The 72,089-nt window shown below is 38.8% G+C and overlaps 3 protein-coding genes and 2 pseudogenes across 4 annotated transcripts; 4 read left to right on the forward strand and 1 right to left on the reverse strand.

The window, feature by feature from the left end:
* Olfr396-ps1 (olfactory receptor 396, pseudogene 1) lies at positions 6,829-7,764 on the forward strand (annotated as a pseudogene).
* On the forward strand, positions 9,182-20,047 carry Olfr23 (olfactory receptor 23). Of its 2 annotated transcripts, XM_006532447.2 has the most exons (2): positions 9,182-9,236; positions 19,030-20,047. In XM_006532447.2, the coding sequence occupies exon 2, from the start codon at positions 19,070-19,072 to the stop codon at positions 20,045-20,047; it is 978 nt and encodes a 325-aa protein (XP_006532510.1). In that variant the 5' UTR covers positions 9,182-9,236; positions 19,030-19,069. The 2 variants fall into 2 exon arrangements, with proteins under 2 accessions (XP_006532510.1, NP_035100.1); NM_010970.1 differs by lacking the exon at positions 9,182-9,236 and having other exon boundaries at positions 19,070-20,047.
* Olfr22-ps1 (olfactory receptor 22, pseudogene 1) lies at positions 33,514-34,447 on the forward strand (annotated as a pseudogene).
* Olfr397 (olfactory receptor 397) lies at positions 43,432-44,379 on the forward strand. Its single transcript, NM_146346.1, has one exon. The coding sequence runs from the start codon at positions 43,432-43,434 to the stop codon at positions 44,377-44,379; it is 948 nt and encodes a 315-aa protein (NP_666458.1).
* Positions 44,380-62,483: 18,104 nt separating this feature from the next.
* Olfr398 (olfactory receptor 398) lies at positions 62,484-63,428 on the reverse strand. Its single transcript, NM_146710.1, has one exon. The coding sequence runs from the start codon at positions 63,426-63,428 to the stop codon at positions 62,484-62,486; it is 945 nt and encodes a 314-aa protein (NP_666921.1).
* Positions 63,429-72,089: the final 8,661 nt, after the last annotated feature.

Genomic DNA, 72,089 nt, shown 5'->3' on the forward strand with positions numbered 1-72,089 from the left:
AAAGGGGCTGGAAGGAAACCTAAAAACAACCCAGGCTATTGAAAAGCTGTTGGTTGCTTTTTAGCAATTGATGCTACAAATGTAAAGTATTCCAATTATTATGCAAAACATATTCGTATACAGAAAAAGCACCCCAGTCTATCTCTCTCACTTTCTAAAATAATTCTCTCAAGAAGGACCACAGAATGTAGTATTTGCATAAGTGTTAGGAAGTTGACATATTTCTCTCTGATCCATATAAGTCTCAGTGCAAAAATTTAAAAGCATGTTCAGAAAGAGGAAAGTAAGGTACTCTCAAGTTCACCTAAAGTATATAGCTGTCTCTGCTCCTATGGCTAAAATAAGTTTAGGGACAGAAGACAGAAGGTAGTATATAACATGTGGATAGTTCCCAAGTCTGTATTCTTCGGCTGGAGAATGTCTGAGCCTCTTGTCAGTTCTTCACTTCTGTGATTAAATAGCTGAAATAAGACAATGGGCACTGCCAATAGGACAAAACAGTAAGCAACAGATTGGGAAAAGATCTTTACCAATCCTAAATCCAATAGAGGCCTAATATCCAATATATACAAAGAACTCAAGAAGTTAAACTCCAGAGAACCAAATAACCCTATTTAAAAATGGGATACAGAGCTAAACAACAAACTTTCAACTAAGGACACTCAAATGGCTGAGAATAACCTAAAGAAATGGTCAACATCCTTAGTCATCAGAGAAATGCAAATCAAAATAAAAAACAACAACAACAAAAAAAAAACGAACAAAAAAAACCCAAGATTCCATGTAACAGCAGTCAGAACTGCTAAGATCAAAAACTCAGGTGACAGCAGATACTGGTGAGGATATGGATAAAGAGAAACACTCCTCCAATGCTGGTGGGATTGCAAACTGGTACAATCACTCTGTAAATCAGTCTGACTGTTCCTCAGAAAATTGGACATAGTACTACCTGAAGACCCAGCTCTTCCACTCCTGGGCACATACCCAGAAGATGCTCCAAAATATAACAAGGACACATGCTACACTATGATTATAACAGCTTCATTTATAATAGCCAAAAGCTGAACACAACCCAGATGTCCTTCAACAGAGGAATGGATTCAGAAAATGTGGTACATTTACACAATGGAGTACTGCTCAGCTGTTAAAAACAATGACTTCATGAAATTCTTAGGCAAATGGATGAAATGAAAAATATCCTAGGTGAGGTAACAGAATCACAAAAGAACACACAGTGTATGCACTCACTGATAAGTGGATATTAGCCCCAAATCTCAGAGTACCCAAGATACAACTCACAGACCATATGAAGTTCAAAAAGAAGGGAAACCAAAGTATGGATACTTCAGTCCTTCTTAGAAGGGGGAACAAAATACTCATGGGTGGTAGAAGGTGAGAGGGACTTGGTAAGAAGGGAGGGGAAATGGAGGCAAAATCATGTATGGAAGGAGAGACAGGAATGATATACAGAAGGTCAGGAAGTAGAGCAGAGGTATGTAGCAATGGGGGATGGGGATCTGGGGATAGCCACCAGCAAGTCCCAGATGCTAGGCATGCAAGGGGCTCCCAGGACCCAACAGCAATGACATTAGCTGAAATGTCCATCAAAGGAGATGGAGAATCTGTAAAGACCATATCTATTGGTTGGGCAAGGCCCCTTCTGCCAGAGCCTGACAAATACAGAGGTGGATGCTCACAGACAACCATTGGACTGAGTATGGGGACCCCAATGGAAAAGTTAGAGAAAGGACTGAGGGAACTGAAGGGGTTTGCAACCCATAGGAAGAACAACAATATCAACCAGCCAGACCCCTAGAGCTCCCATGAACTAAACTACTAACCAATGAGTACACATAGATGGACACATGCCTCCATTCACATATGTAGCAGAAAATGGGCTTGTTGGGCAAAATGGGAGGAAAGCCCTTGGTCCTGTGAAGGCTGGATGTGTAAGGGAATGCCAGGGCAATGAGGTGGGAGTGGGTAGGTGGATGGGGGTGCACCCTCATACAAGCAGAGGGAGGGGGATGCGATAGGGGGTCTTCATTGGGGAAACTGGGAAAGGGGATAACATTTGAAATGTAAATAAAGAAAATATCCAATTAAAAAATAAATAAAACAACCAATATAAATAAAGTCTAAAAAATAAAGAAGGAAAGAGGAGAAGGAGGAGGAGGAGAGGAGAGGAGAAGGAGGAAGAGGAGGAGGAAGAGGAGGGGGAGAAGAAAAGGCTATTCTAGACATGTTTTCAAATGTTTCTGTCTTTGGCCACGTGATTTAACATTCCTGATTTCACATTAAAGTTATACATCAATAGAAGCATATGGGAGAAAACTACTGTTGAACTCATGACAACCAGGAAGCAGAGAGAGAGAGAGAGAGAGAGAGAGAGAGAGAGAGAGAGAGAGAGAGAGGATAGAAACAGACAGACAGAGACAGACACACAAAGAGAGCACACATGCACGCACACACACATACACGGAGGGGGGGATGGTGGTGATGATGGTGATGATGATGATGATGATGATGCAACAGAAACAAGTGTACTCTTCAAAAACTGCTTGTGGTCTACCTCCTCCAAACATGTGCTACATCTTAGCTTCTCCAATCTCTCCATAATGCTATCACATTGTGACCCATCATTGGATGGATCTCTTGACTGGGTCAGGGTTGTAAAGATACCCATCATATCTGCAATGCCCTTTGAACACTGCATTTGCAACAAACCCTTCAACGTATGAGTTTGAGGAAATATATCCAATCAAATCATAGTACTTCTGTAAAATATTACACAAAAAGTAGGGTTGTCACTCCATGTGAGATGAATGATATTAATCAATAAAAAAGTCTTGGATTTTTTTTTGCACAACTAGAATAGAGATTAGGACTTAAAATACTGGATAATTTAGAGGTACCATATAGTATTTTCATGCAAATGTAAGTGCAATATATAATCCAATGATTGTAAGACAAATAAACATTTAGATTCCTCTGGAATGAAAATTCTCCGTATAACCAGTATAACACTAGATAAAGCATCTCTGCAGCATCTGAATCAGATGATGAGAGCCAAGCGCTACAGGACTGAGAGCGGGAGTTAATATGTCATCTATGGACCTGTGAACAATGGTAGGTATATATGGTGGGGCAGGGTAATGTGAAGTTTCACCTGGAAAGGTAAAGAGCCATAGACTTTTAAAATACATTTACCTGAAAAATAATTGAACATGATTTGAAGGAGTTAATTTTTTTATCTATTGACATATATAGAAATTGCCTCATGTACAGCTGATACTTGTTAGTAGCATGTGTATCTCTCCTAGGGCCTGTTTACAGCAAGTTCAGTTGTAAGGAGAGTGGGTAATCTGGGAATCTTTCCAAAAGCATGCGGTTCTCTTAGTATGATGCCACAAAATCTGAACATTCTAGGTTGAATTGTCATACTTTTAATATATTTAAATCATGCAGATTATTGTGCTTGAGTACTTTAGGAATCTTCCAAATGCACCTTTAACATTCCACAAAATATGTTCTGGGCATGAAAGATACCTGTCAACTTCCAATGGAATCAATGACTACACATCGATGTATGAGTTCCATGCCGTTACCACCTTCCCATAAACAGAGCTAGATGTTGTCAAGGCTTGATCTCTCACAGTTGCAGGACCCTTAATTGTTCCAGAGTGGTTCTGGCTAATTAATGTGTCTTTAGTGAGTTATTCCAGGGTCTGGACCCCAGAGAGCAAGTTCCCTCTGGCTCAGGGCTGGGTATTGTGGAAGACATGAGGAGGGATAATACACAGATTATGAACATAGAGGCATTACTTCACAGTTCTGCAATTAATATAGGAATAGGGGCTCAGGCCGGTGTCCCAGAGTCACTTGAATACATCCTAGGTAAGTTGAGAAGGATGGTCGATGGTCGAGTTTTCCCGGATTGTATGATAGTCTTCAGACTATCATGTTAAGTTTTCCAGATATATATTTATGACAATATTCATTTATATCATTAAATATTATATTCTTAACAACCGCGATCACTTCAGTGTAACCACAACTCTCTAGTCCACACAGGTTTTATGCAGTACTTCTTAAACTTTTTTATTTTAAAGTTATCTGAAGAAATTTTTAAAAAATAATGAATTAATGTCATATCTCTCAATTTTCCTGAAGACACTAATGAACTTTAAATTTCATATCAGAAATAGAACTTTAATTTTTCTAAAAAAAAAAAACAAAACAAACCTAATAATCTAACAATTAAAAGGTGACTAAGTCCATTTAAAACAACAATACCCTGTCTTTGGGTGTGAATTAAAAATGTAATATTGTAATCAAAAAGTAACATCAACATTTTAATAAACATAGTGGTGAATTTTCACTCACATTAAATTTTAAAAGTACCATCTTAGTTGATCCTTAGGTTATCTGTAGCCAGGGAACTTGGATTCCCACAGCTCTGGGAATCATGAAGCTGTGTACTGCATGCAACAGTTGCACATCAACTTTCTTATCTGTGATTCCTAGTCACACTGAACACGAGAAATGTTATCTTCTCAGTTACATGAGAAGTTATACTTCTGGCAAACTGTCTCTGAGGTTTCAGTAGATATTTTCCTTCCCTTAATTTTGACAGATAACTGTGAAATATAAAACTTGTTAATCAAGACAAATTAATCACTTTAAGGGGAAGATATAAGCAGTCAGTTTTCCTGTAAGGTTTATGGGTTTTTTTTTTTATAAGATTTAATCTATGGTGAATTTTATTGAAGTTAGATTATCTCAGAAATCGAAAGCAGCCATAGGATATTCACATAAAGTGGGCTTAAAGGTAGAAAATAATTGTAATAGAAAGTATAAATTAAGGTCGATTTTTTAATAAATCAAATCCCTGAATTAGAAACTGGCCAATCTGAAAACTGTATGTGGACTGATATTCAGGACACATCTGGAAACTATGGTCTTGAAACTAAAGGAACTCAGCAGGCAGAGTATTTTCTTCTTTGGAAGATGGCATATTTTACATCAGTGCCTTCAGTTGTGTTTATAAAGACATTACACTATGCCAGGTAATTTGACACACTCAAAGTGAACTGAGGTAAATTTAAGTCCAATTGCATAATGTGTACAATACTAGTAGAAGAAACAAGCAGAGATAACACGTAAAATTAGTGAGAACTTGGGCCATGCATATTGGAGAAGGAGATCACATAAGATTAGCATAGAAATATTTCCACACTTACTAAAATTGTCACCATATTTTTTCTTAGCATGCTGATATCAATGACGTTACATGAAATGAAGTGTAACTATGTGCAGAATATCATTTGATTTGGTAACATGACTTAGTCTCAAACATAGAGGTCTATGATATTGTCCATGTGTGCAAATTATAACAGAAAGTCAAAAGTAGAAGGAAAGGACTAACCCAAGAAAGTCCTGTCAGGAAAGAATTAACAGTGTTAGATATTGTAATTTCATAGAGCATTAAAGTCTTTTAAAAAATGACTGCATTTTTTATTGGAAAATGCAGATAATAATATTAATGTTGTATTGGGTAAATGCAGTCAATAAGCAGGTAAAGAGCAGGCATGCCTTTCCAGAATGGAATCTACAATCTGTTGGAGTCAGACTGAAGCATTGGGTACTATAGGATGAGTACCAGACACAGTGAGGAAAAGCTAGTAGTTCTCACCTACTCTAGACAGACTTGGGAGACTTATCTTACAAAGCCAGAGATACTGAAGGATAAATGTCAATCCAGGAGAGTTGGAACAAATAGAAGAAACTGTCAGGCAGATGGAATATCAGGAAAGGCACAGAACACAGTAAAATATACCCTAAATCCAGCATAGCTGGAGAATATAATACAGAGTATTTGTATGACTAAATGTGACTGCAGAGGAAGGGAAACTTAGGGACATCAGTGTGAAGAGTGTCCCTGAAAGAAATTTATATTTTATCATCCAAGCACTGATAATCCAACAAACAATCGATTAGAAAAGAAAAATGATTTGATTTTTCACTTTATGTGTAAAGAGCAAAACAAAGCTCTTTTAAGAATGTATGGGGGTTCAGAATCAGAGTAAATTGAGATGTGGATACAATAGTTCAAGTGGGATAATAATTTCTTAGTAACAATTAGGATAAATAAAATATGAACTTCAGTATCTATAGCATTTATTAATGGAGTATAATAGTGAAAGAAATGAATGAATGAAATAAAACTATCAGATTTCATCTTTGATCACAGATTACTTTGAATGATATGGAAGAGTGAAGAATGATGGGATAGCAGAGGAAGGATCTGAATATGGGAGTTTTGTTTGGAATCTGCTGTGTTTACAAGGTCTGCAGCACATTCTAGAGAAAATTCATTCATCCTTAGAAATCAGAGTTCTGAGGATAAGATAGAAATCCAACCTGAGTCTTAAGTTTTTATGTAAGCCATTACATGAATTTCTCATTGCTGAAGATTTATAATCATAAAATAAGACAATCTTCAATAAGGCCTAAAGAACTTTGAAATGCAAGAAACTTGCAGAAGTGAACAAAATCATAATCACTGAGGCCACATAACCAACTCAGAAATAAGAGAAAGTCAACGTATATTGTATCTCAGATAAGAGGAGAATTTAAAGGATAAAATATTAAAACACATATAAGAAACCAAAGAATTCATTGTTATAGAAAGTCTAGCTATTGGGAATACAGAGATATGTGATTAATATAAGATTATTGTAAAGCACTTGTCTTCCATACATGTTCATTTTAATTATATATTCATAGGTAGCCTACTATTACCTTTATAGATACTACAGAAAGATCATGCCTAGAAACAACAACCAGACTACCATCTCTCAGTTCCTCCTCCTGGGTCTGCCCATCCCCCAAGAGTTTCAGCATCTGTTCTATGCCCTGTTCCTGGCCATGTACCTCACCACTGTCTTGGGGAACCTCATCATCATCATACTCATTCGACTGGACTCCCATCTCCACACACCCATGTACTTGTTTCTCAGCAACTTGTCCTTCACTGACCTCTAATTTTCCTCTGTCACAATGCCCAAGTTGCTGCAGAACATGCAGAGCCAAGTTCCTTCAATCCCCTATGCAGGCTGCCTGACACAAATGTACTTCCTTTTGTTTTTTGGAGATCTTGAGAGCTTCCTCCTTGTGGCCATGGCCTATGACCGCTATGTAGCCATCTGCTTCCCTCTTCATTACACCAGCATCATGAGCCCCAGGCTCTGTGTGAGTCTTGTGCTGCTGTCCTGGTTGCTGACCATGTCCCATTCCATGCTGCACACTTTGCTCTTAACTAGGTTGTCTTTCTGTGAAAACAATGTGATCCCCCATTTTTTCTGTGATCTGTCTGCTCTGCTGAAGCTGGCCTGCTCTGATATTCACATTAATGAATTGGTGATATTGATCATAGGAGGGCTTGTTGTTATACTTCCATTTCTACTCATCACAGTGTCTTATGCACGCATCATCTCCTCCATTCTCAAGGTCCCTTCAACTCAAGGCATCCACAAGGTCTTCTCCACTTGTGGTTCTCACCTGTCTGTGGTGTCACTGTTCTATGGGACAATTATTGGCCTCTACTTATGTCCATCTGCTAATAACTCTACTCTAAAGGACACTGTCATGTCTATGATGTACACCGTGGTAACTCCCATGCTGAACCCCTTCATCTACAGCCTGAGGAACAGAGACATGAAGGAAGCCCTAAAAAGAGTGCTTCAAAAGAAAACTATCTTTTGACTATGAACACCACATTTCAGATGATTTTATGGAGTAATTTAGTAGTATACAATTACTAGACCCCAAGAGCAAATGCAGTTGCGGCTGTTCCTCCTACAAGTACTGCTGCTGCTGCCACTGCTGTTGCTGCCTCCCCTGCTCTTGTTTTTTGCTGCTTGTTGCTTGCTAGTTGCTGGTTGCATACTGGACATATTCTAGAAAGAAGATCAAAATTGTCACAGGGAACCCAAGGACCCTAACCATCAAGATGTAATCTAAGGAAATCCAATCCCCCCTTTCCCTCTAGCCTTCTTTCTTTTCTACCTAGTGTTGTCTGGTTAGATGTGAAAAAGGCAAAGATGGAATGTATAAATATGAACTCATAATTAGCCAAAACTCTGCCCACAAGAACTCTTATGTTATACTTTTCTAAATGATGTTTCAATTCCATACATCATTAATATGTGTCCTGGGATCTTATCATTGTGTTCTGAACTTTTTTCTCCTATGTTTCACTTTTAAAATATGTTTCATGACCTGATTTCAATATTCACAACAGACAGAAATCTCATCATCCATGATGTATAATAATGTCTCCCACATATAGCATCCTATAGAAAACTGAATACAAATTTGTATCTAAATGCTCTCCTCATCCTAATTTGTTTTCATTGCTATGTAATCTTTTCCAAGATGGCCTTGCTCTAAATAAACTTTTGTAAAACTGTCACTACAGCGTTGAATTTTGTAGGAATTATCTTATGCCCAAGGGCTGTAATTTTGCTCCACAATTGAGGCATTTAGCTAGAAGTGAATAATTTAGATTTTAAGGATTCTATTCCATGTTCATTTGTATTTTTAAATTTTGTACTCAAAAACTTTATAGATATGTATTTTTATTCTTCATATAAAGTAAAGTAGAGAAGGTAACCTGATTTGTTTTGCACCTAGAAAGTGGAGCTCAACAACCTCCCATAACACACAGTTTAAAGATATGAACCCATGTTTGAGGCATAAATGTGATTATTATACAATTTCTCTTCATTTTCTCTCACTCCTGAAAGAAAATATCCATATTCTTTTCAAAATCTTAGCATCAGGATGGCATGGACCTCCATTTATGTTGGATTTATTTATTCTGCTACCTCTTCTTATGGCAACCAACCTACCCCATTTCATCACTTTATATCCCTTTGTCAGCCCTTACATATCTATTAGTATCCTAGAGCTTCAAGACTCCCTGCTGTTGTTCTTAATTGTCCCAAAGATAACCCCAAGTGTGGTCCTGTGGCAACAAATCCAATATGAAGAATCTTGAACTCTTTGTGTGCTTCCCAAGAGTGACCTTTGTCTTTTATTACATGTCTTGATTTATGATGTCACTTTCTATCTAGTTACCTGAGCAACCACATCTATACATAGATAAACTTCTTATGGAAATTTGACTCAGACATGGCACATTATCATACCATCAGAAAAGTAACTAATATGTAAGTTGGTATCAGAGAGTAAGGTGTTGCTTTGAAGAACTGGACCATGTTGTTTTTTATTGATTGATCAGTTGGTTGGTTAGTGTGTTGGTTTATTTTGTTAATTTTTTAGGAATGTGGAAGAGTTTGTAACTTTAGACTATGAAAGTGATTGAATGTAAGTAGACCTTAAAAGGACCATTCTAGTAGGATACTGGAAGACAATCATGCTGAGAGCAATGCAGACTATGAAGCAACAGCTCAATATATTTCAGACGGGAACAATATTAACAACTGGTCTAGGTGCAGATTGCATGGTGTTTTAGCAGAAAATCTGGCTGACTTTCACCCTTGTCCTGGTAACATGGCTGAGAGTAATATTTAAATTGATGGACTAATTTCTTTCATAGAGAAATTTTCAATAATCCATAATTCTGAGTTGGTAGAATCATTATTACCTATAACACATATGTATGATTTATATGAAAGGAGCAATTTGGGCAAGAAATAAAACAAAACAAAAATGTCCAGCTTGGAGTGAAAAGAATCCTTAAGAGGGCTGGAAAAGAAACTGTAGTTGTTAAACAGATTAGTACAGTTAAGAAGAGACCTTCTCTGCACTGGAGCAATGTTAAGAGTAATCACATGGCAAGACCCATCCCAGCTAAGTTTCCAATTTGTAAAAGAGCATATGGGTGATTCAAAAAGGCCAGGCTCCAAACCAAGCTTATAGCTGTGGTTGGCAGATATGGATACACAGATATGGATATACTGTGCTGTTATCAGAGACATGGAAGATTTGAGAATGAAGGGTTCACAAAGTGTTCTTCCATGGTTTCAGGGAGCCACGAACAACAGACAGCAAGTGAAGTGTATGTGCTGAGAGGGCAAAAAACCATTGAATAAAGCTGTGAAATGGAATCCTGGGTTTTAGAAGAGAAGCCAATATGTTGAAGATGCCAGAACTAGAGCCATCTTAACCCTTTGATCATATAGTTCCAGAAGACAGAAATGGAGTTATAGAATTTGGGTTTTGATCTTCTGGGATTTGGTCTTTTTTTAGATCTAAAATTTATTATTTCCTTACTCCCCCCTTTAATGTTAATGAATATTCTATTACATTATACCTTAGGATTAGATTATTTTAATTTTTAGCTTATAGGAGGCTACAGTTGAGAGATTCCTTTGAGTCTCAGAAAACATTCTTGACTTTTAAATTGTATTGAGAGCATGAAAGCCATTGGACTATTAAAGTTGAATTAAGTGTGCTGTGCTTTATGATATGGCCATGAGCTTATGGTGGCAGAGGAATTGAATGTGGTCATTTTAATAAAAACGTGCTCTGAAGACTCTGGGTGTGAATACTTGGTACCTAGTTGGTGGCACTGTTTCAAAAGAGCAGTCTTGCCAGAGAAAGTATCCCTTGGGTCAGGCTTGGAGAGTTTAAAGACTTATCTAATTTCTACTTTCAATTTCTGATTCATGCTTCTTATTAAAAACATGAGATCATTACAGAAAACCAAAATCAATGAAAATGCCAAGAACAAGTGATCCTGGGGCACCCAGTCCCAACTGATAGATACAGCTACAACACAGCTCCTATACTGAAGTAGCTTCTAGGATAATCATAAAAGACAAGATAGAAAAATTGTAATATACAAAAAACAAGAAACAAGATTATGTCTGTTAGAAATGTCAGAGAAGCTATATCTATAGAATCTCATCAACATGGTTCAAGCAATGACAACAGACATGCTAACATGGGAGAGGAAAATCCCATGGAGCCTCAATTGTATAAAAATAACTATAGGTAAGTAAGAAATACTGAGAATGGGTAATAAAATAGCCTTGCCCAAGGATTATGCCCCCAACTGGTTATTCAAAACCAAGTACTCAGCCCAGGAATTATATACATAGAAGTATCTGGATTTATTAGGCTATTCACACACACACACACACACACACACGTGAAATGTGTATATATATATATATATATATATATATATATATATAGAGAGAGAGAGAATACATATTTTGCAATTAAAGGAAATAGGGCACAAATTCAAAAGGACAAGGGTTTGTATTGGAGTATTTGAATGAAGTAAAGAAAGGAGGAAATAATATGTAGTTTTATTTTAATTTCAACAAATAGAGCAATTACTATAAAATAAATATGAAGGTTCCTCAAAATTAAAAACAATATTACAGTATGCTGTAGCTAAGTGTCATTCCTTTTGAGTAAATATGTTCAAAAAGATTTGACACACAAAGATGTATCTACACCTCTATACTCATTGTGCAAAGAGTAACAAAAGTTAAGGTATTGAATCAGTATATATGTTATAAATGTCTAAAAAGTACAACCTCTCTTTACATTTCTTTGACATTCACACACACACACACACACACACACACACACACACACACACACATATATGCATATAATCTATATATCTATACAACTGTCTCGATATCTACATCTATGTCTATGTCTACTTCTATGTCTACATGTCTGTCTCAGTCTCTATCTTTATCTCTGTATCTGTATCTATATTGACATCTGTGTCTTTATAGATAATATAGCTATAGCTATGTAAATGTATCTGTATAAATATCTATATTTATTAAGTTATTGAACATACCAGTGTGCATGCTATATATTTCTAACTGATACAATCTTACCTTGGGTTTCTTTACCATATCTTCCTCTTTTTCAATATCTCTATCTCTATCTCTATATGGATAGAAAAATAGATAGATAGTTAGATAGATAGATAGATAGATAGATAGATGCATCAATCCTATAGTATTTAATATATATGTGTGTATACATATACATATATATTATATTGATTGAGAGATAGAGAGATAGATAGATAGATAGATAGATAGAATATTTGCATCAAAATTTATGAAACTGTAAACCTTCATGCTAAGTATAATAAGGCACACAAAGGAAACCTAGTGATAGAAGGGGTTGCTATGATAAAAGTACAATAAATTCACATCCAGAAATGTTATGAGAAACTCAGCACTTTGGATAATTACTACATTCCAATAAGAATTAATTTTCCATCTTCTAAAAAACTAATTAAAGGTACAAAGAAAAATAAACCCTACTGTTAAATTATATATGAAAGTGTATGAAAGAGCAAAAATTTAGATTTGATTTAAAATCATACTCAAGAATTTGAAACACATATAAATATACACATACATATACAACATATACATATACATATACATTATATATCATATACATCATATACACATATACATAGAGATTGAAAAGGATACAACATTTTCTCATTCTTTATTTTATAAAAATTTTCAAGAATTGTTAATGTTTAAATATTTTTAAAGATTTGACAAGAATATAAAAGAATTATTACAACTACATTTAAAAACTCCAAGAAAATATGAATATACTATACAAGCATAAAATAGAATAATAAAAAAATCAAAATTGTAAAAACAAAATTCAATGAATATAATGACAAAATAAAGTTAAAATACAAATAACACTGGAAATGAGAAACTCAGTAAGCCAAATAAAGTCCTCAATTGAAAGACTCACCAACAGAGTGGGTGAGGTGGGAAATGGAGTGTGAGGGCAAGAACAAAAGGCATAGGATAGGAATTGCTCAACAGAGGACAACTAAGAATATAAAATACATGAGTAAAACATGGGAGAAATCTAGGACACCAGGAAAGAAAAACCCTTTGAACTGTAGGAAAAGAAGAATGAGAAGAATGCCATGAAAAATACATAGCATATACTTCGGACAAATCATGAAATAAACATTTTCAAACATGGAGAAATAAATGCTCAACAATATACAAGAAGCCTGCAGGATCCCAAAGACAAAGGACCAGAAAGAAAACATGCTGTGACTTAATAAAAAGTTAAAATATTAAAAACACAGAATAAAAGATCAAGTCACTTGGGAAAACTCTCCCATAAGAATTACACCTGTTTATTGACAGAGACACCTAAAGACATAAGATCCTGGAAAAAAGTTTTAAGTTCTGAGAGAGCATATCCTTCAGCTCATAATACTATACCCATCAAAACTATCTATGAAAATTGAAAGAGAAATGAAAAGTTTCCATGATGAAAATAGCATATGGCCGGGCGTGGTGGCACACACCTTTAATCCCAGAACGTGGGAGGCAGAGGCAGGCAGATTTCTGAGTTCGAGGCCAGCCTGATCTACAAAGTGAGTTCCAGGACAGCCAGGGCTTTACAGAGAAACCCTGTCAAAAAACAAAAAAAAAAAGAAAAAAGAAAAGAAACGAAGAGGAGAGGGGAGGGGAGGGGAGGGGAGGGGAGGGGAGGGGAGCGAAGAGGAGAAGAGAAGAGAAGAGAAGAGAAGAGAAGAGAAGAGAAGAGAAGAGAAGAGAAGAGAAGAGAAGAGAAGAGAAGAGAAGACAGCATAATTGATTTTTGTGACCACTATGCCAGCCCTCATAAAAAGATAACTACAAACTGAAGAGAAGGATAAATACAACGAAGCTGCTAAAAGTCAGTAAAAATTCATTATAATTAATCCAAAAGAGGTCTAAGTTAACAAAAATAAATAAATAAAATGGCTATTTCTAAGCAAAATATTTTACTAATAACTGCATAATAATGCATTAATGCTCTTGATTTCCCCAACAAAATGACATATTTCAGCAGTCTGTATTAGGAAACAGAAGCTACCCTATGCAGCCTCCAACAATCACACTTTCCCACCAAAGACAGATTACACTGTAGAGTAAAAGACAGAAAAATGTCCTCCAACCTCCTCTACTCTCCCTCTACCCATTCTAATCCATACCTTATTTTTCTCTATGTATTTAGAAAGCAAACAGGCAAAAAATAAACAGTACAAGAAGCATACAAACATGTAAGAATACATGCACCCATACACATACATAAAAACCATAAGTCACAAAATCAGTAACTAAAATATATAAGGAAAAGAAAAAACCAAACAACCCAATTAAAAAAAAAAACGGGGTATAGAACTAAACTGAGAATTCAAACAGAGGAATCTTGAATGGCTGAGAAATACTTAAAGAAATGTTCAAAGTCCTTAGTGATCAGAGAAATGCAAATCAAAATGACCCTGAGATTCAACCTGACACCAATCAGAATGGCTAAGATCAAAACCTCAGGTGACAAAAAATGTTGGAGAGGATGAAGAGAGAGAACATTCCTCCATTGCTGGTGGGATTGCAAACTGGTACAACCACTCTAGAAATCAATCTGGAGGCTCCACCTAAAATTGGAAATAGATATACATGAAGACCCAGCAATACCACTCTTGAGAATATACCCAAAAGATGCCACACCTTGCCACAGGGGCACATGTTCCAGTATGTTCGTAGTGGCCTTGTTTGTGATAGCCAGAAGCTGGAAACAACCTAGATGCCCACAACAGAAGACTTGATGCAGAAAATGTGGTTAATTTACACAATAAAATACTACTCAGCTATTAAGAATGAGGACATCCTGAGTTTTTCAGGTAAATGGATGGAACTGGAAAATATCATCCTGAGTAAAGTAACTTAGACCCAAAAGGACACACATGGTATGTACTCACTAATAAGCAAATATTAGCCAAAAAAAAATTACAGAATGCCCAAGGTATAGTCCATTGTAGCCATCCAGCAGTCATGGACTAACTGGGTTTTTTTGAAAGGGTGTCCAGAAATGAAAAAAGATATGGGGGCAGGGTGAGAGAAGAATGAAGCCAAGACAAGGTTCTGATCAAGGCTCCAAGTTTAATATTCAGCACTGCATTTATATAGGACAAGCCCACAGACCCCATCCTTTGTTTCAGCTAGATTATATTTCAAAGCAAGGTCAACAGGCAGACTATTCTAAGTTCCTTGTAGAAACTTGCTCATGCAACCAAGGCAGATGACTCCACCTAAAGCATGTACAACCAAGGCAGTATTGTGCTTAAGTAGTTTAGAAATCTTCCAAATGCACCTTTAACATTCCATAAAATATGTTCTGGGCATGAAAGATACCTGTCAACTCTTAATGAAATCAATGACTACACATCCACCTATGAGTTCCATGCCATTACTATCTTCCCCTAAATGGAGCCAGTTGTCATCAGGAGTGGATCACTCACAGTTGCAAGATTCTTAATTGTTACAGAATGTTTCTAGCTAATTAATGTGTCTTTAGTGAGTTATTCCAGGGTACAGACCCCAGAGAACAAGTTCCCTCAGGCCCAGAGCTGAATATAATAGAAGACATAAGCAGGGATAATGCAGTGATTATGAACATAGAGGCATTACTTCACAGGTCTGCAATTAATATGAGAAAAAGGCCTCAGGCTTGACTGAATACATCCTAGGTGAGTTGGGAAGGATGCTGTTGTTTTCCCAGATTGTATGATAGTCTTCAGCATGCAGTTTTAGATTTGATATTTCCCTGTTTGATACCTCTCTGTCTTTCAAGTTTTCCTACCTTCTATAAGCATGTTAACTACTGTTTTCCAGATATATTTTGATGATAATATTCAGTTATATGACTACATATAATATTTTTAACAATTGCTATCACTTCAGTGTAACAACAGCTCTCTAGTCCACACAGGTTTTATGCACTACTTCTTAATTATTTTTTATTTTAATGTTATCTGAAGAAATTTCAAAAGAAATGGATTGATTTCATAGCATTCAATTCTTCTGAAGAAACTAATGACCTGTAAATTTCATATTAGAAATGGAACTTTAATTTTTCTAAAGAAACTTATCTGTTACCACATGGGGATCCATCCCATAATCAGCCACCAAACACAGACACTATTGTACATGCCAGCAAGATTTTGCTGAAAGGACCCTGATATAGCTGTCTCATGTAAGGCTATGTCAGTGCCTGGCAAATACAGAAGCAGATGGTCACAGTCACCTATTGGGTGGAACATAGGGCCCCCAGTGGAGGAGCTAGAGAAAGTACACAAGGAGCTGAAGGGGTCTGCAACCCTATAGGTGGAACACAATATGAACTAACCAGTACCCCCAGAGCTCGTATCTCTAACTGCATATGTAGCAGAAGATGGCCTAGTCAGCCATCATTGGGAAGAGAGGCCCCTAGGTCTTGCAGACTTTATATGTCCCAGTACAGGGGAATGCCAGGGCCAAGAAGTGGAAGTGGGTGGATAGGGGAGCAGGGTGGGGGGAGGGTATAGGGGACTTTCGGGATAGCATTTGAAATGTAAATGAAGAAAATATCTAATAAAAAATTAGAAATTTTTTAAAAAAGAAAACAGAAAAAAAAACAGCAATGCCCTGTCTTTGGGTGTGAATTAAAAATGTAATATTTTAATCAAAGAGTAACATCAACATTTTAGTAAATATACTGGTGAGTTTTCACTCACATTAAATTTTCAGGCATCATCTTAGATGATTCTCAGGTTACTGTAGCCAGGGAACATGGATTCCTATGTCTCTGGGAAACATGAAGCAGTTTACTTCATGCAGCATTTGCACATCAACTTTCTCATCTATGATTCCTAGTCACATTCAATGCCAGAAATGCTATCTTTTCAGTTACATCGGAAGCAAACTTCTGACAGATTCTGAGTTTTCAGTACATATTTTCTTTTCCTTGATCCCCTTAATGTTGGCAGATAACTGTGAAATATAAAATTTGTTAACTAAGATAAAATAGGCATTTTAAGAGGGAGACATAAGCAGAGAGTCTTTCTGCAAATCTTTATGGTTTTTTTTGTTAGTTTCAACATATCAAGGGTTTTATTGAAGTTGGAATATTTCAGAAATCCAAAGCAGTCATATTATATCCACACATAAGTGTGCATGAATGTGAAATTGATTGTAATAGAGAGAAAGTGTAGCTAAGCTCTCTGGATTAGGAACTGAACAATCTGAAAACTGTATGTGGACTGATATCCAGGGCAGACCTAGAAACTGTAGTCTTGCAACTAAAAGTACTCAACAGCCAGAGTGTTTTCTTCCTTGGGAGATTGCAGATTTTTCATCAGATTTTTCATCAATGTCTTCAGTTGTATGTATAAGGCTATCACATTATGCCAGGTAACTTGACTCACTCAAACTGCACTGTGGTAAATATAAATGAAATTGCACAATGTGTACAATACTAATAGAATGAACAAGCAGAGTTGACATATGATATTAATGAGAACTTGGGACATGCATATTAGAGAAGGATGTCACACAAGACTAGCATAGAAATATTCCCACACTTACTGAAATTGCCACCATATTTCTTAGCATTCTGATATCAATGACATCACATGAAACGGAGTATAATGATGTGCAGAGTATCACTTGATTTGGAAACAAGAATATGTCCCAAACATAAAACTCTATGATATTGTCCCTGTGTGTAAATTACAACAGAAAGTCAAAACTAGGGGTGATGGACTAACCCAAGAAATTTTTGTCAGGGAAGACTTAACAGTGATAGAGATTCTAATTTCACACATCATTGCTGTCTTTGGAAAAACATATCCTACTGAACAGTGGAGCTAATAATATTAATGATGTATTGGGTAAATGCAGTCAACAAGCAGGATTTCCCTGTTGCAGGTCAAAGGCAGACATGCCTTTCCAGAATGGAATTTACAATCTGTTGGGGTCAGTTATAAGAAGTTGACTGAAGCATCGAGTGCTGTAGGATGAGTACCAGACACAGTGGGGGAAAGCAAATAGTTTTTACCTACTCTAGACAGATTTGGTAGACTTATCTTAGAAAGCCAGAGATACTGAAGTGTAAATGGCAATCCCACAGATTGGCAGCAAAGAGAAGAAATTGTCAGGCAGATGGAATATTGTTTGTGAAAGGCAGAACACTGTAAAATATACCCTAAAGACCAACATAGCTGTAGATTATAATACAGAGTATTTGTATGAGCAAATACGATTGTGGAGGAAGCAAAAACTTAGGGACATCAATGTGAAGTGTGTCCCAGAAAGAAATTTATATTTTATCATCCAAGCACTGAGAATCCAACAAACAACCAATTAGAAAAGAAGGATGATTTGATTTTTCACTCTATATGTAAAGAGCAAAAAAAGCTCTTTTAGGAATGTATGGGGGTTCAGAATCACAGAGAGAATTGAGACATGGATTCAATAGTTCGAGTGGGATAATTGTTTTTCTATGTTAGTAATAATTAGGATAATGTGTACTTCATATCAGTAGCATTTAATGATGGAGTATAAATAGTGAAAAAAATGAATGAATGAAATACAACCGTCAGATTTCAGCTTTGATCAGATTCCTTTGAATGATGTGTAGTAGGGAAGAAGGATGCGATAGAGTAGGAAGAAGCTGAATGTGGGGATTTTGTGAGGAATCTGCTGTTTACGAGGTCTGTAGCACGGTCTAGGGAATTTTCATTCATCCTTAGAAAACAGAGTTCTGAGGATAAGACAGAAAGAAAGCCAACCTGAGTCTTAAGTTGTAATGTAAACTATTCAACTATATGAAGCTCTCATTGCTGAAGATTTATAATCACTAAATAAGACCATCTTCACTGAGACCTAAGAAAAATTAAAATGCAAAAAAACTGACAGAGGTGAACCAAATCATAATCACTGAGGCCACATAACCAACTCAGAAATAAGAGAAAAGCCAATGCATTTTGGTATCTCAGGTAAGAGTAGAATTTAAAGGATGAAATATTGAAACACATATAAGAAAACAAAGAATTTATTGTTATAGAAATTCAAGCTGTTCATAACACAGAGATAATGTGATGCATATGAGATTATTGTAAAGCCCTTGTCTTACGTATATGTTCATTTTATTATATATTTACAGGTAGATTATTACACTTACAGATATTTCAGGAAGATAGATCATGCCTGGAAAGAACCAAACTGTCATCTCCCGGTTCATCCTCCTGGGCCTGCCCATACCACCAGAGCACCAGCACCTGTTCTATGCCCTGTTCCTGGCCATGTACCTCACCACTGTCCTGGGGAACCTCGTCATCATTGTCCTCATTCATCTGGACTCCCATCTCCACACACCCATGTACTTGTTTCTCAGCAACTTGTCCTTCACTGACCTCTGCTTTTCTACTGTCACAATGCCCAATTTCCTGCAAAACATGCAGAGCCAAGTATCATCCATTCCCTATGCAGGCTGCCTTGCACAAATGTACTTCTTTTTGTTTTTTGGTGATGTTGAGAGTTTACTCCTTGTTGCCATGGCCTATGACCGTTATGTGGCCATCTGCTTCCCTCTTCATTATACCAGAATCATGAGCCCAAACCTCTGTGTGAGTATGGTGCTGCTGTCCTGGGCACTGACAACATTGTGTGCCATGTTGCACACTTTGCTCTTAACTAGGTTGTCTTTCTGTAAAAACAATGTGATCCCCCATTTTTTCTGTGACCTTTCTGCTCTCCTGAAGCTGGCCTGCTCTGATATTCACATTAATGAGTTAATGATAATGATAATTGGAGCACTTGTTGTTATACTTCCATTTCTACTCATCATAGTGTCTTATGCGCACATTGTCTCCTCCATTCTCAAAGTCCCTTCAACTCGAGGCATCCACAAGGTCTTCTCCACTTGTGGTTCTCATCTGTCTGTGGTGTCACTGTTCTATGGGTCAGTCATTGTTCTGTACTTATGTCCATCATCTAATAACTCTACTGTGAAGGATACTGTCATGTCTATGATGTACACTGTGGTGACTCCCATGCTGAACCCCTTCATCTACAGCCTTAGGAACAGAGACATGAAGGAAGCTCTAAAAAGAGTGCTTCAAAAGAAAATAAAACTCTCTTCTAACTATGGTAACTACATTTCAGATGTTTTTATAAAGTAATCAAGTAGTAAAAAAAAAAACAAAAAAACAAAAAAACCCACTAGATTCCCAAGAGCAGATGAAGTTGCTGTTCCTCCTCCTGCTGCTGGTGCCAATGCTGGTAGGGCTGTTGCTGTTGCTTCTGGTGGCGCTGCTGCTGCTACTGCTCCTTTTACTGCCGTTGCTACTTGCTGATTCTTGCTTGTTGGTTGTTTGTTGCTGGTTGCTGGATGCTGGTTGCTGGTTGCTGGTTTCTGATAGAACACATCCTAAATCAAATATCAAAGTTGTTGCAGGGAACTTGATGCCCCTAATCAGCAGGAAGTAGTCTATCAAAATCAATGCCCTCTTTTCCCTCTAACCTTCTTTCTCTACCTAGTGTTATAAGGTTATAAGTGAGAAGGACAGAGTTGCAATGTATAAATAGGAATGTGTCCTCAGATCTTATCATTGTGTTAAGAACATTTTTGAGGCTGTAGCATCATTTTTTTAAATATGCTTCATGACCTCTACTCCTCCCCCTTTAATGTTAATAAATATTCTGTTACATTGTACCTTAGAATTATATAATTTTCTTTTTTTAGCTTATAGAGGCTAAAGATGAGATATTCCTTCAAGTATCAGAAGACACTCTTAACTTTTTAACTGTATTGAGACTGTTAAAGACATTGGACCATTAAAGTTGGATTAAGTGCACTGTGCTTTGTGATATAGCTATGAGACTATGGTGGTAGAGGAAATGAATGTGTTCATTTTAATATAACTGAAGACTCAGTGCTTGAAAACTTGGTACCCAGCTGTTGGCAGGGTTTCATAAAAGCAGTCTTGCCAGAGGAAGTATCACTGGTGTCAAGCTTAGATAGTTTAAAGCCTTATCTGCTTTCTAGTTCTTCACTCTGATTTCTGTTTCTTGTTAAAGACAAGAGATCATTACAGAAAACCAAAATAAATGAAAATGCCAAGAACAAGTGATCCTGGGGTGCCCAGTCCCAACTCACAGATACATCTACAACACAGCTGCAGTACCTAAGGCTCTAGGATAATTGCAAAAGAAAAAATAGAAAAATTGTACGATCCAAAAGAACAGAAAATGAGATTATGTCTGTTAGAAATGTCAGAGAAGCTACTTCTATAGAGTCTTATCAACATGGCCCAAACAATGACAAGAAACATGCTAACATGGGAGAGAAAAACTCCATGGGGCTTCAATGGTATAAAAATAACTATAGGTAGGTAAGGGATACTGAGAGTGGGTAATAAAATAGCTTTCTATTCAGGTAATATGCCCCCAACTGGTATTCAAAACCAAATAATCAGCCCTGAAATTATATACATAGAAGTATATAGATTTATCGGGATATATATTTAACAATTAAAAATTAAGGCACAAATTTCAGAGAGGACTTGGGGTTGCATTGGAGTATTCGAATGAGGTAAAGAGGAAATAAATTGTAGTATTATTTTAATTTCAACATATAGAACAATTACTAAAAATGAATATGAACATTTCTCCAAATTAAAAACAATATTACAATATGCTGCAGCTATGTGTCATTCCTTTTGGGTAAACATGTTCAAAAGGATTTAAGTTAGCATACAACATATATATCTATACTTCTATACTCATTATACAACAAGTAACAAAGTCAAGGTATTGGATCAGTCCCTATGTTATACAGTTCTAAGAAGTAAAACCTCACTTTGTGTTTCTTTGACACCATATGACATGTCTACATCTATGTCTACATATCTGTATCTTTGTCTCTGTATCTGTACCTATATTGACATCTATGTCTATATGCATGACACTGCTATAGATGATGGAAGTATATCTAGCTATGTATATAACAATATTTGTTATGTTGAACATACTAGTGTATATGTCTTATATTTCTAAGTGATATATTCTTATTTTGGGTTACTTTATTATCTCTCTTTCTCTATCTCTATATCTACCTCTATTTCTAACTCTATCACTTTATCTGTACCTATATATTTGTCTCAACCCTGTTGTGGCTAATCTATATATGTATACCTAACACACACATGTATATATTTACAGAAAGAGATTGATTAGGATGAATCATTTTATACGTTTTTATTTTATAAAAATGCTTAAGAATTGTTAATTTTTACATAATTTTTAAAGTTTTAACAAGAATGTAAAAGTGTTAACTATACTTAACAACTCAAAGAAAACAAATATGCACAAGCCTAAAATAGAATAATAATTCAATAAATAGAGTGACAGAAGAAAATTCAAATAGAAATAACACTGGAAATGAGCCACTCAGTAAGTCAAATTATATCCTCAGTAAAAGCCTCCCCCACAGAGTAGGAAATGTGGGAAATGGAGTATCAGGATTGGAACACGAGGCAGAAGATATGAATTGCTTAATAAAGGGCAGCTGAGAATTTTAAATGAGTAAAACATGGAAGAAATCTAGGACCCCAGGAAATAACAACCATCTGAACTGTGGGAAAAGAATAATGAGGTGATTGCCATCAAAAATACATAGAATATACTTCCAATGAATCATGAAATAAACATTTTCAAACTTGGAGAAATATATGCCCGTCCATGCACAAGAGGCCTGCAGAACCCCAAAGACACAGGACCAGAAAAGAAACATGCTGTGACATAGTAAAGAGTTAAAATATTCCTTTATACTCTGCTCCACACTGTTTTCTTCCATGGATATTTTGTTCCCCCTTCTAAGAAAGATCGAGGTATCCACATTTTGGTTGTCCTTCTTCTTGAGTTTCATGTGTTTTGTGAATTCTGTCTTGGGTATTCTGACCTTCTGGGCTAATACCCACTTATCAGTGAGTGCATATCTTGTGTGTTCTTTTGTGATTGGGTTACCTCACTTAGGATGAAATCCTCCAGATCCATCCATTTGCCTAAGAATTTAATAAAGTCATTATTTTTAATAGCTGTGTACTGCCCAACCTGGGGATGCATCCCACATACAACCACCAAACCCAGACACTAATGTGGATGCCAAGAAGAACTTGCTGATAAGAACCTGATATAGCTGTCTCCTGAGAGGCTTGCCAGTGCCTGAAAAACAGAAGTGGATGCTCACAGCCATCCATTGGATGGAGCACAGGGTTCCCAATGAAGGAGCTAGAAAAAGTACCCAAGGAGCTGAAGGGGGTTGCAGCCCCATAGGAAGAACAACAATATGAACTATCCAGTAACCCCAGAGCTTCCTGGGACTAAACCACCAACCAAAGAAAACACATGGTGGGACCCATGGTTCTAGCTGCATATGTAGCAGAGTATGGCTTAGTGAGTCATCAATGGAAAGAGAGTTCCTTGGTTCTGTGAAGGTTCTATGCCCCAGTATAGGGAAATGCCAGGGCCAGGAAGCAGGAGTTGGTGGATTGGTGAGAAGGATGATGGGGTAGGGGATGGGCGTTTTCGGAGGGAAAACCAGGAAAGGGGATAACATTTGAAATGTAAATAAAGAAAATATCTAATAAAAAAGTTAAAATATTAAAAAAAGAATAAAAGATCAAGTCACTGGGGAAATCTCTCCCATAAGAATTATACCTGTTTATTGACAGAGACACCTAAAGACATAAGGTTGTGGAAAGATGTGTTTCAAGTTCTGGGAGAGCATAACTTTCAGCTCATGTTACTCTACCCACCAAAACTATCTATGAAAATTGAAAGAGAAATGAAAACTTTCCATTATGAAAATCACAGCACTGAATTTTGTGACCACTATGCCATCCCTCATGGAAGGTTAACTGCAAATTAAAGAGAAGGATAAATACAACAAAGTGGCCAAAGGTCATTAAAAATTTATTGTAATTAATCCAAAAGCGGTCTAAGATAACAAAAAAATCAAGAAAATGGATAGTTCTAAGGAAAACATTTTACTAATAACTGCATATTAATGTTCTTGATTCCCCCAACAAAATGGCATAGTTCAGCAGTCTGTATTAGGAAACAGAAGCTACGCTATGCAGCCTCCAACAAACACATTTTACTACCAAAGACAGATTACACTGTAGAGTAAAAGATGGAAAAATGTCCTCCAACCTCCTCTGCTAATCTCTGTACACATTAAAATAAATACCTCATTTTTTATATATATTTAGAACACAAATAGGCAAAAATATACAGTAGAAGAAGCATATAAACATGCAGGAATACATATACCCACACACATGCATAAAACCCATAAAAATCACAAAATCGGTAACTAATATATAAGCAAAAGAACATTAAGATAAAACATGAACAGATAATTATGAGATTTAAAGAAAAACTCCAAAAAAATCACCATTTAGTATATTTCTCTTGGCCATCTACTCCTGGACATGGAGTCTGCCCTTAAATGTGGTTTGTATACACAGTAAGACTCCATTGGAGAAAAGGAATGTTTCCTGTGAGAGTAATAATCAATAGCAGATAGCTTCTGAGTTAGGAATGGAGAATCATGTCTGCTTCGTCTTCTCAGCTCTGGGACTGCTATCTGATTTGACTTGTGTAGGCCCTAGGTGTGCCATCGCAGTCACTGGGCATTCACATGTGCACCCATCCTGTTGTGTCTAGAAGGCACTCTGACCTTGGTGTCTCCCATTCCTACTTTCTTTCTTTCTGCTTCCTCTTTAGCATAGTTCCGTGAAGGCAAAAATAGAACTTTAATGGACACACATTTAGGACTGAATATTCGAAGGCATGTCAATCTCTGCACATTGTACAGTTGTGGGTCTCCACATTTGTTTCCATATACTGCATGAGGAGGCTTCTCTGACAAAGGCTGAGCAAAACACTGATGTATGGGTATAGCAGAATGTAGTTACAGGTCATTATATTGAACATTTTGCTAGCAGAACAATAGTATTTATTTTCTCCTAGGTCCTTGGCATAAGTAGTCCTAGTTTCTTAGTCATCTGATCAGTGTCAGGTTTGGATTGCATTTCCTTGAGTGAGCCTTAAATCCAATAAGATAGTTGCTTGCTGCCCATACTCTTACACGCGTTCTCGCGACCGGCCAGGAAAGACGCAACAAACCAGAATCTTCTGCGGCAAAACTTTATTGCTTACATCTTCAGGAGTAAGAGTGCAAGCCCCCCATTGCTTACATCTTTAGGAGCCAGAGCGCCAGAGCGCCAGAGCGCAGAGCAAGAGCTCTATTGTTTACATCTTTAGGAGCAAGAGAGCAAACCCCAAGCCCCAAAACGAAAAGCGAAACCCCTTCCCTCTTAAGGAGAGTTATCCTTCGCCTAGGACGTATCACTCCCTGATTGGCTGCAGCCCATGGCCGAGTTGTAGTCACGGGGAAGGCAGAGTACATGGGGTGGAGAACTACCTTTGGCACATGCGCAGATTATTTGTTTACCACTTAGAACACAGCTGTCAGCGCCATCTTGTGACGGCGAATGTGGGGGGCGGCTTCCCACAGTTCCCCCTTTTCTATTAATAAGAGCAATAGGCCACCCATATTAATGAGAGTGGAGATAGAGGTCAAATCCCCAGTGTGCAGGTAAAGGAGCCGTACACATAACCTCCTCCCAGGCTCATCACCTAGAGGGGTCCTGGTCTGGTCCCGTGTTGTTTTTCCTGGAGGAAGGACACTTGAACACTCAACCTTCTTGAAAGATGACATGTCTCCCTAGAATAGGCTCATATATGCCGCAGAGCCCTTCTACTGCAGTGCTTAGCCGTGCAACTCTCTCGGGCTGCTGAAGCACACTCACTCTGTCCCGTGCAATGAGACTAGCCTCGTGGTGTGCAAGAGCTGAGTGGCCAGCGACCTATTGCTTAAGCATAGATGACCATAAATCAGGGGAAGCACCATGTTCTAAAGCTGCAAGCGCCTGGGCAATAACCACCTTGTCTCTCCTAAGTTTGGGCCTTAAGCTTACAGACCAACCAGAGAAGCAACACTAATCCACAGCAAAGTGTATCTCCAAATAATATCAATCCCACCCATTCTTTAAAGAAGGAAAATGCTGAGGAGATCCAATTGGGTAATCCTTTGGTCAGGGACAGGTCCAAGCGCGTGGAGTTGACCTGAAGTCTCAATTCCCGAAGGATCTGTTCAAATTCAGCCGTCCAATTCTGTAACATATACTGAGAAAGACTTTTTGACAAATTAGCTGCCCTAGTAAATTTCTCATACTGAATGGAAGTAACACACAATCCCGGAAACTTTTGTTCACATCCCAGCTATTTGCCATAATACATCTAGTTGTTCCTGGACAAGATCTATGAGTTGATTAACCAGCATGAGACCACCCTGTATCTTGACATTAGCTGAGGCCTGTTTATCTATGACTGTAGTCACTGAGGCTGACAAAGTGTTAATGGTGTCAGTCGTCTGGACCTGTCCAGACAGAGCCAAGGCTGTCTGAATCAAGGCCAAACCCAGTTCCTAGTTAGTGGTAAAAAAGCAGGGGAACACTTGAGCATTATACATCACCGGCATTGGGAGTGGAAATGTCGACATTATCCCCCAACGCTGCTCTCTCTTTATTATTGACGCCCTGGACATCACCAAGACGAGGGACATCAGTATTCCCTTGGTCAGTCTGGATTTTTCGGGTGAGTCTTTCTGGTATCCAAAATGGGTTGTCTTCATTCTGTGGGAAAACACAAATAGCTCCCCTGGATCTTATCAAAATAGGATCCGGGCCATACCATTTATTATCAAGGACATTTTTCCATTTAACCATCTCATTGGGCCTATCTGGCTCTGAACAATGACGTTCAGCCGCAGTATGGCCATGAGCATCAATATTTAAAAAATTGAGTGTAAAGAGTGCCATAGACACAGACACTCTTGGTACTCGGGGTAGAGTCTCGACTCCCCTCTTCTGCTTTATTAGATAGGCTTTGAGGGTGCGATGCGCACGCTCAACAATACCCTGTCCTTGAGGGTTGTATGGAAGTCCAGTCAGGTGGGTCACGTCCATCTGACGGCAGAACTGCTGGAATTTTTGAGATGTATAAGCTGGTCCATTATCAGTCTTAAGGAGTTTGGGTTTCTCTCAAGCACTCCATGCCTCAAGGCAATGTTGAATCACATGTGAGGCTTTTTCACCTGTTAAAGGTGTGGCAAACATTACACCAGAGCAGGTGTCAATAGAAACATGTAAATATTGATTTCTCCCAAAGGAGGAAATATGCGTGACATCCATTTGCCAGACCTGTAATGGCCTGGCATGAGTAGATAAAATTTGACAACAATCTAAAGGCATTATTAAGTAATCAGAATCACTTTCAGTAGAACCAATCCCTCTGGCAGCTCAAGGAATACCAGAGGAAGGAAAACAGCCATGTAGGCTTGGCAAAATTATTAGTGAGCTATTCTGTCCCTTTGTGATATAGAAAAGACAACTTGAGGACAAGAACAGAGAACCTGAAGTTCCCCTTTATAATCCTGATCTACAACTCCAGGGTGGACAATAAGACCTTGTAGGCTGCAAGAGCCTGCCTCTGTCTCTCTGGCCACAAAATCTGAGAAGGACTCCTGAGGTCCCTGGACGATCTTTGTTAGTTGTCCAGTGGCTTCACCTGCTCGGGAGAGCGCCTTCCAGGCCCTAATAGCCTTTTCATCTGATTCAGAACTACTAAGAACTGGCTCCTTGAGCTCATCTAGTGATGAGTATAGGTTCCTTCTCCTAGAGACCTCCGCTGATTGATCTTTTTTCTTTTCTTTTTCCTTCTCCTTCCTTCTAATCTCTCCCCAGGTATTCTTACCTGACCTAAACTTTTCCTCGGGTTCAAGACCCGTGGAAAGGCCTGTATACTTATTTTGTGTACCATATTTCCTCTTTGCTCCTACTCTCTCTCCCCGCTTTACTTCTGATAGATTGCCCTGAATTTCATCCAGAATTTTCAGCCCTGCCTTAACCACTTGATAACATGTGAAAAGGAACAAAAAGGCTCCTAACACTAGAAAAAGTTCAAGGCCAAACATACCTTGTAAAGCTATTTCCCACTTTACTTCTGATAGACTGTCTTGAATTTCGTTAGAAAGTTCAAGACCAGACTTACCTTGTAAAGCTATTTCCCACTTTACTTCTGATAGACTGTCTTGAATTTCGTTAGAAAGTTCAAGGCCAGACTTACCTTGTAAAGCTATACTTACGGGTACCCTGTTCCCCAGCTGAAGAGTTCTGAATTCACGCAGTTGAATCCTTCTCAACAGTCTGTGATGCGGGAACACTTTGTTACCACCGTTCCCCAGCTGAAGAGTTCTGAATTCACGCAGTTGAATCCTTCTCAACAGTCTGTTTTACGGGAACCTTTATGACCGTGACCCGCAGTTCTGGTTCCGGAATGAGGAATCTTCCTTGCGCCGGTGATGGTTAACTCCCGTCCCGAGTTTTCTTGTCCCGGGTTTTTTTTGTCCCGGATTTTCTCGTCCCGGATTTCGGCACCAACTCTTACACGCGTTCTCGTGACCGGCCAGGAAAGACGCAACAAACCAGAATCTTCTGCGGCAAAACTTTATTGCTTACATCTTCAGGAGTAAGAGTGCAAGCCCCCCATTGCTTACATCTTTAGGAGCCAGAGCGCCAGAGCGCCAGAGCGCAGAGCAAGAGCTCTATTGTTTACATCTTTAGGAGCAAGAGAGCAAACCCCAAGCCCCAAAACGAAAAGCGAAACCCCTTCCCTCTTAAGGAGAGTTATCCTTCGCCTAGGACGTATCACTCCCTGATTGGCTGCGGCCCATGGCCGAGTTGTAGTCACGGGGAAGGCAGAGTACATGGGGTGGAGAACTACCTTTGGCACATGCGCAGATTATTTGTTTACCACTTAGAACACAGCTGTCAGCGCCATCTTGTGACGGCGAATGTGGGGGCGGCTTCCCACACCATACAAGTGTTATTCTACTATTGTAATAAAATATCATGTAGGCATATCACCACTGTAAGTCATTGGGTATGTAGCTGGGTTGGTTTTTACTTTTCTCCTCTATTATTATGCAGAGTATTTTCTAGTAGCCTGACCATATTGAGTGTACAAAGGCTCAAGTTAATTACCAGCTTGATTCCCATATTTAGTTAGATATTTGTGTATTTTTGGCAATAGGACATTACCATAAGTTTGTAGAGAAACTTCCAGTGTCCTGAATGTTATATCTATTCAAGTCATTGGCTAAAGGAGCACCACTGAAATGCACAACCAACACAGACTATTGCCAAAACTATTGTTTGCTCCTTAAAACTGGTACTACTTACTAAATTCTTCCAGTTACAATGCAAAAATCCAAGAAAAGAACTCCAGTCCACCTCTCCCACTGTCTAAAATGATTCTATCAAGATGGACAACAGAACTTAGTATTTGTATATATGTTAGGCAGATCTCCTATGACACATTTCTCTGTGACCCAGAGAAGTACCAGTTGATGAGAACCAAGTGCAAGGAACAGGCATTGGAAGCAGAAGTTACAAATGTCATCTATGGTTCATCATAACATCTACAATGGTAGGTGTTATGATAGTGAGATAGGCTGTTGAAGTTTGCCTAGAGAGGTAAGGAGCCAAAAGCAACAATGAGAATGAAGATCTAGGCTTTTAAAATATATTTATTTAACAAATAATTTATCATTATTTGAGGGAGTTTTAAAATGTATTGACATATATAAAAATTAATTGATATACACATGATCTTTGTTAGTAGAATATATGTCTCTTCTAGGACCTGTTTATACCAAGTTGTGTTGGTATACTACCAATATTATATTGATAGCACTCGCCTGGAAATCTTTCTAAGGCATGTGCTTTTGTACAAAATTGATGGATTATTGTGTGAGTTTTTATACTTCCAATATATTTTATATATCATTTTATATTTTGGTGCTTAAGTACTTTATGAGTCCTCCAAAAACATGTTCACTCTCCAAAAAGTAGGCTCTTGGCATGTGAAGTTAGTGCCTGTTCCAAGGGAAGCAAAGACCACACATGCATCCATAAGTTTTATGCATCTACATCTTCACTCTAAATACATCCAGGATTGATCAGAGTTATAACCAATTCACTACAACAGGACCCTTAATTGGTCCTAGAAAGTTGCTAATTACTTTTATTAATTACCTTTCTGGGTAATTCTAGGAGCTGGACTCCTCTGGGAACAGGTTCCCTTAGGCCCAGGAATGAATAGACTGGCAGATATGAGCAGGGAATGTACACAGAGTATGACCATAAAAGTGCTACTTTACAAGTCTACAGTTAATAAAGGTAATAAGATCTCAGAATGGCCTGATAAAGTCACTTGAAGAAATCCTAGGTGAGTTTGGAATAGTGGTGACTGCCTTTATTGTCCTTCTAACCCAAAAGCCTAGTTATAAGATGTTCGGCAGTGTTGAGTTTTAAATGTGATAATTTCTCTATTTTATATCTCTCTGCCTTTCAAGACTTCCTATCTGTTCAAGTATTTACCTATTGGTCTGCATGTATGTTTTTTGATAATATTAGTTAATATCACTGCATGCTATATTCTCTCCAGACTCTATCACTCTAGTATAACAAAAGCTCTGTAGTTCATACAGGTTTCATGCAGTAGTACTTAAACTTTGTTTTATTTTAAAACCATAGAAGAAGAGTTCAAAATTTTGTATAGATCTTCCCTCATGAATGCACTTTTATCCTTCTGAAGGACATAATAAACTATAAATTCAAAAGTAACTCAGTCAATTTACTACAGCAAGTAACTTTCTCCAGGTGTGAATGGAAATGCAATGTTTTAACTGAAGGATGATATCAACATTTTAATGAAATATCCTGGTGATTTTTCACTCACATTCATCATGAATGCACTTTTATCCTTCTGAAGGACATAATAAACTATAAATTCAAAAGTAACTCAGTCAATTTACTACAGCAAGTAACTTCCTCCAGGTGTGAATGGAAATGCAATGTTTTAACTGAAGGATGATATCAACATTTTAATGAAATATCCTGGTGATTTTTCACTCACATTAAGTTTTAGACGCACGGTCTTAGATGATTCACAGGTTGACTGTATCCAGGGAACTTGGAGTTTCCTGGAACATGGAGAAATAAAGCTGTTGTCTTCTTCACAGAGCATTTGTACATGAACTTCTCATCTGTGATTCCTACACACCTCAGTACATGAGATGGGGGTCTTCACAGCTTTATGGCAAGAAAACATCTGGCAAACTCTGTATGTGTGTTTTCAGTAGATACTTTCCTTCATAATATCACAGGTAACTTTAAAATATAAAAATTATTAATGAAGATGAATCAAACATTTTAGGTGGGGTACCTCAACAGTTGGTATTTCTGCAACTCTTTTGTTTCATTTGTCAGATTTAAGGCATAGTGATAATTATTGAAATCAGAATATTCCATAATTCCAAAGAAGTCATACTATACAAGCACATAAATGTACATAGAGATACGGATTAGTAGTGAGGGAGACAAACAAAGAGTAAATTAAGGTTCATTTTCATGAGTCAGCTCTCTGGACTAGAGAGAATGAGCAATACAGGCTCTGTAAATCAGGAAATCAAGCCAATATCCAAGGCATTTCTGGAACTACAGGATTGAAACTTAAAGTTCTTGGCAGCAGAGGCTTCTTTTCTTGGGCGACTACAAATTTTTCTTTTAATGCCTTAAATGTCTATATGAAGTCAATCACAAAATTCTAAGTTATTTGAGATACTCAAAGTGGACTAAGGTAAATGTTAACCAAATTGCAAAGTGTGTAGAAAATTAATATAGGGCAAAGCCAAGTCAACACATTAAATTAATAAGCACTTGGGACATGCATACTGGAAATGAACCTCACAAAAGAGGAGGGCAGAACTATTTCTACAATTTCTAAAATTTCCACCTTATCCCTAGCCTACTTATACCAAATGAAACCATATGTAATAAAGGATGTAGATGGTTAGGTTATCATTTGAATTGGTAGCATGAGTAAGTGTCATACATGAAGCTCTATGATATTGTCCATGATTACAAATTTAGATTCTTTAATATGATAACAGATAATCAAACCCAGGGGTAAAGGGTTAAGACTAGGAAATCTTGTTGAGGGAAGAATTGTTAGTAGTAGTTTCTCTAGTTTGAAAGCACACTGGTTTCTTTAAAAGTGCATGAGTACATTTCTAAGTGCAAAGGGCAGCTGATAATATTTATGGGATATTGGTTAATGCAGTCAGCAAGCAGGGTATCAATAACACATGATTTTCCAGAACTGAGCTTACAATCTGTGAGAAGTTCATTATAAACATCTGATCAGGGCTTCAAGTACTGTAGGATAAGTACTAGACATATTGGGAAATGGCAGCAGGTCGCTAGACAGTCTTAGGAGATTTATCTTAAAGCCACAGGTACTGTGCCTGAAGGATAAATGGTAATCCAGGTGAATGGCAGTAATGAAAAGAAATTGTTAGGCAGATGAAACTCCATGTTAGAAACTCAGAGCATTGAGAGACAGACATTAAATCCATGATAGCTGGACAATGGAATTCAAGCATATTGTATGACCAAACGTGGCTGTGGAGGTAGGGAAGGTGTAGGTACATTAATGTCAAGGGTGCCCTGAAAGAAATTCAGATTTTATCATGCAAGCATTTTGAATCCAACAAACAAGTCATTAGCAAAGAACGGATGACTGGGTTTTTACTGTACATATAAAGATCAAAGGAAACTGAGAAAAGAGTTGAGGTTCAGAATCAGTGAGGTGAAATGAGGGGTGGTTCCAATAGTTAAAGTGAGATGCTATTCTTCTCTAGAGTAGTAATATTTAGGACAATCATTAATTAAAGAAAAAATGAAGTTCAAGATTTATAGGACATATAAAATGGGGCATATATAGTAAGAGAAATAAAGGAATAAAATAAAACTCTCAAACTGTTCCATTGCTCATGGATTCCTTTCTGATACAAGAGACTGAAGGGGCATGGCAAAGTGGAGAAACAAATTGAAGGTGGGGGTTTTATTTGAACTTTGCAAAGGTGCAAGTTTTATTTGGAATTTGCTGTGAGTGCAATGCCTGCACCACATTTGGGGGGGGGGAACACCACTCATGGGGGGCGGCATCATTCATTTTAAAAATCAGTTTTTGAGGATAAGATAGAAATTCAACCTAAGACTGAAACGGTAATCTATGCCATTCAAGAACATGAAGTTCTCATTGGCATAGATATGTAGTCATAAAATAAGACCATCTTCATTGAAGCCTAGAACTTTGAGATGTGAGAAACTGACAGAGATGAACCAACTCATAATCACTGAGGCCAACTAACTAACTGACGAGTAAGAGAAAAGCTGATACATTTTATACCTTAGATTAGGGTAGGATTTAAAGGATGAAATACTGAAGCGTGAATAAAAAGCAAAGAATTAAATTATTTATCTCAATAGAAATTCTAGCTACTTAGAATATAGAAATAATATGAAAACTATGAGATAATTTCAAATATGTTCATTTTATGTAAAATTGTGAGGTATCTCACTAATTTCCTCACAGATATTACAGAAAGAACATGCCTGGAAAAAACCAGACTATCATCTCTGAGTTCCTCCTCCTGGGCCTGCCCATTCCCCCAGAGCAACAGCACCTGTTCTATGCTCTGTTCCTGGCCATGTACCTCACCACTGTCCTGGGGAACCTCATCATCATCATCCTCATTCGACTGGACTCCCATCTCCACACACCCATGTACTTGTTTCTCAGCAACTTGTCATTCTCTGATCTCTGCTTTTCCTCTGTCACAATGCCCAAGTTGCTGCTGAACATGCAGAGTCAAATTCCATCTATCTCTTATGCAAGCTGCCTGGCACAAATGTACTTTTTTCTTTTTTTTTGGAGCCCTTGAGAACTTCCTACTTGTGGTTATGGCCTATGACCGCTATGTGGCCATCTGTTTCCCTCTTCATTACACCAGCATCATGAGCCCCAGGCTCTGTGTGAGTATGGTGGTGATGTGCTGGGTGCTGACCACCTTCGATGCCATGCTGCACACCCTGCTCATGGCCAGATTGTCATTCTGTGAGGACAATGTGATCCCCCACTTTTTCTGTGACATGTCTGCTCTGCTCAAGCTGTCCTGCTCTGACACCCATGTTAATGAGGTGGTGATATTTATCATAGGAGGGCTTGGTGTCGTACTTCCATTTCTACTCATCACAGTGTCTTATGCACGCATAATCTCCTCCATTCTCAAGGTCCCTTCAACTCAAGGCATCCAAAAGGTCTTCTCCACTTGTGGTTCTCATCTGTCTGTGGTGTCACTGTTCTATGGAACAATTATTGGCCTCTACTTAGGTCCATCTGCTTATTACTCTACTCTAAAGGACACTGTCATGTCTATGATGTACACTGTGGTGACTCCCATGCTGAACCCCTTCATCTACAGCCTAAGGAACAGAGATATGAAGGGAGCCCTAAAAAGATTATTTCAAAAGAAAACTATCTTCTGACTATGATAATCATCTTTCAGATGTCTTTATAACATTATCAAGTAAATTTACTGATACTAATATTAGCAATTCTGATATTTACTTTTTACTTTTATTTATTTATTTATTTATTTTTTACTGTTTTAAAGATGCATTCTAGTAATTACTCAATATGTACAATGTGATTTTAACTATGGACCCTAATCTGCCTACATGCCATTGTGATACTTGAAAACTACTGCAAAAGAATTCTTAAACTATAGTTTATATATCATTTCTAAATAACATCTACATTCTATACATTATTAAAATCTGTCCTCAGATTTTGACATTTTGATCAGGATTCTTTATCTATAATATCAGTTTTATTTTTATTGTTAATTGTTTTATTTATTTACATTTATTACTACATTCCAAATGTTGCCCTCCTTCCCATTGCCCCCTTGCAGAGTTCTTTACTCCATCTCCTTTCCTCTTCTCATCTGAGAGGGTGACCTCATAAAGACATTGGAGAGATCCCATACTAGCAATTTAACAGCATACTTAAAAGAAGCAAACATAACCAAGAGGAGTAGACAGCAGGAAATAGCATTAAATTCTACCAACTAGAAACAAAGAGAACAATAAAATGAATTTAAAAATTCAAGAGTTGTTTCTTTGAAAAAATCAACAAGATAGGTAAACTCTTATCCAGACTAACTAAAGGGCAGAGACAGTATCCAAATTAATAAAACCATAAATGAAAATGGAGACATAACAACAAACAATGAGGAAATACAAAACATCCTATCATACTACAAAAGCCTATACTAAAAAAAACCAGACAGTCTAGAAGAAATGAATTATTTTATAGACAAATACCACATATTGAGATTAAATCAAGATCAGGTAAACTAAACAGTCCAATAACCACTTAAAAAATAGAAGCAGGCAATAGAAAGCTCCCAAGGAAAAAAGACCCAAGGCCACTTAGTTTTGGTGCTGAATTCTATTAGGCGTTCAAAGAATTTATGATACTCCTCAAACTATTCCACAATTTTATATCTAAGTACTCTCCACATGTTTTTGTTATCATTTTTGAGATGCCCTTGCCTTAAATCAGTTTTTACAACACTGTCACTACCAGGCTGTATTTTGTATTTTACTGTGAATTATCATATACATGGCCTGTTCATTTTTTTTTTCTCCAGTAATGAGGCAAGAGCTAGAGTATTATAGAAAGTTAGGATTTTTAAGGATGCTGCTCTTCTGCTCATTTGCACTTTTGGAACTTTAGATTAAAAACCTTTATACCTGTTTATTTTCTTCCACATATAAAAGCAAGTAGAAGAAGAAATTGGCTATTCATACCAACTCAAGTGCTAGGAAAAGGTTACACTACCTCCTGTGGACTCCCTTTGAAAACTTGGTAACTTTGTACTTTGTAAACCATCAAGGCAAGAGAATAACCAGGCCTCTGTCTGAGGGTCTCCAGCACCCAGGCACCTTCTCTTGACCTCCCTAATTGTCATAACAGCATTGACAGCCTCTGTAAATGTCACAAAGCCCATCTCCAGAACCCCACCCCAAAAGGACCCTTCCCAGATTTGGCAAATTTTAGTTCAAGTCTGAACAGGAAAACTCACCCACCCCTAAGCTTCCCACAGAAACCCACCAATCCCTGAATAGAAAAATCCATCAATTCCTGAGCTCCCCAAGCTCAGGACTTGAAATCTCACCAATCCTCAAACTGGAAGTCTCTGCCCTAAAAAGCTCCACCCTCTAAGAAATTCTGATTAAGCCCTGCCTACTGTCAAATTCCATACTGTCTTGTCTGGGGAGTAGAAAAAGCCAACCTTGGAATTGTCCTTCCCAACAAATCTCTTATGAGACTCGCTGCCTGATATGATTCTGCCATGGGAAGAAGCCTAAAAGCAAAAAACTGAAGCAAAGAGGTGAAGCAGAGCTGAGGCTCTTGGGCTCCTCAGCTCAGCTGGGGACACCCTCCCCTGGGAGCTGCAATACTTCTGCTGAGGAGGCTTCCTCTTAGAGCTATGTGGGCCCCCATCACTCAGGATACCGTTCCATTGGATAACTTCTCCCCTCAGAGCTGTGTGCTTCCTGGATTTCTGTGTCCCAGGATGCCTACTCATCTGAGCAGGAAGGATAACACCAGGGAAAGACTCATCCCATTTAAGCTTTCAACATGGAAAAGAGCATAACAGTGATGCAAAGAGGCCAGGCTCCATCTCAAGCTAACAGCTGAAGTTGGAAGTTCCATTGACACAATGCTGTCATTAGAAACATGAAATATTTGAGAGTTGAGAATTCATGGATTATTCCTCCATGGTTTCAGGGAGCCACCAATGACATGTAGCATGTGGTAGTGTGGTCTTTGCTTGAAGGCTGTGAGAGAGCAGAGATTGTATGAGGCCACTGGATGAAGCTATAAAATAATCTTGGGGTTTAGCAGTGACCCCTAGATGCCAGAACAATGAGACATTGTCCAATAACATCTCTGCATTGTGAGTGGAAACAGCCCACAAAAAAGCTGTACAGTGCAGGCATAAAATCTGGAGAAGCAGAGCCACTGTAAAGCTTTTTTGGGGGGCCTCAACCCTATAAAAGAACTATAAGTATGTAAGGATTACTGAAAGTGGGTGAAATAGTCTTCCCCAGGGAAGATGCCCCTAATGGATGACCCAATACCAAAAAGTCAGCCCAGAAATTATCTATGTACAAATATGTGGACTGAACAGATTGTATTGATATATTTAGAAATAAATATTTAAAAAATAGCACATGTATTTGAGAGAGAACATAGGAGTCTTTTGAAGAAGGCATATTATTTAATTACATTTTATTTTCTACAAATAAAACAATTACTAAATAAATAAGAATGGAGTCTCTTCAAATTTATCATATGATCCAGCTATGACTGTGTTTGTGTTTGTGTATCCATATGTGATATATAGAGATGTATAGATATAAATCAATTGAAAGTGATGCTTAATTTTTATGCATAAAATGTTTAAAAATTGTTTATTTTACATAAATTTTTATATAAATGTTTAATAAAGAACTTAAAAGAATGATCACAAGTAGATAGATAGATAGATAGATGATAGATAGATAGATAGATAGATAGATAGATAGATAGATAGATAGAGTAGATAGATAGATAGATAGATAGATAGATAGATAGATAGATAGATAGATAGATAGATTCGAGACAGGGTTTCTCTGTGTAGTCCTGGCTGTCCTGGAACTCATTCTGTAGACCAGGTTGGCCTCGAACTCAGAAATCCACCTGCTTTTGCCTCTCAAGTGCTGGGATTAAAGGTGTGTGCCACCACCTCCCAGTAAATTTAATAACTCAAAGAAAACATGAATATGCTCTAAAATTGAAATGTAGTATAAAGAAATATGGAAAATAATATCAGATATGAAAATAGAATTCAATAAATAGGATAACTAAAGAAAATTAAAATAAAAATGACACTAGAAATGAACAACTCAATAAGCCAAATGAGAGCTTTCTTTTAAAGCTCCACCAATTGAGTAGATATGTTGGAAAAGAAGTGGCAGGACAAGAACACAAGGCAGAAGGAAAGGATCTCTTCCAATGAGTGTGACCACAGGATGAGTGAACTTGACTGAAGAGTGAGCACAGAACTATATACATGTGGATGGAATGCTATCAACACAGATGTACTCAGCTCCTCCTCTTCTTCTCCCTCTATATGCAGATCACCGAGTTCTGAATACTAAGTTCTCAAGTTCTCAATCAGTTATTTTATCTTCACTACCAAGGCTGATCAGGTAGTATGTTATCTACACCATCAGTAGGTTGTATGAACTGACAGTTTAGAATTTTAAGCCAACAACAACAACTTTACCCTGTTTGGCTCCCAGTAGGCTCCTTGCCTCTGATCTCAAACATCTTCCATCTACTCACCATAAAGAGTCATAAATAATGTGCTAAAAATAAATAAATATGTGTCTTCAAACTCGAATAGTGTCGGTCTCTCCAGGTTTATCACTCAGCTTTCCCTTCCCATTTGGGCACTGTTCTGGCTTACACAATGCACCTCAGCTACCATGAATTTCCCTTACTTTGCAAATTTTCTTTAAGTTCTTGATAATTTCTGGGCTTTTCAAATTGTAAATTTGTTCCAAATATTCATGTATCAACAATAAAAATGGAGGCATCAAATTTGAAAGAAACCAAGGTGGTTTATATGGGAGGGTTTGGAAGGAGTACAAGGAACAAGAAAAATGATACAATATTATAAATTAAATAATAATAGAAGAAAATAATAAGAAAACAGTGATATCTTCCCTCAATCAGTGAATTAAATTAAGTCCCCTTGATAACATTGCACCACATATTTCATTACTTCTACTAGTAAGTTACTAGGTAAGAAACTGTAACTTATTAGTAGGTAGGTGAGTAGTCCTGTATAATAGCTAGACTTGAGACTCCTAAGGCCAGAAATCAGGTTACCTTGGCTTCTGTTTCTTACCATAGCACGTGGCTCACTGCATTGCACATAGTAGTTACATAGTAACTATCTCACAAAAATGATATAACAAACCAATGAATAGAAGGTCTTATGTAGATCATTCAACACATTACTTCATATTCCAGAACTTAAAGTCTAGACAAAGAAATCAGGTAGAATTCACACACCCACACCCACACCCATACCTACACACACACACATACACACACTGAGAGAGAGAGACAGAGACAGAGAGACAGAGACAGAGAGAAAGAGAGACAGGGAGAGAGAGACTGAATGATTAGGCAATGTATCAAGTGGTGCACTGTTTGTTACTAATACTGTGAGTTGTTTTTTTTTTTTTTACCAACGTCTTTATTAACAAATAATTCACCTAGCACACAATTTACACATTTCAGTGGGTTTTAGTGTGATATAGTTATAAGATTTGGAAGTCATCATTGCTTTCAATTTCTGTGTGTCCCTTTACTGCAGAGGTCAATGAAAATAATTAGAAACAAAGACCATGGAGGTCAAGTAAAGCATTCCTGAGAATGTCAGAATTGGAATTAACCCAGAATTCTCACTGTTAACATAATTTATTTAGATACGAAGTTTAGAATAGCATGGCAGTAAGGTAAAGGGGGAAATACTAGGTGTGTTACTAATGAGCTTCTCTGGGACTTGGGGATCCCAGGAGTCAGTGCCCTGTAGAAGGGGTGAGAAGACAATTACAGGGACTCCATCTGGAAATGCACAGTGTGGAAGCAGGAAACAGGAAGCAGAGTCTGGATGGAGCCACAATCAGACCAGTTAGGTAAGCTGGCATAGGATGCAGAAGAGGTGGCCATTCTAAATTCCTCTTTCACAGATAGTTCTAAAGGAGAATTCTATAGGATAATTTAGAAGCCATCACATTGTTCATCACCAATATTAAGTCATTTCCTGATAATTGGGATCACCAAAGCTCTTAATAGAAAGCAGTATATGAGATATTTTCAGTACTTTTTACCTTGCAAATCAGTAATTCTAAACGCAGTTCCAAAATATGACCTGTAAAAGTCGCTGAAATTGAAGTGTAAAGCCAGCAATCTGCCCTCAATTTGCTGAGGTCTTTGAAGACAGTGTGTAGAAGAACACCCTAGGGGCCCCTTTATAAGAAGCTACTTTCATCCCTATCCATCAAGCACTCGTGATTTTTGTATGTTTAGAAATAAATTCAATTTCTCACTTGAGATAAGACCTGTTGTTTTGTTCTCATATCTTCTCTCTAATACCAAAGTTTGGGGCTCATTCACTAGGTATGGATCAAAATACATACGGAAAAGTATTGCATCCATGTTATAGACCCTAGTAATGATGGCATTGAGTCTTCCAAATGTTACAACACAATGTCTCTCTAGCAAACATGGCACTGTAAGGTAAGTTTTTGTATTTTCACATTATAATGCTGTTTGTAGAAACAGAGTAAGTTGAAAGAACTCACCACTGAAGTGCTGTGTATATTACAACATGGTTCTTGATATCTTAGGCTATCTCTCTCTATTGCATTCCCTTCAACTCTGATGCCTCTAATGTTCCCTGGACATAAATTATTTTATATTTGTTTGTGTTTTGTGTATTTATTTGTGTGTGGTATACAGAAGTGTATCTGATTGATCATGTGTAGGTATGCCTATTTATGGGAGTGTATGCATGCAGGGGCTTGAGGTTGCTAAACAGATGTCTTCCTCAGTTGTTCTCCATGTTATTTTCTGATCCAGTCTCTTCAAGAAACCAAAGCTCTCTGTTTCAGCTAGGCTAGCTAACCACTGAGCTCAGAGATCCCTGGTCTCTACACCAATAAGCTGATGTTATAGATGCATGGCCATGCAAGACTTTAATGCCTGTGGTTCAAACTCAGGTCCTCATACATGTGTGACAAGTACTTTCCCATCTGAGCCATGTCCTTATCCCTTCCTGGTGATACCTTCGTAACAGGAAAAGAAGTAGAGTAGCCATCTGTTTAATTGTTTCATTGTCAGTAAGTCAATTCAGGGCTGGAGAGATGGTTCAGTGATTGAAGAAACTGGTTAGACTTAGATTTGATTCCCAATACCATCATGGTGGCTCACAACCATCTGTAAGTCTAGTTACAGAGAACTAATGCTCCATTTTGGCCACCATGGGCACTAGCACACATGTGGCCGTGGACATATATGCAGGTAAAACATCTACACATATAAAATGAAAACAAGTTTATCTTAATAGGAAATTGGATGTAAAGATTGGAATGTTTAGTGTCTATAGATGGCAAGAGAGATTCTCCTACCTAAATTGCTTCCAAATGAGTCCTCATGTCTTTCTGCAGTATAACTAGCTCCTATGTTCTAAATGGACCTTGGACTGAGGTAGACTGGTCATTTCTTTCCTCTCAACTTCTATAGCATGTGCCTGAAGAATTAGAAGAGTGAGGGCATATAGACAAATAACATCTTCTTTTTGAGGTAGGAGAGCTAGATACATACCAACAAGAAGGGTGGTGGTGGTAGCATGCTACCTACTCCAGGGTGAAGCTGGCAGAGGAGAAGCTCAGGAGGGCTTTCAAGGGGCCAAGGTTTTGTTGCCTTTTAAATGCTTATGTTTAACTGCTCCATGGTCCACCATCACCTCAGCCTTCAGAGAGGACATGAAGAAATTGTAGCTTTTCAAAAAGTGGGAATAGTATTATGGGTAAGGTTACTTCTTTTCTCCTCTTACTTTTGCCAGGAGGTTGTTGTTGTTGTTGTTTTTCTGTTTTGTCTTGTCATTAGTGTTTTGATCTGCCAGTATTTTTTTTTTTTACTTACTCTGGGTTTGGAAAACAAAAACTAAGGGAACTGTGGTTTCTGTTTTTCTGCCCTGTCTGTGTCCTGAAATGATGAGTGCAGCAATGACTCGGTAGAGGGAAATGATAGGGAGAGAGGAAAGACTCACCATCAGGAGTTAGTCTTTCATGGTCATTCTCCATACGTTCATACATTCAGTCAATTCAGGGACTATGATCAGTTCCTTGACCCCTGAAGTGGTTTGTTTGTATTGTCTACTCCATGGTTTCTAGTTCTTTTGTGCTCTTCTACCAAACCAGTACATTGTTTGCACTCGCTGTGTTCTCTGAACAAGTGAGATTGGTTATGGTGCTGGATATTCCTTGCGCAGCTTCGCCAGAGCTGTCAGATAACAGCAGAAAAACAACTCATTTTGTCTCCATTTTCATTGGTATGGTTTTCTCCATATATCGCACCCTAAGCTGCATGTGTAATCATTTCCATTCTCCTAGCTGAAAACAAAGCTCTGAAGTGAGATTATCTAGATTTGACACCTAGAACTATTGCCCAATAGGTGTGAGATCCTAGATGAATTACAAAATGAGTATAGATGTTTGGTTATTTCTCTTAAAAATAAAAGTAATGGTACCCATCTCATAAGGTCCTTATGAAAAATAAAGAAGGCCATGTGTTTCATGTGAATATCCTGATATAGAGAAAGAGTCAGCTCAGGTAATTGTTGCTGTTGACTTACTAATGATACCACTGTCAGCATTTTACCACCACTTTCACTGTGACAATATTCCAGAGTTATAAGAGTGGAGAATAGTTCTTAGATTTCTGCATTATTTGTACCTATTTATTCATTGAATTCCACTCATGACACACTTATAAAACTTTTTTTAATCCAGTGATAAAGTTTGAAAATAGTGTATTATACATGCTAACCAAGTATTCTACTACTGAACTACACCCACAGCTTGTGCTGACTAGTTGTATGACAACTTGACACCAGCTAGAGTCCTTTGGAAAGAAGGAACCCCAGTTGAGAAGATGCCTCCACCAAACTGGTTTCTAGGCAATCCCGTACAACTTGTTTTTAAAGAAATGATTGATGCAGAAGGTAACAGCTCATTGTGGGTGATGATCCTAGATACCACAAGAAAGAAGATGGAGAAACATGGTATGCAGCATTTCTCCATGGCTTCTGCATCAGTTCCTACCTGCTTAAGTTTTTGGACTCACTTTCTATGTTGATGAACTGTGATGTGGAAATGTAAACAAAACAAATATTTTCCTCCCCAAGTTGCTTTTGGTCGTGATCTTTTATCACAGCATTAGAAATTCTAAGCCCAAGTCCCTTTTAATTTTAGATTGAGATGGGTCTTATTAAGTTGTCAGACTGGTCTCAAACTTGCTACATGGCCCAGGTAGGCCTTGAGCTTCAGGTCCTCCAGCTTTAGCTTTCCAAGTGGCTGTGATAACAAGTGTACATTCAGAAGAACTTTCTTAAAGAATTTGGTATTTCTGAATTTAATCTATGCCCTTGTATCATTGCTTTATGTAACTATTTATTACATACTTAGAAAAATACAAAATAATGAAGTAATCTTTCATTACTTACAAGTGTTAGATTTAGATTTTAAAATGTCTTCCTAAAGCATTGGCTTTGTGTATGTTTATACATTCATACAAATCATTCTTAAGTCTGAAACCGTTAAAAGAAGTCAACATGGAAAGAGGAAATCAAACTGTTGTTTCAGAATTCCTCCTCCTGGGCTTGCCTATTGAACCACACCAGCAAGACCTTTTCTATGCCCTGTTCCTGTCCATGTACCTCACCACTGCCCTGGGGAACCTCATCATCATCATCCTCATTCACCTGGACTCCCATCTCCACACACCCATGTACTTGTTTCTCAGTAACCTGTCCTTCTCTGACTTCTGCTTTTCCTCTGTGACCATTCCCAAATTGCTGCAGAACATGCAAAGCCAAGTTCCATCCATACCCTATGCAGGTTGCCTGGCACAAATGTACTTTTTCCTGCTTTTTGCAGATCTCGAGAGCTTCCTCCTTGTGGCCATGGCCTATGATCGCTATGTGGCCATCTGCTTCCCCCTACACTATACTAGCATCATGAGCCCCAAGCTGTGTCTCTGCCTGGTGGCACTATCTTGGCTACTGACCACAGTCATCTCTTTGTCACACACACTGCTCATGGCTCGGCTCTCCTTCTGTGCTAACAATGTGATTCCTCACTTTTTCTGTGATATGTCAGCTCTTCTGAAGTTAGCCTGCTCTGACATTCAGATCAATAAGTTGATGATATTTATCTTGGGAGGACTTGTCATTATTGTCCCATTCCTGCTGATATTTTCATCCTATGCACGAATAGTGTCCTCCATTCTCAAGGTCCCCTCTTCTAGAAGCATCCGCAAGGCCTTCTCCACCTGTGGTTCCCACCTCTCTGTGGTGTCTCTTTTCTATGGGACAATCATTGGTCTCTATTTATGTCCATCAGCTAATAATTCAACCATTAAGGAGACTGTCATGGCTGTGATGTACACAGTGGTGACCCCTATGCTGAACCCCTTTATCTACAGCTTCAGGAATCAGGATATAAAGGGAGCTTTTAAAAAGGTGTTTTCAAAGCAGATGGCTAACTTTTCTCTGAGATAGTGACTCTAAATATTAAAACATGTTTTCCAATAGTAGGCCCAATTTCAAATGGTATGCAGGGGCTTTCTTCAACTTTCAATAGTTTGAATTTCTCATGCCACTTAAATTTAGCACTATACTTCAGGTGTGACATAAGTTAAGATCTAACAAATCCTAAGTGCTTCTTGATTATCATCTGAGTCTGAATTAATACTAACGTTGGTGTTTAGTGTTCAAAGAATATAAAGATCTTTCTAGTTCCTGGAAAGGCACTTCAACTCCTTAGTCACTTTGGCACTTTGCTTCTGACAAACATACTTATTCTAAAAGGATTATTTCCAACTTAATATATGCATGGTCTCAATAATGCATTTGTTCTGTGGAGTCATATTTCTTGTTTCAAATTACTTTATAGCTTCCTTTCATGTGTTCATTAAAAGCTTATTTAATGATAATATATTAAAACTATCATTTCTTTTGGAAGTCAAAGCACCAATAATTTGTTTGCTAATTGTGAACTATTGATTATGTCTACATATTGGATGTCAATTCCTTTTTTGAATTAAAGTTGTGTAATCTGAAACAAGCTATCTAGTCCCATTACATGTCACATAATTTACAGATTTTAAAGCATAGCCCATGGTATAGTATAAGGAAATGTAAATAGTGATAGGTCTAGAATCTATTTGTTATTCCTAGATACGGTTTTTCTCCCTTATATGTTGAAATAATGCGATGCTCTCTTTATTTCCTGAAAAAAATATATAAGCCTCTTGTAGATATATGATCACTAACTCCTAAAATGAACAAAGCCTTGCTCATTGCTTTACATATTTATTCTAGATGATTTCTTGAGTGCATTTTCTTTTTTATTGGATATTTTCTTTATTTACATTTCAAATGTCCCAGTTTCCCTACCTCCTGGAAACACACTATCACATCCTCCCTACCCCTGCTTCTATGAGGGTGTTCCTACACACGCCTCCCTGCCCTCCATTCCCCTAAACTGCGGCATCTATTGAGCCTTCATAGGACCAAGGACCTCTCCTCCCATTGATGCCTGACAAGGCCATCCTCTGCAGCTGAAGCCATGTGTACTCCTTTGCTGACGTCTTAGTCCCTGGGAGTTCTGGGGGGTTTGATTGGTTGATGTTATTGTTCTTCCCATGGGGTTTCAAACCCCTTCAACTCCTTCAGTCCTTTCTCTACTTTTCTATTGGGGACTTCACGCTTAGTCCAATGGTTTTGAGTGTATTTCATATTTCCTAAAATATATCTTAAAAACTACCTTTGAAAGGAAATCTTCCTAGTAATGTCTATGTTGACACTATTTACTTTTCCAAAAAAAATGTATTGACTACTAAAATAGTCCATGCCTGCTTGAAGGTATCTATGTAGCAAACTGTCCAAGGCCTCTCACAGTCCTGTCCCCTTCTCTATTAAAGCCATTAAAAGTTGTTATTCTATATATTGCCTATACACAACCTAGAATTATATATAATAAATAAGTAGAACTAAAGACATATTGAATTGCTTTCACTTAAAAAATGTACTGTTAACTCAACATTTCTCATAAGGACTTGTGATGCTTTTTGATATTTTTTTCCTGTTCTGTTTTGATGCAAAGTCTCTCTATGATGTCCATGCTGGCATTGAATTTACAGTGATCCTTGTTCCTTGACCTTTTTAGTTCTGTTACTACAAATGTGTACCTCCACCACATCTGACAGGACTTGTGACACTTTTAAAATAATGCATTTCAGCAACTTACTTTTGGTGGACTTTTGGGTTGTTTTCAGTTTATCCTTAATTTAAATAATACTGTCTCAATTTTATGTCTTAATCCCCAATATTTTGTAGTATTGTCCTATTTTCTTATGATAATCTTCTCAGTAACAAGTATATTAACTCAGAGAATACAGTCATTTTATCATCGGGTAGAAACTGCCAAATTGTGGAAGACATGCTTCTTCTTCTCTAAGCTCCCCAAAGAAAATGGGGATGTAACTGCTCTTTAGGGTTCCCAATGTTGGAAATTTGGCTCTCATATGTTTATTGCCCATATGGCTAAAAAGTGAGATTTTATTGTTTTTAAGCTAAACTACTACATGTAATGGTGAAGTCAACTTTTATATTTGTCAGCCAATTTTCCTTTCATGTGTTATTAGGGCAACATCTTTTTCTTAAGCTGCTTTCTTTTTGTTTTCCTGTTAGAGATGCTGCCACTTGATCTGATTGGTGGCATTTCCCTTCACTGGCTATTTGTCTACTTTTATTTTGCTAAAGATTTTAAATTTGGGGTAGAAAAACTTTCTGATTGATTTTTCTCTAGTAGTCCTTGGAAAGGAGTTTTCTATTAAAATATTGAATAGTATCATTCTCACACTCTGCAGTCTTGGTTTCTATATCTCCATTTCTGATCCACTTGAAATTTGGCTTACAAATAATTATTCTCTTTCTCTTTTCTCCATTACCAGAGAACCAGATGTAAGTATCTTTGATACTTATACTACCTTTGCATTATGCTGTTTATCTCAAATTTGTTTTCTTTCTTTTTTTAATTTAATTTAATTTTAAATTTATTTTTACACTCCATATTCCACTCCCTGCCCCCACCCACCCTTCGACTGCTCCACATCCCACAACTTCTCCCCACCCTATACCTCCTCCCCACCCTACCCTGTCTCCATGTAGATGTCCCCACACCCCTAGCCTCATCTGAACTCTAAACTCCCTGGGGCCTCCAGTATCTTGAGGTTTAGGTGCATCATCACTGAATGAACACAGACCCAGAATTCTTCTACTGTATGTGTGTTGGGGGCTTCATATCAGCTGGTGTATGCTGTCTATTTGGTAGTCCAGTGTTTGAGACATCTCAGGGGTCCAGATTAATTGAGACTGCTGGTCCTCCTACAGGATCACCCTTCTCCTCAGCTTCTTTCAGCCTTCCCTAATTCAACAGCAGGTGTCAGCTGCTTCTGTCCATTGGTTGGGGGCGAATATCTGCATCTGACCCTTTCAGTTGCTTGTTGGGTCTTTTGAAGGACAGCCATGATAGATCCCTTTTTGTGAGTGATCCATAGCCTCAGTAATAGTGTAGGGCCTTGGGACATCCCCTTGAGCTGGATCCCACTTTGAGCCTGTCACTAAACCTTCTTTTCCTTAGGCTCCTCTCCATTTCCACCCCTGTAATTCTTTCAGACAAGAACAATTATGGGTCAGAGATGTGACTTTGGAATGGCAACACCATCCCTCACTTGATATCCTGTCTTCCTGCTGGAGTTGGGCTTTACAAGTTCCTTCTCCCTACTGTCGGGGGGGGGGGGTGTTCATCTAAGGTCCCTCCCTTTGAGTCCTGGGAGTCTCTCACCTCCAGGTCTCTGGTGCACTCTGGGGGGCCCCCTAACCTCCTATTTCATGAGGATGCCTGTTTACATTCTTTCTGCTGACCCTCAGGGCCTTTTTCCTCACCCAATTTCAGATCAGGTTACCCTCTCCTCCACACTCCCACTCCCCAACCCGTCCACTTTTCTAGCATTTCTAGATGCCATCATATTTCTGTCCACACACAGAAAGTACACTTTGGTAGACATGCTTCTAAAATATCTGTGCATCTTAAGGACAGGTTGTAGTTCCAGTAGTACATGACCATCAGAAAACAAACTCAAAGGGGATTTCTGGAGGTGTTTCATTTGTTTTGTTCTACCTCTCAGGTCTCTTGCTTATATATAATGGTTTCCAATTTTGTGGTTGTTTGATAATTCTCTGTGTGCCAATGTGTGTGTCTCTGAGTCTGTATGTGGTTTCTGTGCTTTTTCTTGGCACTTTTATCTTTGTTTCATCCCATTCTATTTTTTTATTTCATTTCATTTCATTTTTTAGATGCCAGTTAGTTTTTTAATGAAAGAAACAGATAGGGTGTGGGCATCTTCCTTCTGGCCCACAACCCAGATCAGGCAGAGTGGGTACTCCAAACCCCCTCCCACATGCAGAGACAGCTTGACTCCCAGGTCATCTGGCACAATCAGACTCAGAGGATCACAGGAGGGACAGGATATAGTCAGAGACAGCAAGGCCAGTTAACACCTAAGATAACCAGATGGCAAAAGGCAAGTGCAAGAACATATGCAACAGAAACAAATGCCATGTAGCACCATCAAAACCCGGCTTTCCTACAACAGCAAGTCCTGAATACCCTAAAACACCTGAAAATGAAGACTCTGGCTTAAAATCCCATCTCACGAAAAGAATCGAGGGCCCTAAGGAGGACATAAGTTACTCCCTTAAAAAAATAGAGGAAAACACAGGTAAACAGGTAGAAGAAGAGGAAACACATAAATCCCTTAAAGAAATACAGGAAAACACAATCAAACAGGTGAAGGAATTGAACAAAACCATTTAGGGCCTAAAAATGGAAATAAAAACAATAAAGAAATCACAAAATGATGCAACCCTGGAGATAGAAAACTTAGGAGAGAGATCAGGAGTTGCAAATGCAAGCATTACTGACAGAATATAAGAGATAGAAGAGAGGATCTCATATGTAAATGATACCATAGAAGATACTGACACAACAGACAAAGAAAATTCAAAGTGAAAAAAGCTACTAACCTAAAGTATGCAGGAAATTTATGACACAATGGAAAGACCAAACTTAAGAATAATAGTAATAGACCAGGTCACTTTGGGCAGGGAGTCGGCGACACCCCTAAGGTCCCCTAGAGGACTCTCCATGAGATCTTAGGACCACCAGTGAGTGGAACACAACTTCTGTTCCAATCCAATTGCGCGGGACCTGAGACAGCATTAGGAAAGCAGGAAACCCGGCCTGACCAGGGTCACAAGTCCCTTCCAGTCAGCGCCAGCATTGGGTCACCTGGGCACAGAGTCGGCGGACACCCACAAGGTCCCTAGAGGACAGCTTCTGAGACAGACCTTATTTCAGGCCCCAGACATCTGGAAACCTTCCCTGCCAGAGAAGAGGTGTCCACCCTGCCCGGGAGGGGTTTGCCGGAGCACCATGGGGAGACATATTGGTTCCTAGATCCATCCAAGACTAGTCTGTGCAGGTGAGAGTGTGGACTACAGAAGCTAACAGCTTCTGGGACAGGTCCTGTTTCGGGCCTTCATCTTATGCCAGGAGGGAGGTCCAAACTCCAGATATCTGTGCACCTTCCCTGCAAGAGGAGAGCTTGCCTACAGAGAGTGCTCTGACCACTGAAACTCAGAGGAGAGATCTAGTCTCCCAGGTCTGCTGAGAGAGGCTAACAGAAACATGATAGGAACAATCTCTAACCAGAGACAACTATAACAACTAACTCGAGAGATTACCAGATGGTGAAAGGAAATTGTAAGAATCTTACTAACAGAAACCAAGACCACACACCATCATCAGAACACAGCACTTCCACCTTGCCCAGTCCTGGGCAACCCAACACACCCTAAAAGCTAGACATAGAATTGAAAGCATATCTCATGATGAAGGTAGAGGACATCAAGAAGGACTTTAATAACTCACTTAAAGAAATACAGGAGAACAATGCTAAAGAGTTACAATTCCTTAAAGAAAAACAGGAAAACAGATCCAAACAGGTGATGGAAATGAACAAAACAATACTATACCTACAAAGGGAAGTAGACACAATAAAGAAAACCCAAAGTGAGGCAACGCTGGAGATAGAAACCCTAGGAAAGAAATCTGGAAGCATAGATGCAAGCATCAGCAACAGAATACAAGAGATGGAAGAGAGAATTTCAGGTGCAGAAGATTACATAGAGAACATCAGCACAACAATCAAAGAAAATGGAAAACGCAAAAAGATCCTAACTCAAAACATACAGGAAATTTAGGACACAATGTGAAGACCAAACCTACAGAAAATAGGAGTAGATAAAAATAAAGATTTTCAACTTAAAGGGCCAGCAAATATCTTCAACAAAATGATAGAAGAAAACTTCCCATGATCATACAAGAAGCCTACAGAACTCCAAATAGACTGGACCAGAAAAGAAATTCCTACTGACACATAATAATCAGAACAACAAATGCACTAAATAAAGATAAAATATTAAAAGCAGTAAGGGTAAAATGTCAAGTAACATATGAAGGCAGGCCTATAAGAATTACACCAGAATTTTCACCAGGGACAATGAAAGCCAGAAGATCCTGGACAGATGATATACAGACACTAAGAGAACACAAATGCCAGCCCAGGCTACTATACCCAACCAAACTTTAAATTACCATAGATGGAGAAACCAAAGTATTCCACGACAAAACCAAATTCACATATTATTTTTCCACGAATCCAGCCCTTCAAAGAATAATAACAGAAAAAAAAACTATACAAGAACGGAAACCACGCCCTAGAAAAAGCAAGAATGTAATTCTTCAACAAACCTAAAAGAAGACAGGCACAAGAACAGAATGCCAACTCTAACAACAAAAATAATAAGAAGCAACAATTAACTTTCCTTAATATCTCTTAATATCTATGGACTTAATTCCCCAATGAAAAGACATAGACTAACAGACTGCCTACACAAATAGGACCCAACATTTTTCTGTTTACAGGAAACCCATCTCAGGGGAAAAGACAAACACTACTTCAGAATGAAAGGCTGGAAAACAATTTTCCAAGCAAATGGTCTGAAGAAACAAGCTGGAGTAGCCATTCTAATATCTAATAAAATCAACTTCCATCCCAAATTTATCAAAAAAGACAAGGAGGGACTCTTCATACTCATCAAAGGTAAAATCCTCCAAGAGGAACTCTCAATTCTGAATATCTATGCTGCAAATGCAAGGACAACCATATTCATTAAAGAAACTTTAGTAAAGCTCAAAGCACACATTGTGCCTCACACAATAAGAGTGGGAGACTTCAACACACCACTTTCATCAATGGACAAATCATGGAAACAGAAACTAAGTAGGGACACAGTGAAACTAACAGAAGTTATGAAACAAATGGATTTAACAGATATCTACAGAACATTTTATCCTAAAACAAAAGGATATACCTTCTTTTCAGCACCTCATGGTACCTTCTCCAAAATTGACCATATAATTTGTCATAAAACAGGCCTCTACAGATACAAAAATATTGAAATTGTCCAGTGCATTCTTTCAGAACAGCATAGACTAAGACTGATCTTCAATAACAACATAAATCATAGAAAGCCAACGTTCACGTGGAAACTGAACAACACTCTTCTCAATGATAACTTGGTCAAGGAAGGAATAAAGAAAGAAATTAAAGTCTTTTAAGAGTTTAATGAAAATGAAGACACAGCATACCCAAAATTATGAGAAACAATGAAAGCATTTCTAAGAGGAAAACTCATAGCTCAGAGTGCCTCCAAAAAGAAACAAGAGAGAGCACACACCAGCAGCTTGACAATACACCTAAAAGCTCTAGAACAAAAGGAAGCAAATTCACCCAAGAGAGTAGACAACAGGAAATAATCAAACTCAGGGGCGAAATAAACCAAGTGGAAACAAGAAGAACTATTCAAAGAATCAACCAAACCAGGAAATAGTTCTTTGAGAAAATCAACAAGATAGATAAACCCTTAGCCAGACTCACTAGAGGGCACATTGAAAGCATCCTAATTAACAAAATCAGAAATGAAGAAGGAGACATAACAAAAGATCCTGAAGAAATCCAAAAGAAAATCAGATCTTTCTAGCAAAGGCTATACTCAACAAAACTGGAGAACCTGGATGAAATGATAAAATTCCTATACAGATACCAGGTACCAAAGTTAAATCAGGATCAGGCTAATGATCTAAACAGTCCTCTATCCCCAAAAGAAATAGAAGCAGTCATTAATAGTCTCCCAACTAAAAAAAAAAAAAAAAAAAAAAAGCCCAGGACCAGAAGGGTTTAGTGCAGAGTTCTATCAGACCTTCAAAGAAGATCTAATTCCAGTTCTGCACAAACTATTCCACAAAATAGAAGTAGAAGGTACACTACCCAACTCATTCTGTGAAGCCACAATTACTCTGATACCTAAACCAGAGAAAGATCCAAAAAGATAGAGAACTTCAGACCAATTTCCCTTATGAATATCGATGCAAAAATACATAATAAAATTATCGCTAACCGAATCCAAGAACACATGAAAACAATCATCCATCCTGACCAAGTAGGTTTCATTCCAGGGATGCAGGGATGGTTTGATATACGGAAATGGATCAACATAATCCACTATATAAGCAAACTCAAAGACAAAAACCACATGATCATCTCATTACATGCTTTGAAAGCATTTGACAAAATCCAACACCCATTCACGATAAAAGTCTTGGAAAGATCAGGAATTCAAGGCTCATACCTAACCATGATAAAAGCAATCTGCAGCAAACCAGTAGCCAACATCAAAGTAAATGGTGAGAAGCTGGAAGCAATCCCACTAAAATCAGGGACTAGACAAGGCTGCCCACTTTCTCCCTACCTAATCAACATTGAAGTCCTAGCCAGAGCAACTGGACAACAAAAGGAGATCAAGGGGATACAAATTGGAAAGGAAGAAGTCAAAATATCACTTTTTGCAGATGATATGATAGTGTATATATAAGTGACCCTAAAAATTCCACCAGAGAACTCCTAAGCCTGATAAACAGCTTCAATGAAGTAGCTGGATATAAAATTAACTCAAACAAGTCAATAGCCTTTCTTAACACAAAGGATAAACAGGCTGAGAAAGAAATTAGGGAAACAACACCCTTCTCAATAGTCACAAATAATATAAAATACCTTGGTGTGACTCTAACTAAGGAAGTGAAAGATCTATATGATAAGAACTTCAAGTCTCTGAAGAAAGAAATTAAAGAAGATCTCAGAAGATGGAAAGATCTCCCATGCTCATGGATTGGCAGGATCAATATAGTAAAAATGGCTATCTTTCCAAAAGCAATCTACAGATTCAATGCAATCCCCATCAAAATTCCAACTCAACTATTCAATGAATTAGAAAGGGCAATCTGTAAATTCATGTAATAACAAAAAACCTAGGATAGCAAAAACTCTTCTCAAGTATAAAAAGACCTCTAGTGGAATCACCATGGCTGACCTAAAGCTTTACTACAGAGCAATTGTGATAAAAACTGCATGTTACCGTTATAGTGACAGACAAGTAGATGAATGGAATAGAATTGAAGACCCAGAAATGAACCCACACACCTATGGTCACTTGATCTTTCACAAGGGAGCCAAAACCATCCAGTGGAAAAAAGAATTTTCAACAAATGGTGATGGCACAACTGGTGGTTATCATGCAGAACAATGTGAATTGACCCATTCCTTTTTTTAATTGGGTATTTATTTCATTTACATTTCCAATGTTATCCCAAAAGTTCCCCACAAGCTCCTCCACCCACTCCCCCACCCACCTACTCCCACTTCTTTGCCTTGGCATTCCCCTGTACTGAGGCATATAAAGTTTGCACGACCAATGTGCCTCTCTTTCCACTGATGGCCGAATAGGCCATCCTCTGATTCATATGCAGCTAGAGACATGAGCTCCGGGGGGATATTGATTAGTTCATATTGCTGTTCCACGTATAGGATTGCAGATCCCTTCAGCTCCTTGGGTACTTTCTCTAGCTCCTCCATTGGGGGCCCTGTGATCCATCCAATAGCTGACTGTGAGCATCCACTTCTGTGTTTGCCAGGCCCCAGCATAGTCTCACAAGAGACAGCTATATCTGGGTCCTTTCAGCAAAATCTTGCTAGTGTATGCAATGGTGTCAGCATTTGGAAGCTGATTATGGGATGGATTCCCAGATATGGCAATCTCTAGATGGTCCATCCTTTCGTCTCAGCTCTAAACTTTGTCTCTGTAACTCATTCCTGTCTCCTTGTACTAAGGTCAAATTTAAGTGGATGAAGGAACTCCACATAAAACCAGAGACACTGAAACTTATAGAGGAGAAAGTGTGGAAAAGCCTCAAAGATATGGGCACAGGGGAAAAATTCCTGAATAGAACAACAATGGCTTGTGCTGTAAGATCAAGAATAGACAAATGGGACCTCATAAAATTGCAAAGCTTCTGCAAGGCAAAAGACACCGTCAATAAGACCAAAAGGCCACCAACAGATTGGGAAAGGATCTTTACCAATCCTTAATCAGATAGGGGACTAATATCCAATATATATAAAGAACTCAAGAAGGTGGACTCCAGAAAATCAAATAACCCCATTAAAAATGGGGCTCAGAGCTAAACAAAGAATTCTCACCTGGGGAATACCAAATGGCTGAGAAGCACCTGAAAAAATGTTCAGCATCCTTAGTCATCAGGGAAATGCGAATCAAAATAACCCTGAGATTCTACCTCACACCAGTCAGAATGGCTAAGATCAAAAATTCAGGTGACAGCAGATGCTGGCAAGGATGTGGAGAAAAAGGAACATGCCTCCATTGCTAGTGGGATTACAAGCTTGTACAGCCACTCTTGAAATCATTCTGGCAGTTCCTTTAAAAATTGGACATAATACTACCAGAGGATCCTGCAATACCTCTCCTGGGCATATATCCAGAAGATGTTCCAACCGGTCAGAAGGACACATGCTCCACTATGTTCATAGCAGCCTTATTTATAATAACCAGAAGCTGGAAAGAACCCAGATGCCCCTCAACAGAGGAATGGATACAGAAAATGTGGTACATTTACACAATGGAGTACTATTCAGCTATTAAGAAGAATGAATTTATGAAATTTCTAGGCAAATGGATGGACCTGGAGGGCATCATCCTGAGTGAGGTAACCCAATCACAAAAGAACTCACATGATATGTACTCACTGATAACTGGATATTAGCCCAGAAACTTACAATACCCAAGATATAAGATACAATTTGCGAAACACATGAAGCTCGGGAAGAACAAAGACCAAGGTGTGTATACTTTGCTCCTTCTTAGAATTGGGAGCAAGGCACCCATGGAAGGAGCTACAGAGACAGAGTTTGGAGCTGAGATGAAAGGATGGACCATCTAGAAATTGCCATACCCAGGGATCCATCCCATAATCAGCTTCCAAATGCTGACACTATTGCATATACTAGCAAGAATTTGCTGAAAGGACCCTGATATAGCTGTCTCCTGTGAGACTATACTGGGAACTAGAAAACACAGAACTGGGTGCTCACAGTCAGCTATGATGTATCACAGGGCCCCCAATGGAGGAGCTGGAGGAAGTACCCAGGGAGCTGGTGGTATCTGCAACCCTATAGATGGAACAACAATATGAACTAACCAGTACCACCCCCCCCCCAGAGCTCGTACTAACCATTCCCCCCCGGAGCTTGTTTCTCTAGCTGCATAAGTATCAGAGGATGGCCTGATCAGCCATAGTGGAAAGAGAGGCCCATTGGTCGTGCAGAACTTATATGCCTCAGTACAGGGGAACTCCAGGGCCAAGAGGTGGGAGTGGGTAGGTGGGGGAGTGGGTGTGGGAGTGTGTGGGGGACTTTGGGGACAGCATTGGAAATGTAAATGAAATAAATACCTAATTTTTAAAAAATCATGGAAAGATCAAGAATTCAAGGCACATAACTAAACATAATAAAAGCAATATACAGCAACAAACAGCCAACATCAAATTAAATAAGGAAACACTTGAAGTAATCCCACTAAAATTAGGGATAAGTCAAGGGTGCCCACTCACCCACTATTTATTCAATATAGTACTTGAATTTCTAGGTAGAGCAATTAGACAAGAAAAGGAGGTTAAAGAATATAAACTGGAAAGGAAGAAATCAAGGTATCACTATTTGCAGATGATATGATAGTATACATAAGCAATACCAAAAATTTCTACCAGAGAACTCCTACACGTGATAAACAACTTCAGCAAAGTGGATGGATATAAAATTAACTCTAACAAATCAGTATCCTACTTCTATACAAAGGAAATATGGGCTTAGAAAGAAATTAAAAAACATACTTCACAATAGTTACAAATAATATAAAATATCTTGGGGTGACTCTATTGAAGCAAGTGAAAGATCTGTATGACAAGACCTTTAAGACCCTGATGAAAGAAATCAAAAAATACCTCAGAAGATGGAAAAATCTCCAATGCTCATGGATTGGTAGAATTAACATAGTAAAAATGGCCATTTACCAAAACCAATCTACAGATTCAATGCAATTCCTATCAAAATTCCAACCCAATACTTCACAGAGATAGAAAGAGCAATTCTGAACTTTATCTGGAATAACCAAAAAAAGGGGGGGGGATAGTGAAATCTATTCTCAACAATAAAAGAACTTCTGGGGGAATTACCATCCCTGACCTCAAGCTATACTCCATAGAAATAGCGATTTAAAAAGCATGGTATTGATACAGAGACAGACAGGTAGATCGATGAAACAGAAGTGAAAACCCAGAAATAAATCCACACACTTATGGTCACTTGATTCTTGACAAAGAAGCCAAAACCATACAGAGGAAAAAAAAAACCAGCATTTTCAACAAATGGTGTTGGTCTAACTGGTGGTCTTCACATAAAGGAATGCAAATTGAACAGTTTCTATCTTCTTTTACAAAGCTCAAGTCCAAATGGATCAAGGATCTCCACATAAAACCAGATATGCTGAATCTAATAGAAGAGAATGTGGGAAAGAACCCCAAACACATGGGCACAGGGGAAATTTTCCTGAACAAAATGCCAATGACTCAGGCTCTAAGATCAACAATTGACAAATGGGACCTCATGAAACTGAAAAGCTTCTATAAGGTTAAGAACACTATCAATAAGACAAAATAGCAACCTACTGACTGGTAAAAGATCCTTACCAACCCTACATTTCTTAGAGGGTTAATATCCAAAATATACAAAGTACTCAAGAAGTTAGACTCCAAAAACCAAATAGGGGGTACAGAGCTAAACAAAGAATTCTCAACTGAGGAATATGGAATGGCCAAGAAGTACCTAAAGAAATGTTAAATTTCCTTAGTCATTAGGGAAATGTAAATCAAAATGAGATTCCACCTTACACCAATCAGAATGGCTAAGATTAAAAAGTCAGATGACAGAACATGTTGGTGAGGATGTAGAGAAAGAGGATCACTCCTCTATTGCTGGAGCGATTGCAAGCTGGAACAACCACTTTGGAAATAAAGCTGGTGGTTCCTCAGATAATTGGAAATAACTCTATCTGAAGACACAGATAAACCACTCCTGGGCATATACTCAAAAGATTCTAAAAAATATAACAAGGACACATGCTCCACTATGTTCATAACAGTCTTTATAACAGCAGGAAGGTGGAAACAACACAGATGCCCCTCAACTGAAGAGTGGATACAGAAAATGTGGTACGTTTATACAATGGAGTACTACTGGGCTATTAAAAATGACAACTGCATGAACTGTAGGCAAATGGATGGAATTAGAAAATACCCAGAGTGAGTTAACTGAGACCCAAAAGGACATGCATGGTATGTACTCACTTATAAGTAAATATTACCTTAAAAGCTCAGAATGCCCATGATACAACTCAAAGACCATATAAAGCTTAACAAGAAGGAAGGTCAAAATGTGGATGCTTCAAATCCACTTAGAAGAGAGAATAAAATAATCACAAGAGGCGAGGGGTGGAGGAACCTGGGTGGAAGAGGAGAGGGGAGGAAATTAGAGGGATCAGGACCAAGTATGGGAAAAAGAGAGAAGTGCAGAGGTCAAGGAGAAAAAATATAAATAAGTATCAGTGGGGGGTGGAGAACTTGGGGAACCATTAGAAAGTCCTGAATGTCAATTGAGGGCAGATTTAGAAGTGTTGAGCTAGGAGTAAATGTAAGGGCATGATAGTGGCAGAAGTCTTTGAAGAGCCCAGCCACAGAGCCAATAAGGCAGTTTAAAAATGAGCTAATGTTCATGTCTTTTATCTGTGGATCCCAGATAGCTACTGGGCAGGTGAGGGCCTACAACTTGTAAGGAGCTCAAAGTAAACTCACCACTACAGGTTGTTCTTGGTCCTGTGGAGGCTTGATGGCCCCAGAGAAGAGGAGTGTTAAAGGAGTGAGAAAGGAGTGGGTGGGTGGGTGAAGAAGCACCCTCATAGAAGCAAAGTGGAGGGGAGGGGTGGGAGGCTTATAGAGGAGAGAACCAAGAAGGGGGATAAAATTTGAAATGTAAACAAATGAATTGATTAATAAAAAAAATAGGGTGTGTGTTTGAGTGAGTGGAAAGCATCTGGGAGGAACTGGGGGAAAGGGAACCCTGATCAGAATAATTATATAAAAATTCTGTTTTCAATAAAAATAAATAAAATGAAATGCTTGTGTGTGTGGAAATCCATTAGTCTTCCCTAGGGAAGTGCTCTCTTATTGGTCATTTAATACCAAGTGGTCACCCTCAAATCATATACAAATAAGCAGGACTAAATGAATTCAGCATGTAATATTTATGTATTTATGTGCATATGTATGTAACAATAATAATTAAATAAAAGGAGCCTATGAATTTGAGAAGTGAAGACAGGAAATGGAAGGGGTGGGTGGACGAGAGAGAAAAAGGAAATGATATAATTTCATTTTAATTTGAAAAAATGGCAAAACATAAAAATACTTCAGATGTGAAAAAGGACACCTAAATATAGTGACTTTCAGAAACAACAAAAAACTTGGTATTTAACAAAAATAAAAAATATATTTCCTTTCAAAGTATTCTTGAGATAGCTTTCTTTCAAATATGCTTACAGTCTAATATATTAAGTTGTATAACAAACTGCTTAGTAATTACATTGTAATCATACTGTTATGTTGTAGTTACATGAAATTATATATTTATTAAACAAAGTTAGTTATTTCTACAAAATAGGATGAAGAATATATTTCTACTTATTTGAATTTTCTCAGTTGAATTCTATATATTACTTCATGTAATAATTATATAATAATTTCCACTTTTACTCTCATGGATATTTTAATAATTTTAAACAATTTTTGTTTAAAAGTTATTTCTTTGTATGAAAATTGTGTAGCAGTCCATGTTAGCAAATTTTCTAATTTCTAAGAAGAATTTTTCAACTAAGTATTCTGACTACTGGAGATACACTGTCAAAGCTAACATAAATATTGGTAAGGGTGAACACTGTTTTCTAACTATGTGGAATATTACTTTGAGAACAATGTAACCATAGGCTGCCCTGTATGATGGTTGGCTTGGTAAGATAGATTAGTGGGTAGAGGTGCCTCTGACAGGCCTGATGGCCTGAGTTCTATCCTTAGAAACCAGATAGTAGAAGAAGAAAATCAACTCCTGCAAGTAGCCCTCTGGACTACACATGCGCTCCATGTAATTTTTTAAAAATGTACAATAATAGTGTTCCTAGCAAGAATTTATACGTGAGTATGTAAGCATATTCTTGTCCTCTGTTTCAAGGATGAAAGGACAATAAGTTTATCCAGATATTTGAGATATCGAAAGGGGATGGCAAGCTCACTTTATGTGTCCAGTGGTTCCCTTCCCAGAGTAGGAAGGTTTCTACAAAAGCCATATCTTGGTAGCAGTGAGCTAGGAAACAGTGTCTAAAGTACTCCATTCACAAATGTGAATGTTCTTGACCACTCTAATTCATGAAAAAAAATCTTAATTTTATGATATTAAAAAATCTTTCATGCACTGGTGGAGCCCATTAGAGTAGTAGCAGTTGAGAGACTGAGTTTCCAGAAGCTGTAGTGACAAGAGCTCAGACTCTGTGGCAACAATTAAGACTGGAGCCCAAAGCCAAATTCAAGACACAGCTGAGTGCAATAGGTAGATCCACAGGACTCTTGAGATCTGAGAGGGTCATTAACCCCATCCTCCAAGGACAATCATAGATTGTTCATGCTAACAGAATAGGTGTCAGGTCCCATCAACAATGATTATAGGACACCCTTTCCAAAAGTCAAGATGATACATAAGTCTTAAAGAGTCTAGAAAAGAAACACAAAGTTAACTGTTAATAAGATGTAGAAGTTAATGAATGTGGAAGTGAAAACATCAGTGGAGTTGAATGTCAAGAAACAATAGAGTCAATATCAGTAAAACTAAATTCCATTCTTTGGGGTGGTTAATGCAGAAGATAAGCTTTGGCAAGTAGAACAACACAAAGCAGACTAAAAGCATTAAAAAACATAAGTATAAGGAAGCCAGATGAGTAAGAAAAGAGCCAATGTTAAAAACTAAAAGTGAGAGAGGAGGAAGACATATAGAGGGAAGCTGGATTCCACCAATGTGTGTTGTGCACATACATTGAACTAACATACTGAATCTCATTAATATGATAATAAATACATAACTAATACCAAAGAAGGAATAAAATAATAGTAATAACAATAACAATAACCAAAGCAAACAAATGTAAACAGAAATGTGTTCAAGGAGTTTCTACATTAGCAAATAAAAGTTATTTAATAGTGGAAAGGTGGATAGAATATACAACTATTCATCATAGAAAGTGAACTCCTTGGGCTTCTGACATGGGGACAGCCTCTAGTCTCAATCTGTTTCCTGTGTTGTACAGTGTGAATTCCTCATGGACTCCCATGTGCATGGTGTACTTAGGACAGCATTTGCCACAAACAGATCATCACTAAATGCCCATTCTACCCTGTAGTAGTGAAAAGGTGAAAAGACATTTTAAATTGTTAAATTGTGGACAAAGGACTGCTTAAATAAGTTGTAGATAAGTATTCACATCACAAACTTAGGAGAGTGATTTGTAGTGATTTAATAAACTCTTCTAGATGTATTATTTCGAAAAATAAAGGGGGAAACTGCAGAATAATATACAGAGAAGCTGGGATGACAGTGGAGGCTGATTTGGGTGGGTAAAGAAGAATTTCATCTCTTTGAACATTAACAATGCAAATAGAAGATATATAATTTTTTTTTTTTTGGTTTTTCGAGACATGGTTTCTCTGTGTAGCCCGGGCTGTCCTGGAACTCATTCTGTAGACCAGGCTGGCCTTGAACTCAGAAATCTGCCTGCCTCTGCCTCCAAGTGCTGGGATTAAAGGCATGTGCCACCACCGCCCAGCAAAGATATATAATTTATGAAGAAAACCATTAAGTTAAAAGCACATTTAAGTCATCTAGAAGTATTCCAGGAAGAGCCTGCATGGCTGTGACTGTCATCCTGGCACAAACTCTCCCATATGACCGCCTTCCAGCCTCTCCATTCACCTGTTGATATTACTTGCTTTCTGTATTCCCATTGCATAGATAACCAGATGACCTTCTCCTTACCTTCTCCTGCTCTCTCTTTATTTTTTCAAATTTCCAGAAATTAGAATGACCATCTAGTGATTGCCATATGCAGGGATCCATCCCATAATCAGCTTCCAAACGCTGACACCATTGCATACACTAGCAAGATTTTGCTGAAAGGACCTAGATATAGCTGTCTCTTGTGAGACTATGCCGGGGCCTAGCAAACACAGAAGTGGATGATCACAGTCAGCTATTGGATGGATCACACGGCCCCCAATAGAGGAGCTAGAGAAATTACCCAAGGAGCTAAAGGGAACTGCAACCCTATAGGTGGAACTATATGAACTAACCAGTACCCCAGAGCCAGAGTCTCTAGCTGCATATGTATCAAAAGATGGCCTAGTCGGCCATCACTGCAAAGAGAGGCCCATTGGACTTGCAAACTTTATATGCCCCAGTACAGGGGAACCCCAGGGCCAAAAAGGGGGAGTGGGTGGGTAGGGGATTGGGGGTATGGGGGACTTTTGGGATAGCATTGAAAATGTAAACGAGGAAAATACCTAATTAAAAAATAAAGTAAAAAAAAAAACAAACAAAACAAAAACAAAAACAAAACAAAACAAAAAGAATCTCCAAGCAACACTAGACTATTTTGAGCATCCAGACAACACACAAAGGCATCCAATACACTGTCATTTAACTTTGTGTTACATACCACTATATAACACTAGGTCATATTTGTTTGGGATCTAAGTCTTATTTAACAAGGCATAAGTCTGTGTAGGAGCAAAACTAATAGAACTTGAACGAATAAAGGAGAATATATTGATTTTTGGAGAAAGGGGGGATAAATGAGACTGTGTTGATTTGGGAGTTGGTACTCTTCTTGACATGCCAGTTAACCCAGACCTTCCATTACTCATCTTGGGGTGCTGCTCTCCATCTGAAACCCCTTTTTAGGGCACTCTTGACCTCTTTGTTACGAAGACTGTAGATAAAAGGGTTCAAGGTCGGTGTGACTACCGCATAGACCACACTGGCCATGCGGTCATAACGAGCTGAGTAGGCAGATGATGGACGGAAGTAGACGGAGAGGACTGAGCCAAAGAAAAGTGACACTACCACCAGGTGGGCCCCACAGGTGGAGAAGACACGGTGCCGGCCTCCTGTGGTCCGAATTCCAAGCACTGCCACAAGGATGCGTGCATAGGAAAGGGACACGAGGAGCAGAGGGGTCAACACCACTGTTAGCCCCTCTGAGAAGATGGCAGTCTCTGCAGCTGATGTGTCAGAGGTTGCCAAGCTCAGCATTACAGTCATGTCACAAAAGAAGTGGCGCACTGGGGCAGAGGGAGGGTAGGTGAGAGCAGAGATGAGCAGTGTATGTAGAAGAGAGTGCAGATGGGCCACAGCCCAGGATGCAGCCACCAACAAAAAGCAGCGCCAGGGTGTCATGACTGCACCATAGTGCAGCGGTCTACACACAGCCACCGCACGGTCATAAGACATGGCTGCCAGAAGGTAGCTCTCGGTGATACCCAGAGCTACAAAGAAGTACATCTGGGCAAAACAAGCCTGGAAGGATATGGCCTGGCCAGGATGGAGCAAGGTGGCCAGCAGTCTGGGGACAGTGACTGTGGTAAAGCAGACATCCACGAGGCTCAGGTGACCCAGGAAATAATACATGGGGGAGCACAGAGCCCCATCAGACCTCACCAGCACCACCATGCTCAGATTGCCCAGGGCATTGAGTAGGTAAATGCTAAGGAAAAGAAGAAACAGCAGCGGGTGGGGATCTGTGCCATCCATCAAGCCGAGGAGCTGGAACTGTGGTTTGTATGTGAGGTTGGTCACAGCCATGGAGGTCAGGTACCCATGGGAATGCTGAAAGGAAGAGATAGGACAGAAAAATCTAAGTTCTAGAAACCCCAAGTAGATTTCCTGGACTTCCAGGTACCATATATAATCTTAAAATTAAAGACTATACTTTAAATCTATTTGCTATTTTGCCTGCTTATTTGACTGTACTCCACGCATGCCTGAATAGCCTACTCATATGAACTGAGTAGGATATGTTTTTCTGGAGAGAATAGGAAGAGTTCAAAGGAAAAATTACCTGAAGTGTGTCCTTGGTAATGGGCAGGAGTTTATTAAGCCAAACTTCTGGCTCCTTATAAGGAGGGAATGTGTGAAGTTATTGGTATAGAAAGGAAAGACTGATACACCCACAAATAACACTGGGACAAAGCCTGCCCTTGCTCTGAACTCAGCTCAGAAAATCAGTTGGACAGAAAACTTTCAAATTTCTGTGATCTCAAACACAATGCTCTCATTTGCCCTCATTCAGCACCTCTCTGAAGCCCCCATTCCCTTTCTCACATTGCTCTAAGGCCACTAGAACTTTCTATGGCTGAGGTGACCTGTCCACCATCTGCCAAGAGAAAGGGATCATGTTTCTGTGTGGCCCTAGAAGATAATGGGGCAAGTGACTATCAAGAAAAAGCCCCATCCCACTGCCCTGTCCAGAGATCTGTGCACAATGAGGATGTCGTAGATGAAGACCGGTGAGTGAACACTGGAGAACAGACAATGGAGGAGACTGAATGCTGATTAGTCAATCAACTGCCAGGACAACTCTTCAGGCTTTTCCCACCTATTCATTTTTCTTCCTCTGTCATTATCACACAGGAGTCATCCTGGGGAACTTGCTTGCTAAGAACAGGAAAAGTACCTTTGTACCTTGGCACCCCTCCACTCCATCCTGACTGTTTTCTATAGTGCCTGGAGTATGTCTATGTCTCTGTGTCAGTAGCTAATGCTTGTATCTCTGTGAGTGTGTCTTTCTGGATATGTCAGGACATACCTCTGTCCTGTGTGGGTATGCATCGCCGGGCTCTGGGTCTTTGTGTAACTGAGGTGCTGGTGCATTGTTGATTCTGCATGAGGTTTAGGGCAGCAGGTGCCTGGGAGAAAAGATTGCTGGTCCTATATATTGTGTATCTCTGCTTCATTTCTGATCTCTTAAATAAGTCCTTCCTATGTCGTACTTGCATTACTCTGGGTACTGAAAGAGTCTCTACTATCCTAGAACTCAGTCCTGTGCCAGGTGTTTCAGGAGCAGACAGCATATCTCATATTATCAAAAATAGCTATGAACTTGGGGGTGGCCTTTATTAGGCACCTACTATTTGCTAAGTGTTTATGAGGAGGTAGAATTATTATATATATTTGTAGATGGAGTCTTACTATGTTGCACAAGCTGGTCTCAAACCCATGGACTAAAGGGAAGTAGAGCCTTTCTTCCTAACTGCTCCCTTAGATGCATATACATTGCTGCAGAAAAAAGCATAATTTTGGAGTCAAAGATGCCTGAGTTTTATCCTGGTTGTCTGTGCAATCACAGAACCCCTTCTATTTAGTCTCTACTCTCCTGATTCCTCTCTTATATACTGATGTCAACCTTAAATGAGACAGTGTACTTCCAGGATTAAGCAAGGCACAAATGCTAACTGGTGGTAGCTCCCTTTCCCCCTGAACCTGATGACTTCTCTCTGCTCTCTGGTAGTTTCCTGGTGACTTTTTGAACTATATCAGTCTGGCACTGGAGGTCTATACTTATTTACTTATTTTAGTTTCTTTAATTGAACTGAACCTGGTTTTCATGTAACTACTACAAATAGTCTCAATTTAGCCTCTGGGGGTAGTGTGCCAATCTGGCTTTCTCTGTGTCTTTTTACCTAGCAGTGAAAGCAATCTGTCCTATGTCTGCTAAGTCATCTTTCTTCAACCTATGATGCCTGAGATCCTGTCTAAAAGGATCCAATTTTCATGCTCTTTTCATTCTTGTCATTCTTTCTTTTTTTTTGGGGGGGGGCACTTTCTTAGCAGAAGCAGACAGTGTTCCAGCTGGGACTGAGCTGTGTGGTGTTCCCTGAGCAGTAGAATGGCTCAACCACATAGTTCATGCCCACTTCTTAGTGATTTGTCCAGGCCAAGCTTTGGATTGAGCAACAAGACTACAGAGCTAAGTTAGCCAGTGACCTACCTCACGCAATGCAAATGTAAATGTGTGTATCAAGAAGGGAATCACTCCTCTGCCTGGTTTATTTAAGGGACGTTCCAGAGGAGATGTGAGGTTGAGTTTGGAAGCACGAGTACATCACTACAAGCACAGGCTCACTCGAGTGGGAGGAATGTTGACAAGAAGGGAAGTAGAATTAAAGGCACAAGAAGATGATTTGTGGGAGGGTGGAACTTCAGACATGCCTCCTTTCACAAACATCACGCAGAGTGCTAGGCGATGAAGTGGGAGGAAGAGAAGATACATGGCAAGAAGCAGCAGGAATGGGATGGGTTCTCTCACCTGCAGGCTGCTCGCCAGACTCAATGATGCCTGAAGTCCATAGAGGCTGCTTTCTCTCTTGGCCAGAACCCCCCAGTCATGGAGGTAGATGCACTGCCTTCCATCCTGAGATGTAGGTCCTGAGACTTCAGTGAGTTTCCTGTGGACTAGAGAGAAGGAAATCCAGAGCAGTAAGAGACCTAGGTGTTCCTCCCACCAGCTTTCTTGCCTAGCCAGCTCAAGTCTCACTCACTGGAAATAGTGTGAATGGTTCAGGATGCTGCCTAAGGTCTTCCACCATGGCTCCCATAATTCTAATCCAGTCTTTACACCAGCTTCTTCCAGAAGTTTCCCCTTCCCTGGAGGCCAGCCTGGTTGCCCTTTTTGATGCTTCTTACACCTTTCTCATAAGTCTTCCCAACATCCTGTTCCCTACCTAAGATGCTATCCATACCCTATTCCAACACCTAAGCCTAGCTTCCCTACCTCCTCCCCAAGAAGTCTCACACCCTCTCTGGACCTCTGGAGTGCTCTTCCATTCCTCTCTCCCTTCTCTTCTACCTCAATTGCTGGTGATGTTCTTCTATTGTGTTGCTTATCTTCTAAACACATTCAATTGTCTTTTCACATCTGCATATGCCAGGGCTTTGACCCAATTCTCTCAAAAATCTTAGAAGGCTCCAAAAAAGGAGGTGGCATTTGACCAGAGCCAGCTCGAAACCATTCAACCAAACAGACTTGGGTAGAAGATATTTTAATAGGAAATTATAAGGGAAAGTTACATCATCTCTTTGAGCTGCTTTTTTTCTTCCCTCTAAAAGTGAAATGATTTATGTGCATTCACCATGAGCTGGAAATGGTGTCCCATGCTGAGTTAGAAAGATGGCTTTAGTCCAGGAGTTTGAAACCAGCTTGTGCAACATAGTAAGACTCCATCTACAAATATATATAATAATTCTACCTCCTCATAAACACTTAGCAAATAGTAGGTGCCTAATAAAGGCCACCCCCAAGCTCATAGCTATTTTTGATAATATGAGATATGCTGTCTGCTCCTGAAACACCTGGCACAGGACTGAGTTCTAGGATAGTAGAGACTCTTTCAGTACCCAGAGTAATGCAAGTACGACATAGGAAGGACTTATTTAAGAGATCAGAAATGAAGCAGAGATACACAATATATAGGACCAGCAATCTTTTCTCCCAGGCACCTGCTGCCCTAAACCTCATGCAGAATCAACAATGCACCAGCACCTCAGTTACACAAAGACCCAGAGCCCGGCGATGCATACCCACACAGGACAGAGGTATGTCCTGACATATCCAGAAAGACACACTCACAGAGATACAAGCATTAGCTACTGACACAGAGACATAGACATACTCCAGGCACTATAGAAAACAATCATATGTGTCACATGCACATGACCACAGGAAGAAATCACAGAAACATGACAATCTCAATGGACTCTCTACACACAGTGCACCACAGCCCATGACTAGACACACACAACCTGTCAATTCTGCCCTTGCTCTTTATATCTTCAGGTCTATCTGCCATATCAGTACAGGCAGGGGAAATGGCGAATCCAGCACTCTCTGCTTCCTCGAATCTCATTTCTTCCTAAGTAGTCCCTATTCTCTCAACAGAGACTAGAAAGCTTTCTCTTCAATGGCAAGTTTAAGTTCTATTCCAAGATAAGCCTTGCTATTCCAAAGACAATGGTCTCTCTTCTACTTTGCCCTGTCAGCTCCTCACTCATTTCTTCTCAACCCTTTGTTCAACAGTCTCAATTATTGTATCCACTCTGTGCCAGGCAGATACTTGAGCACTGGGCAAGTAATATATTCACAGATGAACATGACATAGTCAGAGCACTAACCTTCCTATTATGTTACCAGGAAAAGGGCAATGAGTTTTAGGTATCTTACCCAATACCATACTCCAAGCCTGGGCTCTGATGCACCTGAAGTCATTCAGCAATCTGGGGGTCAGACAAAATTCCAGTCACAGACTCTGAATCCTGCAGTCACTAATGTGCAATCTGCCATGCATTTTCAGGTACTTATGTATCCTTCTCCCACCGGTGCTTGATTTATCCACTTTTCCACTCTACCACAGTTCTTCCTACTCAACAGCTCACCCATGAGTGTGCCTGGGCTCAGTTCTGCAAAGCTCAGACTGACATGCTTGCAGCAGGGGCTGTTACAAAAGGTGTGCCCTGGAGAGGCAGCTTTGTTTCCACAACCAAAGGTGAAAGGAATGCTGGATAGTGATAAAGAGAGCACCAACTGACTAATTAGCTAAGAAACACTATAGGAACACCATGGCCTCTGAAATCTTTTTCCCAACAGGACTCTTTGGACTTCAGTCAGTCTACAGTCCAATCTCCTATACTGCTATAAAAACAGAAAAGTGATCAAAGTTTCTGAGAATCCAAAATTGAGATAGATTCTCCCTTGACATGATGGTGGCTATGCTGGCCTCATGCTCAATGCCTTATGCTATCTCTTACCTGCCTCATCCTCAAAGAAAAGGCTTAAAGGGGGCAGGGCTGGGTAAAGATCAACAGACAAGGGACACTAACCTCCTCTTCCTGGCTTTTTCCAACATCTGTAAATCTACAAACTTGCTATGTGAGCTTGCCTGGGAAGGAGAAGTCCTGACTCTGCTGTGAGAACAGGAGAGTGCTCCCGAGAGATGACATAGAAACCAGTCTCTCAGTACAGAACTGGAAGGACTTCGGAAGACCCCCCTCCATCATTGTGGGTCTGCCTCACCTAGAAGTGGAAGATGGAAGAAGGAGAGGCTGAAGTTCCTGGCAAAGTTCCCAAGGCAGCAGAATCTATGTCAGGGCAGTGAATCTCTATGTTCTAGGTGAAGCTGTTCATCATAGACTTGAGCTTTGCAGTCTTCTCACTCCATAATGAGACTGGAGGTGATAGTATCATAACTCTTTCATGCTGGAGCCAGAGCAAGAAAAAAACGATCTTTTAGTTCTTTCTTCCAAAGCCTGCTGAGTATCCTGAGCTCCTTGCTGGCCTCACCAAAGAGCCCTACTGGATCTGGAGGACTTGATTTCCCAGTGGCTCAATACCTCCTGAGGACATTCTCTACCTTATCTATCTGTCTGTCTGTTTGCCTAGCTATCTCTGGAACTAATAGTCACATCCCACCTGTGAGCTTCTCTGGCATGGCCTCATTCACTTGACACATATTCAATGTTTATGAGAGATGACCTACTGATATCCCAGGAGTGCCACAGAAGTATGAGAATAAGTGAGACATTTAATTCACATCTTCTTTGACCCAGGGAAAATCACCTCTCCCTTGTGGTCTTAGTGTCCTTGTTGGCAAACTGAAAAGGGAGAAATGATAATCTCTTCATGCTTGAAGGTGGAAAATTGTGAACATGTGACTTTGACATTAACATTCAGTTTAGAGAGAAAAGACCTAGGCACAGTTGGCTGAAATGCTGGGCAGCAAGCACCCTAGGGAGTTAGAACAAAAGTGACACTTGTGTCTTGAGTGCTCAGGGACCACTTCTAGGAGAGAGAAGGCTTTAAGTCAAGCAGAAGAATGGGAAGACTTTAAATACATAAAAATGTAGTATTTTGAAGGGTACTGGGATGGTCCCCGTCTGCTTTAAAAAGACACTTCTTTGATGAGCAGTGAGTACTATACTTAATTTGTAGGTATAAGGATAATATTTGGAATGCTGTTCGAAATTATATTGGTTTAGGGAAATGGCAGTAGTGGGTTCCCTTCCAGGGTCCACACCCTCACCAACCATAAGTAGTGGATTAGGTTCACAGTACCAGGCACGATTTCCTTCCTATTGAGTGTGCCTTAGATTCAATTAGCTGATTATGTTCACCTTCAGGATACAAGTACCACTACTAACCAACACCAAATGAACTCGAGTGTGTCTGTGTGTGTATGCATGTGCAACAATAATAGTTAAAGAATAAGCGGCCCCGAGCATGAGAAGAGGACACAGGAAGAGCTAAAGGAAAGAGGGGGAAGTGGAACAATATACACATATACTCATCTACAGAATTCTCAAAAAATAACAACATATTTGAATCACAAAGGGAGACTAGAGAGATGGTCAGTGGTTAAAAGCATTTGAAACTCTTGCCAACGATCTGAGTTCAATTCCCAGCATACATGCTGGGTGGTTTACAACAATTTGTAAGTTCATCTACGAAGGGACTCAAAGCCTCTGGCCTCTGTGAACACCTGTGTACTACACTCTTCTTCTTCTTCTTCTTCTTCTTCTTCTTCTTCTTCTTCTTCTTCTTCTTCTTCTTCTTCTTCTTCTTCTTCTTCTTCTTCTTCTTCTTCTCCTCCTCCTCCTCATCCTCCTCCTCCTCTCCTCCTCCTCCTTCTCCTTCTTCTTCTCCTCCTCCTCCTTTCTTTTTCTTCTTCTCTTCTCTTCTCTTCTCTTCTCTCTCTTTCCTCTTCTCTCTCTCCTTCTCCTCTCTCTCTCCCACCCCCCCTCTCTCTCTCTCTCTCTCCTTCTCTCTCTGACACACACACACAAACGCATACACATACAAAAAAATTTTTTTAAAAAGACTGAAGGTTTGGGCATTTGGGAAGTATTTAAGTATGAAGAAGATATAGGAGCCTGTAAGGGAGAAAAAAGCTGCTGGTACAAGTTTCTGATGTAAGAAGCTTCAGAGTTCACTTCTGCGACAGTCTGACATTATTCTGACCCTAATTTCAGTGAGACTGAAGAGTCTGTCCTGTTTCTGTATTGCCTCATCTGCAGATAAGGCAAAGAGGAGTGGGTGATAAAAAGAGGCTCCACAAAAACCATCTATAAAAATGCCATCAGGAAACACTATTTTATGTGGTAATTTAAACTTTCTAAAGAAAAAACACAGAGGGAAGGAGATATGTATCTGGTTTGGAGAGCATATAAATAAAAGGTTAAGAATGCTAGCTCATCGGCCCAGCAGTGGTGGTGCATGCCTTTAATCCCAGCACTTGGAAGGCAGAAGCAGGCAAATTTCTGAGTTCGAGGCCATTCTGGTCTACAGAGTAAGTCCCAGGACAGCCAGGGCTACACAGAGAAACCCTGTCTCAAAAAGAAAAAAGAAAAAAGAAAAAAAGAAAAAGGAAAAAAGAAAAAAGAAAAATGAAGAAAGAAAAAAAAAAGAATGCTAGCTCATCTCTCAAAGAGTAAAGAAAAGAAATAATACTTACAATTCAAAAGCCAAGAAATAACAGCATAAGCCCATTCCTTCAGAAATAGATATGAACACCAAAAGAAATAACTCAAATAATTAAGAATGATCACACCAAGGACTTAGGAATAGGTATTGGGAGAAGTATGAACCAGGTGGCTGCTTTATGTTTTATTTTAGTCTTTAAAACTAAGTGCATATGGTGTTTATATTGACATAAAATTCAACTCTAAAACCCAAAACAAAATGCAATTTTGAAACACAATTATTGGATTTTAACTCAATTCACATATTATCTGCTAAAATAGATTGTACAAAATACCCATTTTTTATACTTCTCACAAGAAGTCAAGAAACAGCTAAATGCCATAGAATAAATCTAAAAATGTTGAATCAAAGGCATTTACTAAAGGGGAAAATAGGTGACCATTTTTCCAAGTCACAACAGATGCAGACAAGAACCCATCACTAACTACTACCAGCAACTGTTGAAAGTGTCTCCTCACTGCTGTGACAATACACAAAGCATTCAGTATTCTTTTCTTCACTTGTGGCATTTGGAAAACAGGACTGTATTTTCATTCCTTTTGATCACCAAGTGAATTTTTGGTGGATGATGTAAGGTTATATGAGCGCTCATATGGTTTTACCAATGTGTATTCGGGGCAGTACAGCCAGCTCTGAGTCAGGATCTGGGGCTGTGCTGGAACATGCTCCTGAAAACTTAGTAAACTATAAAAAAGACACTTAATGTTTACATTTTTGTCCATATCAACTACCGAAAGTAAGCTCTATTTCATATTAGAATAGTAAAATTCTTAAACAAACAAATAAGCCAAATATCTTGAAGTTCAAATCAGTTTGAATTGACTCATAGGTTAATTTTCAAAAGCATTTTGCAGTGTAATAAACCAAGGACCTGGGATAATTGCTTTACTCTTTTTTTTTATTTCTATGTATTTTATGTGCATATTATTTTGTCC

The sequence above is a fragment of the Mus musculus genome, chromosome 11 (genome assembly GCF_000001635.26).
Source record: "Mus musculus strain C57BL/6J chromosome 11, GRCm38.p6 C57BL/6J".
In the NCBI taxonomy this organism is placed as follows: Eukaryota; Metazoa; Chordata; class Mammalia; order Rodentia; family Muridae; genus Mus; species Mus musculus.

What these genes read in the sequence shown, in the direction of transcription:
- Olfr23 (XM_006532447.2), top strand. Translation starts at nt 19,070, where the DNA reads ATGCCTGGAAAGAACCAAACTGTCATCTCCCGGTTCATCCTCCTGGGC.
- Olfr398 (NM_146710.1), bottom strand. Translation starts at nt 63,428, where the DNA reads ATGGCTGTGACCAACCTCACATACAAACCACAGTTCCAGCTCCTCGGC.
- Olfr397 (NM_146346.1), top strand. Translation starts at nt 43,432, where the DNA reads ATGGAAAGAGGAAATCAAACTGTTGTTTCAGAATTCCTCCTCCTGGGC.